This window comes from Meriones unguiculatus, chromosome 4, assembly GCF_030254825.1.
Source record: "Meriones unguiculatus strain TT.TT164.6M chromosome 4, Bangor_MerUng_6.1, whole genome shotgun sequence".
Taxonomy (NCBI): Eukaryota; Metazoa; Chordata; class Mammalia; order Rodentia; family Muridae; genus Meriones; species Meriones unguiculatus.
The window spans coordinates 27,597,061-27,655,967 of NC_083352.1; the positions used below are offsets into that span (position 1 = coordinate 27,597,061).

The window sequence follows — 58,907 nt, forward strand, 5'->3', positions numbered from 1 at the left end:
GTTACTACATTATTGTATAATTACATTCTTTTATCAAAACTCTCAAACTTCTCCATTCTGAACCCCGCCATCAAAGCCGAAAAACAGTAGGTTTCAGAATCAATTAATGAGTTTGGTTTGGGAGGGGGTGGCATATTCCAAAGGTGTCTTAACTTAAGAACTGAGACAAGTGAAGGAATGATATGGGGAACACATATAAAGCGTATACAAGACACAGATGTGAGCCACTCCAACTAGAATCAACTCTTCTGTCTGCACTCCTCATGCTGTCATTTTTCAGATAGCAAAAGCCCAAACCTTTACAAAGTGCCCATGAAGTTATTATACTTTTAAATTCTCCATTCTTTCCTCTTGACTGTTTGGGATTTGCCTGCATGTTATGCATTTGTGTGAGTTCTTCTTAAATCAAGGATTCCAGCAGGATTATGATGAATTTTAATGTCACTTTTCAGCACTAAAAACATACTGAAAACAGGAACAACTAAACCCCTATAACCACCCTGTCTTGGGTATTGCCAAAAATTCAGCAGCATGGATCCTTCTGAATAGCCTCTTGCAGATAATTGCTGATGAGGCTTACGGTTTACTGACCTGCTGGGGTTCATGGAGAGTTATTGACTCAGACCTAATTAAATTGTTGCCTGCTGCTTCTGAAATTCTGCCAGGGAACCCTTGCTGTCATCAGCAGAGTCTTTCAGTTGGAGGCTGTGGCTGAATTGTAACAAGGGCATTTTAGAGTGCTTGCCTGGGGTGGTGTAGGGAGGGGACTGGACAACTTCACCTGGGTTAAGGACAAGCACGCAGAAATTTCAGTTTGGGGGCTTTGTTAAAGCTCTTGCTTTTCATGCTTTTTATTCTTTCATATGTGTGGGGTTTCCCAGAGTTTGGAATTGTGTATCTGGCTTGCTACAGCTTCTGGGAATTCCTTTTAGAATAGGCGCTCCATTTGACACCCCTTGTGATTTCTTTTAATATATAACACTTCTGGGGGAATTCTTAAACAATGTGTTTATCTGCAGAGACCGTCATGTGGGATAATGACACACAAGTGTTAGTCTTTCAGTTCAGGATATGACTCAGGGAGCGACGAGAAGGGTTAGAGATGGATCAGTGCTTAAGCACAGCGATTGCTCTTCCAGAAGGCTTAATTCCCAACACCCTTCCAGCAGCTCACAATTGACCTGCAATGAAACGCACAATGATATTCATGCAATTTACGAATCTTTCTTGAGAATATCGTCTCATGTGTCTCAACTGGAAGTAGTAAAATAGTGTATTCTTGTTTCTTAGAAAAGAGGAGACAGGACACAAAGGTTAAAGATTGACCACATGTGACCGGTAAACTCTAAAAACTCAAACTGCTGCAATGTTCTGTCCACCTCAGTCTTCAAATATTTTATGCTTCATTCTGCCAACCCATCAAACCATGGAATTTACAACTGCCATGCAAATCAGGAAACACCTAATTGGAGCCCTTCATTGCAGGCATGCAGAATAGGAGATTCAGAATGAATGATTTGCCCTCAATGGCCTCCTGTAGAGAAGACCCTCAGATATCAATTGTATTGTAAAAACCCTCTTCACCAACATACATTGGCTAGAACTCCCGAGAAGGTTGTGTTAGCTGCTTGAGTCCTTGCTGGTGACGGATATATCTATCAGAACAACCAGGACAGGAGGGACTCATGTACTACTGTTTCAGGGATACATTTGCCATCATGAACAGGAGGGTGCCATGGTGGGAGCACCTCCCTGGAGTAGCTCGGGGAAAGGGGCTGAGGCAGAAGTGGGACCAAGATTTGCTTCAATGGCTGTGGACAGCGACCACTTCTTCCTGCTATTTCTGTCTCTCATAGGTTCCACAACCTCCTCAAACAGTGTCAGCAGTTAGGGATGGACTGTTAAAACAGTTGAGCTGTTGAGAGCATCACTGTAGCCATTTCCACTTCAGGGCTAACAGCCACATCATCTCAACTTGTTGCTGATACAGGGAAAAGCTCTCCGTGCAAGGTCAGGTTGACCCAAAACTGTGCTTATGTTCAGCATACTCTGTGGCCTTGCTACTCCTAGAAATTCCCCAAGCATAAGCACAGCTGGCCCTAACTCCACTTGAGCTCAATCAAAATAAAGATCAGCTGGAATTGCTTTGTCTAATTAGTAAAAATAACTTGAGTCAGAGATGACCACCCTATTCCATTGTCCCCACTGCACCCCCCACATATGAATTAATTGTGATTTTTTGCCTTTATAGGCTAACTCTGAAAGACAATCAATGTCACAGTTTGGTTTCCAGGTCCACTCTGTGACCACGGTCAGTCTCAGGCTGTTGCGTTCAATAAACCACCCATATCTAATTGAGACTGGTGTCTGAGTGGTTTTTTATGGCTTCCTCTGGACACTAACAGAGCCTGTGGGAGATGGTTCACATTTAAACCATAGCCTTGAAAGCCTTAGAGGAGCATGTCTTTTTTTACCCAGAAGAAAGAAGGTTGAGAGTAACTTGAGAATTTTAGAACAGCGCCACTTTCCTGCTAACCAAATGCAGTGGGAGGCACGTGATAGCCCCTACATCCACGAGCTGCTGTCATAGTCCAAGGAGCCCACCTGAGAAGTCCCCCCTTTCCAGAGGAGAGCCAAGCCTCATGGGAGTCACCTGTCTCATTATTATTCTTATGTTTAGCAATTCCAGGAGTGTGTCTAGGAGACCATGATGTCATTTTACATAGTTGGTCTGTAAGCATGCAGTATTGCCCGTTGTAATTCTGTAAAATGGTGCCTACAGTTTTGTGGAAACAGCTTTCTTAAAAACTTCACAAGAGAGCCAGAGACGAGCCTTTTGGGTATAAAGGATAGGTATCAAATTTTGTGTGATATCAACCCTTTCAGTTGTGGCTCTATGACACAGGAAAGCTGGGGTGGGAAGGTAAAATCTGTGTTATGACTGGTGAAAAGAACGTGTGAAAGACTGGAAATACATTTGCCACCGTGTCTGCAAGAGCTAACTGGAAATCTTTCTTTCAAGGGTTCCCTTTCCCAACTCTTCTTTAGATCATTCTTTTGGGATTCTGTGTTTCTGGGCTGCCTTTCAACTGCCAAATATCTCAACTAACTTCCATTTCTGAGCATCCACACGTGCCATCATTTTACCTGTATCACTCCAGCCACGCCTGACTCCTCTCAGATCCTTCTTTACAGCCACATTTCATTAGACTTTTACGACACTTCACAGGATTTGAAACTGCTGCTATTGACACGGATATTCTATTCCTTTCCTTTCAAAAATTTCCAACCACCACCTCCAAAAACAATAAAATCCTCACTCTTACTATCCTAGGGATTGTTGGATGAGGGGAGAAATGATTCATTTTTAAACCAATTACACTCAAAATTATATTGACACTTGAAGGGATGGCCTTAAAAGCTTAATGTTTGTTCCAGCAATGCTGCCAATCTTGATGGTTTTTTGCTCCCACTCTATGTCTCCGTGAGATTAATGTTACAAGCCATGAAACACACTTATTTTATTATCCTGTAGACTGGAGAACTTATTCTACATGGCCGTTTTATCCCTTTGACAAAGTACCTCGTGTAAGTAACTTGAGGAACATTTTTGTTTTAGTTCATGGTTTCAGAGGGCTCAGTCTGTGGTCCCTCAGCACCAATCCAGTGGGCAGAGCATCCTGATGGAGCGTCCTTGTAGCTGAGAAGAGTCATCATCTCATGGGAGCCAGGAATCAAGAGAAAGAGGGAAAGAAACGACAGCAGAGGGAGTGGGGAGAGAGGAAGGGCCTGAGAACAAAAATCACCTACAAAGGCAGGTCCACCGTGATCTATTTCCTGCAACAAGATTTTACTCCCTAAAGTTTCACAAACCTCTCAAAAGAGTCTACCAGCTTGGTATCAGACCTTCCATACATGAGCCTTTTGTGGGAATACTTTTTGTCTAAACCATAATGGAACCCAGTCATGCCTATAAACGCAATCTCCCACCACCACTTAGTGAGGATTTAGTCTACAAGGGTGGTCGCATAAGATTACCATGGAGCTGATGACTCAATATCCTTTACTGACATTATAGGTGTCATGAAGTGTGGTACGTTCCTCAAACGCCCATAGCGATGCTCCTGTCAGCCAATTACTGAATAAAAATGCAGAGCAGAATACTTGGCAGTGGCAGGTGTCTATGTCACGTACAGGCTTACGTACTGACTATACTTTCATCTACCCTAGTGTATTCCTTCTACTCATTCAAACAAGTTTAGTGTGAAACAGGATGTTGGGTCACACTGACAACAGTGGAATATGTCTCCTGTTTAGAGCATCTGTTGACGGCATCACATTCTCTGTGCTTGATTTAATTTCCCGTTGCTTTGCTCATGTCAGTCCCAGGGGCATCAGGGTCTGCTGTAGAGACTAGATGTGGGCAGGTACCACAATTTATGCTCACGTGGTTACACTCTATGATGTAGCAAAACCTCCTAACCATGCCTTTCCAAGAATGAGTCTTTACCTTTAAGCAAGAGGCACGATTGTATTAGGAAGGATAACCCTTCTTACTTGGGACTCCAAAGGCATGTAAAAAGTGTCCTCTTCCTAAAGTAACAAGAAAAAGAGTGCTCTCAGAAACCAGTCAGCCATGTCTAAGATCGACGTTTTGTTCAAATGAGAGCAAAGGTTTTTAGTCATTTTGAACACAGACTGCCAGGCTGTAAATATCACCCCATGCCACCACCTGGAGGCATATGGGACAGAGAAAGAGAGTGGGAGTGATTTTCTTTATTTAACAGTTCATTCATTCATTCTTCTTTAACAGTTCCTCCTCCCCCTCCCCCTCCCCCCTCCTTACCCCCACCCCCCGCCTCCTCCTCCTCCTTTTCTTCTTGTTTTGTTTGAGACAACTGGACTCACTTTGTAGACCAGGCTGGCCTCAAACTCACAGAGCTCCTCCTGCCTCTGCCTTCCCAAATGCTGGGATTGCAGGCCTGTGCCACTGTGCCCAGCTTATCTCTGTTTTCTTAAGAGTGATAATGGTTAGATATGATGACTCAGCCCTGTAAGCTCGAGTGAAACAAAAGGATGGCTGTAAGCATGAGACAAATGTGGGCCACAGAATATGGTTCAGGATACCTCAGATCCCAATGCCCCTGGCTCCCAAAATAAAAACAGACAACAACAACAAAAGAGTGACAGAGACACACGTTAGGTTTTAAGTAAAACAAAAATGCACACTTCTATTCTCTATCTGAAAAAAAAATCACTGAAATGGAGATAATGAAAGAAAACTGTTATTAACCCATAGAGGCAAGAAGTGGAGATAGCCCCCGAGGGACAAAGGTCTTATTACGTAGAAAACAGAAAACAGAAGAATGACAAAAGAGGTAACCACTTCTACAAAGCAGCAGTAGCTAAAGCCTTCGGAAGCGGGAGGAGGCCGCACTGTCTCACTCTGAAGGTGTGGCTCAGAACGTGATACTGTGTGGTGGGAGGAACGAAGAAGCAGGGACTGAGTCAGTTCACCCAGCTCAAGAGAGTCAGGGGTGGTTCGCTGAGAGACTGAAGCTAACGCTCTAATCCCACAGCCAGCTGTTCTCACAGGCGAGAGGACAAAGAACAAACCCACACACTGAATTCCGAGTCTCCACCTCCTTCCCATAGTCCACCCACGCACTCTCCACAGGAGAACCAAAAATGGCGGTGGTGGCCAATGTTGGTTGTCAACTTGGCACGCCTGGGAGGAGAGAAGCTTAGTTGAGGAATTGCTTCCATCATATTGGCCCGTGGGCTCCTCTGTGAGGCATTTCCTTGATTGACATAGGAGTGCCCTGCCCACTGTGGTGGAACCATCCTTAGGCAGGTAGGCCTAGGTTGTTTGAGAAGAGTAGCTAACCGCTGTGAGCAGTTTCTCTCCTTGGTTTTTGCTTCAGTTCCTGCCCTAACTTCCCTCAACGATAGATCAAAACCTGGAAATGTGAGACAGGTAAACCTTTTTCTCCCCAGGTTGCTTTTGGCCAGCGTGTTTTACAAAAGCAACAGAAGCAAAACAGCACACCGGCACCCCCATACAGAAGTGACCTGAGCAGTTGAGCCCAGGAATCTTGGGTGAGGCTAGCATTGGAAAAGCTTAACTATATCTCTTCTCTCTTGTCTCTCGAGTTGGGAATAGCAGGAAGCCAGGACACAAAGGTCATCACACGTTCCAGGAACATCATCAACAGGAAAAATGAAGTCACCAACTGACAAATGGGAAATGAAGATAGCAAAACAGAATACCGGGAAGGGGTGTCAGGGATGACACTTATTGTTTATTACCAGAAGAGAATGTTACACAAAACCAAACAAATTAGAAAAACAAGAGTTCTTTGAAATATATATTATATTTATTATATATATATTATATATATATTGGTATATTATATATATTATATATATATAATGGTAACTAAAATTTATAAAAATGATAACTAACTGAAATAATAATTTATTATGTTTTGAAGGCTGAAGTTGAGGAAATTCTGTAAGACCTCAACAGAATGAAATGGAAGATGAAAGAAAATTGGAAGTTGAGAACAAACCTAAGTGAGAAAATCCGTGGATAGTCTGACAGAGTTTTTCAGCTACAGAAAAGGAGAGGAAAACATCTTATGTCACTTCCTGACTGCCCGAGGGGCATTTCCTGTGTGTTATGATCACTGCCTGGCTTTTCAGAGATGTCCTTGAAGCACCTTGCATTTAGCAGAACCCACCGGGGTCCGTTCATTTTATACACTGTGTCTAGGGCTAAACTTGGCACTTAATAGCTGCTCTTCCAGCAGCAGGGGCTCACCTGACTTTTTTTGTGTGCTGGGTGCCATCACAAAGTTGTGATCAACCCTGAATAATCCTCTCCTTGTTGGCGCCTGGATATTTCTAAGAAATTTACCTTGGAGCAAGATTTCTGTATCAGTAAATATGAGTGTCTAAATTAAAACAAAACAAAACAAATAAACAAACAAAAAGCAACTCCCTCTCTGTGACACACTGATTGGTACTCGAAGCAGCAGAGCTTAGGGAACATCTCTCCACACCTCAGCCAATATTAAATATTAATGACCCTCCAAATTACATCCCAACCTAATAGAAAAAAAAAACCTTATATTTTTTCTTTCTTTCTTATATCTCATACGTTTACTGTAATTTACATTTGCTGTAGTTAAGGCTGAGTATAGGTTGTTTTGATTTTTTTCCTTTCTTTGTTCTCTCTAAACAATAGGCTATTGCTACACACACATGTAACATGGCCCATGCCCCAAGCATCTCCTATAAGACAGTTTATTTGCATATAACGTACACACCCCTTCCCACATGCTTTACGTGTTTAAATGACTAGAAATAGTAAATGCAGGGGGCATGTTCCGTCGTTCATATCTGGCTGAACTGTGGAAAGGGAGGGTCAGCTGTACTAGACGCTTGTGGCATGAGTGAGTTCAGGGAAGCAACTGGGGCTTTCCAAAAGCCCTGGAAAGGATAACTCATGTTTCGTGCCATAGCCACGGCAGTCCCAGCAGTGTGCTTTGCAAAGCCAAAGTCACTGGAGAAGGTTATGAGAGGATGGCAGATAGCACGAGGCAGTAAATGTAGGGGGTTGGTCTGATGCTTGTATATTGATGCTAGTTACTAGCCTTAAAGATCTGGTTACTTCCTGGGTACACCTATCCTTGTTGTGTAAACCTGCCTAAGACACTATACCTGATTGTTTGATTAAAGGCCTAAACCTGGGCAGGGCAGAATGGGGTAGGCGTGGCTAAGATTCCTTCGATTTGGGTTCAAGAGAATCACGGCTAAGAGATGAACAGGAAGAGAGGAGGAAGGAGGATGCTATAATGGGTTAGCATGGAGAAGGAACCAAATGGGCCAGGAGGAAGGACTCCAATGATAGCATTCCTTTAGTCAAAAGAGATAACTGGGGCTGGAGAGATGGCTCGGCTTACACTGCTTGTTCTCCAAAGGACCTGGGTTCAATTCCTAGCTCATAACCATCTATAATTCCAGTTCAAGGGGATTTGACACCCTCACACAGACATACACGCAGGCAGAGCACCAATGTATATGAGGTAAAAATGAACAGTAAGTTATTTAAAAAGAGAGATAATTCTTGACATGTGACTACCGAAAGAGATGTGTATACCCTTTAAGATCAGAGACCTGTAGGAGGTCTCATTTTGACCAGTTACTTATTCACCAAAGACCCTGTAAGGATGGACATATTTTGTTTTTTTTCACATGTTATCACCAATTGTTACGCATTTTTGGATCTTTGAAAGTGTGTAGGGCATTTTTGGATTTATCAGTATAAGTTTCTCATTTATACAAATGAGAAATCGTGGCATATGGCTGGCACTTCCTGCTGTATTAGTTTTTTTTTCCCAATTTCCTATCAATTTAGCATGACTAATCTTCCTTCAAGTCTCATCTATCAAAAAACCTGCCCAAATGAACAGAGGCTTACCACTAATGGGATTGGATCACAGGAATAGGGGGAGGGATGGGAAAACTTTGTGCTTTTTGTGTGTCATATTACTTTTCAAAGTATATATTGATGTTTAAAGCTATATTAAGAGAAACAATGTAACAAAATAACGGTCTAATATCAGTGCATCTGGTCCTGGAGAGCAGCATGGCTGTAGGAGAGTCATCCTGGTCCTCCTTCACAGTGACTGGATCTAGCTTTTTGTCTGTTTGTTTGTCATTGCAGTTAAATTCCTTATTTCCCCCTGGTTAGCAGTTGGAGGCAAGAAAGAAAACCCAAATCTAGATATTGAAAAGCAAATCTTGCTTTGTTGGTTTGTTTGTTTAAACAGGGTCTCACCATGTAGCTCTACCCAGCTTAAAATTCACTAAGAGGATGTGGAGAAAGGGGAACCCTCCTCCACTGCTGGTGGGAATGTAAACTGGTACAACCACTTTGGAAATCAATCTGGCACTTTCTCAGACAATTGGGAATAGTGCTTCCTCAAGATCCAGCTATACCACTCCTAGGCGTATATCCAAAATATGCTCAAGTATATAACAAGGACATTTGTTCAACCGAATTTGTAGCAGCTTTATTTGTAATAGCCAGAATCTGGAAACAACTCAGATGTCCCTCCATGGAGGAATGGGCACAGAAATTGTGGTACATTTACACAATGGAATACTACTCAGCAATTAAAAACAAGGAAATCATGAAATTTGTAGGCAAATGGTGAGATCTAGAAAAGATCATCCCGAGTGAGGTATCCCAGGAGCAGAAAGACACATATGATATATACTCATTTATAAGTGGATATTAGGCATATAATATAGGATAAACATACTGAAAATCTGGACACCTACAGAAGCTAAGCAAGAAGGAGGACCCTGGGTAAGATGATCAAGCCTCACTCAGAACAGCAAACAGAACGGACATAGGAAGAGGGAGAAAACAGGGAACAAGACAGGAGCCACCACAGAGGCTGAAAGACTCTATCCTGCAGGCTATTAAATCAGATGCTGGGACTTATAGCCGAACTTTGGGCAGAATGCAGGGAATCTTATGAAAGAAGGGGAAGATAAAAAGACCAGGAGGGGACAGGAGCTCCACAAGGAGAGCAACAGAACCAAGAAATCTGGGCCCAGGAGTCCTTTCTGAGACTGATACTCCAAATAAGGACATGCTTGGACATAACCTAGAACCCCTGCACAGATGTAGCCCATGGCAGCTCAGTGTCCAAGTGGGTTCCCTAGTAATGGGAACAGGGGCTGTCTCTGACATGAACTCAGTGACTGGCTCTTTGTTCACCTCCTCCTGAAGTGGGGAACAGCTTTACCAGGCCACAGAGGAAGACAATGCAGCCAGTCCTGATGAGACCTGATAGGCTAGGGTCAGATGGAATGGGAGGAGGACCTCCCCTATCAGTGGACGTGGAGAGGGTCATGGGAGGAGATGAGGGAGGGACGGTGGGATTGAGGAAGGGGGCTGCAGCTGAGAGCCTACAGTGGATAAACTGTAATTAATATTAAAAAATTAGAGAAAAAAAATTTCACTATGGAGCCAAAGCAGGCCTCGAACTTTCAAATATCTGCCTACCCCTGCCGCCCAAGTGCTGTTATTAAATGTGCAAGCCACCATTTCCTGCATCTCCCTGTTTCTTTCACCTCTCCCTCTCTCTAGCTATGCATAGGAAAGCAGGCTTGAAATTTCCGAGTTCAGTATTTTAACCTGCAGTTGATCATCATTGCCACTAGGTGGCGCTAGTGTCCCTACAAGGAAAATCAATTCTGAGCAGCATTAATCCCAAGAGAAATTTTTGAAAATCTGTGAATTTAACGAATTTCCAACTTAACTCAACAGAGAAAATGAGAATAGGTATTAACTTGACACATATCCACAACCCCTCTTCAGGAAAACATGATGCCTGATTTCTGTCTAAACATCCCACATTTGAACTCTAGATTTACATTTCAGATGATGGTCACGCTGATCCTGTAAGGAAACTGTGCTGGCTCCCACTTCAGACACAGGACTAGGAGGCGCTGAGCTGGAGCCTCTTCCTGAAGGCTGGCTTTCCTGGTCCTGGAAGGTGCGGTGCAAGCTGCTAAGGGAGGGAGGGAGCCAATTGTTCTACTCAGCTGTGACTCCCAAGAACCACAACCATGAGCTGAGTGGCAAGATGTCCCTAGGGCTCACGGAATGACAGTGTTCAGGTGCCGCAAAGATCTAGACACAGATCTACTATATGATCCGGCTATACCACTCCTGGGCCTATGTTCTCCTACAGCGATGCTCGCTCATACACATCCTTGTTGCTCTGTGAATGATAGCCAGTAAACGAACGGATCTGGAATTAACAGTTCTGGGTGCTGCAAGGCCAACACAGAGTCCAGGAGGTTTACACGATTTTTCATTTATGAAGTCTTGGCTCAGCCCCGATTATTGACTTTCTAGCTCCCGCTGCTCACAGAATTTTTATTACGTTTGTGTGACATATCTACTTTCCTACTAAACTAGGTTTCGAAGGGCTGACGATAGCACTCAGGTGGCTGTGACAGAGCAAGGTACAGAGCCGATCCTAACAAGCAATTTTGGGGACCAAAGATCTAAATTTTAAGATGGTGCTAGCTGACTTAAAGGATCTACGTTTTCTCCACATTGCCAGTTCTGCTCTTCAGATATTGCCAAAAATAGGTTTCAAGGCTTGCATAAGAATCCAAGCAACTTAACAACCGGATTGCATTATCCTAATAATATATGCATGGACATACGTAAGAGAAGCATGGGTAAAGTTTGACCTTACAAAATTTTGATCCCCCTGGGGGAATCTGTTCAGCTCTTTCTCTTGGAAAAAAAAAATTAAGAGGTTGACAATGGTGTGAAAGGCACAGGCTTCCGGTAACTGACCCCCGTGCATATGTGTTACTGGCGTTTTTTTAGCTACTCAGGCCAGGGGTGGGAGGACAGGTTACTCGTGCAGGTCTGCTGGCTCGCAGCTCCTCTGAAGGGACTTGTGGAAACAGCTCTGGATCCAAAGGCTCGTCAGCGGCTCGGAGTCCATTGTCTTCTCATCTGGCAACTCTGTATGTACGGAAGACTCTCTCAGCTCCAGGGGCCTGCCGTCAGCTGCAGCGCGCAGTCCCGCTGCATTCCCCCACATGGCCGTGTTCACGTCTTTGCCATCAGTCTGAAACTGTAACTGACTTTTCTAGAGCCACGGCAAGGAAACACTGTAAACAACAGAATCATTCTTCCATAGGCCGAGGCTGTAAGTCCAAAGGCACACTCTCTCTGTCTCTGTCTGTCTCTGTCTCTATTCCTCTCTCCATCCCCCTCCCTCCTTCATCCACCTCCTGTCTCTCATTCTATCTCCAGGGAATGATCCTTCAGAGTCATTTCCAGCCCTCGGTAACCCTGACATTCTTAGGATTCCATCCTTTGCCTCTGGTCACAGGGCTTGCTGTGTGTTTGCCTGCTCTTGCTTCTTGGTGGCCTCCCTGTGTATGTGATAACCATCATATTGGATGAAGGACTACTTTTTCCCTGAAACTTCATTTTAACTTAACTAACTCTATCTGCAAAGATCCCACTTCTGTACGGGCTTCCATTCTCGGATGCTCAGGGTTAAGAGTGCAACATAGAAATTTTGGGTTATACACAGCTCAACCTCCAGCAAGCAGCCTTAGTCAGCAAAGCTACCCACTAAAAATAGCCCAAACGCCCTTCAACTGGGGAATGGATGAACTAACACGGCATTTTTACATAACAGGATATTACTCAGAAACATAAGCAAATGATTTACTGATACACCGCCTTGGATGGATCTCAAGTGTCTCATGCTAGGTGGAAGAAATTGGTGAGCTACACTCACCAATGGTTCAGAAGCTGCTATTTATAGCATTGTTGTTTTTTTTTTAATTTTTTCACAGTTTATTCATCATACATCCCAATTGAAGCAACCTCCCTCATCTCCTTCCATTCCCACCCTCCCTCCATCTTTCCTTCCTATTCCTTTCCCTTAGACCACTGAAAGGGGGAGACTTTCTCCCCTGCCATCTGACCCTAGCTTATCAAGTCTCCTTAGGACTGCCTGGATCCTCTTCCTCCCTATTCTGAAAAAGCCACACCGCCAGGAGGAAGAAATCAAAGAGCAGGCAACTGCAACCAAGATCATGTCAGAGACAGCCGCTGATCCTCTTACTCAGGAATCCACATGGGGGCTGAGCTGTCTATGGGCTACATCTGAGCAGGGGGTCTAGGTCTTCTCCATGCATGGTCCTTGATTGGTGCATCAGTATCTGCAGCCCCCTCCCCGCCAGGGTCCAGATTTTTTGGTTGAGTTGGTCTCCTTGTGGAGCTCCTGTCCCTTCCAGGTCCTTCTATCCTCCCATCTTCTTTAAGATTCCCTGCACTCTGCCCAAAGTTTGGCTGTTAGTCTCTGCATCTGCTTCAGCCCCGTTGGGTGGAGCCTTTCGGAGGACATTTATGGTAGGCTTCCATTCTATTCCCTCTCTTCCACTGCTTCTGGTGTCTATCCTGCTTGCCATTCTGAATGAGAATTAAGCATCCTCCCTAGGGTCCTCCTTGTTGTTTAGCTTCTTTAGGTCTGTAGATTTTAGCATGGTTATTCTACATTATACAGCTAATATCTGCTTATAATGAATATACACTATGCATGTCTTTCTGGTTCTGGGTTACCTCACTCAGGATGATCTTTTCTAGTTCCATCCATTTGCCTGCAAATTTCCTGATTTCCTTGTCTTTAATAGCTGAGTGTACCACAATTTCTGTATTCATTCCTTGGTTGAGGGACATGTAGGTTGTTTCCAGATTCTGGCTGTTACAAATAAAGCTGCTATGAACATAGTTGAGCAAATGTCCTTGTTAAATGGTGGAACAGCTTTTGAGTATATGCCCAGGAGTGGTATAGCTGGATCTTAAGGCAGAGCTATTCCCAATTTTTTGAGAAAGCACCAGATTGATTTCCAAAATGGTTGTGCATGTTTGCATTCCCACCAGAAATAGAGGAGGGTTCCCCTTTCTCCACATCCTCTCCAGCATGTGTTGTCACTTGTGTTTTTCATCTTATCGATTGTGAGAATTCTCTGTTAAGCTCTGTGCCCCATTTTTTAATTGGATTATTTGGTTTGTTGGTGTTTAATTAATTGAGTTCTTTATATATTCTGGATTTTAGACCTCTGTTGGATGTAGGGTTGGTGAAGATCTTTGGAATTGAAGACTCAGACATAAACCAATGGACACCTGATTTTTGACAAAGATGCCAAAACCAGACAATGGAAAAAAGACAGCATCTTCAACAAATGGTGCTGGTCTAACTGGATGTCTACATGCAGAAAAATGAAAATAGATCCATACTTATCAGCCTTCACAAAACTGAAGTCCAAGTGGATCAAAGACCTCAACATAAAACCAAGCACACTAAACCTTTTAGAAGAAAAAGTAGAGAAAAGCCTTGACCTCATTGGCACAGGATACAACTTCCTGAATATAACACCAACAACTCAGGTTCTAAGATCAGCAATCAATAAATGGGACCTCATGAAACTGAAAACCTTCTGTAAAGCAAAGGACACTGTCAACAGAACAAAACGACAGCTTGTTTACGATATTTTATGTGAGGCATAGACACAGGCACAGAAAACAGATCAGCCTTTCAAGGTACGGGAAAGATGGAGAAAAAATTTCAAGAAGGACTTAGGGCTGATCGGTGATTATTATCAGCATCTTGGCCTGGAAGCTGGCTGGGTCTATGATTGTACATGTGTGTGTAAATACGGAGAGCCACTCACCAAAAGGAAGAATTGACTGTATGCTACTTACACTTCAGTAAGCTTGACCCACCCCTCTACAATGGTATAATAAAAACTGGGTATTAATGGCTGTAGGCTGAAATAGCTTGTCCCCCCACCCCTCAGAACTTGTGTTGAAATTGGATCCTCGTGAGGAGATGCAGAAGTGGGACCAGGAGGGACATTTAGAGGTGGTTAGGGCCTGGTTTCATTCATGGGTGAGTCTGTTCGTGGGCCTAAGGGAGTGGTGGCACAATGGGTTAGCTAGAGTCTGGGTCTGTTGTGGAGGCCAGTCCCGCTTGCGCTCTTATATTCTCGCCGCCTCCTGACATGCGATGCCTCATGCTGTCTGCAATGCAGCCCCTCAACCATGGGCCAGAAGTGTGAGCGAAAATAAGCTTACCCAGGGCATAGGGAAATGATTCAATGGGTAAGTGCCCTTGCTTTGCAACCCCAAGGCTCTGAGTCAGAATCCTCATGTGTGCACATGTGCACACACAGTAAGCTCACATACCTACACAAACACCACACAAAGAAAAATAACAATAACAACAAAAGAACAGGTTTTACAAATATTGTGATATTGTATTATTGGCAGTAAAAACTGTCACTCTACATACAGGGAATACACACACGAACTCACACACATATACACACACACACACACACACACACACACCCTTTCCCACAAAAACTAACTTAAAATTAATCACTAACTTCAAGGTAAAAGCTAAAACTACCAAACTTCTAAAAGAAAAAAAGAAAATTATTCAAAAACCCAGGAGAAAGTAAAGTTTTCTTAGATGTGATATGAAAAGCAGAGTCTATATAAAGAGAGGAAGACAGAGAGAAATGGGACGTCACCAAAATTTTAAATATGTTCTCTTTACAAAGGAGTTCTCTCTGGGATATTTAAAGAATTCTTGGAGTTCAGTAAGAAAACAAATGATGGCAATGAGCAAGATTTGAACAAGTATTTTTAAAAATGGATAAGCATGAAATATGCTCACAGTAAATAGACATCAAGAGGCTATAAATTGCAAACCAATAACAATGTTGAGAATGCTTTAAAACAGCTAAAATAAGTCCCACAAAACAAGTGTTGGCAAGTGCCATGGAGAAGTTGCTGGAGACAGCCAAGCACTGCATTGCTAAAGGGAGTGTGTGCTGGCTAGTTCTAGGTCAGCTTGACACAAGCTAGAGTTACCTGAAAGGAGAGAACCTCAGTTGAGAACGTGGCTCCATGAGACCCAGCTGTAAGGCAGTTTCTTAATTAGTGACTGATGGAGGAGGGCCTAGTCCACTGTAGGTGGGGACATCCCTGGGTTCTTGAAGAAAGCTGAGCACACCATGGGAAGCCAGCAAGAACCATCCCTCCGTGGCCTCTGCAGCAGCTCCTGCCTCCAGGTTCCTGCCTTGTTTGACTTCCTGTCCTTCGGTAATGAACAGCAATGAGGACGTATAAGCCAAAGAAGCCCTTTCCTCCCTATCTTGCTTTCTGGTCATGGTATTTTGTTGCAGCAATAGAAACCATAAGACAGAGTGTAAATAGTATTGTCACTGTAGACAACTAGCTGCCAGGTTTTTACAAGGTTAAAGACGCATTGAAATATTGTTGTTATTATTATTATTGTGTTTACGTGTGTGTGAAAGAGTGAGGAAGGGCATGCACATGCCATGGCATGCTTATGAAGGCCAAGAGACAGCTTCTTTTTGTTTGCTTGTTTGTTTTTCGAGACAGGGTTTCTCGAAAACCTGTTTCTCTGTGTAGCCATGGCTGTCCTGGAACTCACTCTGTACACCAGGCTGGCTTTGAACTCAGAGACCCACCTGCTCTGCTTCCCAAGTGCTGGGATTAAAGGCATGTGCCACCATGTGGCAGCCAGAAGACAGCTTTTTTTAAAAAAATAATTATTTTTATTTTTATTAATTATAGTTGATTCACTTTGTATCCCCCCTGTACCTCCCTCCCTCCTACCCTCCAAATCCTCCCCTCCCTCTTCCCCACCTGTGTCCCTCTCCCAGTCCACTGATAGAGGAGGTCTTCTTTTCCTTCCCACTGATCCTAGTCTATCAGGTCTCATCAGGAGTGGCTGCCTTGTCTTCTTCTGTGGCCTGGTTAGGCTGCTTCCCCCTCAGGGGGAGGTAATTAAAGAGCAGGTCAATCAGTTCATGTCAGAGACAGTCCCTGTCCCCATTACTATGGAGGTCATTTGGATACTGAACTGCCATGGGCTACCGCTGTGCAGGGTGTCCAGGCCATCTCCATGAGTGGTCCTTGGCTGGAGTATCAGTTTCAGAAAAGACCCCTGTGCCCAGACTTTGCTTTTTAACCCCTCCTTCCACTGTGGGTTCCAGGTACTGAACTCAGGTTGTCAGGCTTGTACTGCAAATATCCTTACCAGCTGAGCCATCTTGGTGACCCCAAAACATACATTTAATATATGGCTAACTTTTAGGTATATGTGAGAAAATGGAAACTTATTTATGTCAAGATGTATACCCTTCTGGAAGGCTATTGTAAGAACTGGACTCCTGGGTCCTGTGAGAACTGCGTTTAACCTTCATAAGGAACTCCTAGAAATTTCCAAAGTGGCTGCAGCATTTTGCATTTCCTAAGTTAATGGAAAACAAGAGTTTCAGTATCCCACGCTCTGAACACCACTTCTGGTCCTCCATGGAGCTCTCATTGTTCGTGGATGGGTGGCTCCCTGGGACTGACGATGTGAGCACCGATTTGTGGGTCTGCTCTAGCCCCACTCACAGGAGAATGTTTTTGGAACTAAAGGCTCACTTTTCTTTCACTCTCTTATCTTGCACAAGCATTTCCCAAAGCCTTTAAACAAACAAAACAAAACACCCAATGACATCATTGTCTTCCTTAGAAGAGTTTCAACAAATGTACTGTTCGCCAGTGATTTGTTCTGTTTGTTGCTGGTTCTTTATTTCTTTATCTTCACGCTCTATTTTTCTCTAGGTGTAAGCCTCTCCCTCCCTTCACTCCTTCCTCTCCCCGCCTCTCTCCCTCCCCCCACCCCTCCCTCTCCTCCTCCTCCCTATCACCTCCTGCTTTCCCTTGGAAGAGTTTGACTTCACTTCCTGGACTAACCAATTCATACGTCGCTACCTTATACCCACGCCAAGTGAATTAAGAATAAGGAAGCATTCATTGAGCTCCCAGCAATAATTTTGAAAAGTGAAGAAGACATTTCAAACATTCAAAGATAGCAGATTTTTCTGGTGTAATTATTATATACAGTGGTTCTGTTCATGGTTTTGTTTTTGAGTCTTGCTTCCTCCCACAGGAAAATACCTCCTTGAAATTTGAGTGCATAATACAAATCATGTACAGGTAATTGTGACACCTGTGTGTGCCAGCTTTTTATCACTGGAATAAAATACTTGAGACAAACCGCCTTACAAAGAAGAAACGGTTTATTTGGGCTCATAGCTTTCGGCCCATACTCACTTGGTCCTGTTGCTTTAAGGCCAGGCAATATGCCACTGCAGAAGGGCCCAGGTGAGGGTGATTGCTCATTCACCGTGGCTATGAAGCAGAAACAAGAGAAAGGAAGAGGCTGAATCCCAACGTTGCTTTCTAGAGCATGTCTCAGTGTCTTATCTTCTTCCCAGGACAGCCTACCTCCCAAAGTTTCCGTCCTTTGCCAACGACATCAATGACACCACAGGCAGGTGGCAGAGCTTTTAACACGGGGAGCTCTGAGGGGCATTCTCACTCTGGAGTCTGATAGCAAGTGCTATAAAAGAAAGTGGATAGAGGGTTTTGTGTTCCTTGAGAGATGAGGCACTTGTTTGACAGAAGAAATGCTGTTTTTAGTTCAGCCTTAGAGGACAGCTAGAATCTTACCATGGCTTCTGAGATGAAGAAAAGATCCCTCTCAGCTTGCCTGAGAATGCTGGGAAACATGGCGCTGACAGAGTGTCTGAGAGAGGCTGAGGTCAGAGCTGAGGAGCTGGATTTCCTCCTGCCTTTGATAGAGACAAACAAGTAGGGACTAGAGCTCAGCATGAGGAAAGAGCATCCATGGGAATGAAAGGGCAGAGAATGGGTAGAGGGGTTCTCAGAATAACTCAGGGCAGAGGGCACAGTTGAGATGGTCACTGTCTTTTCTTCATGCACTTTTGATTGTGATCTCTCTAAAACAAAGCTAAAACCATGTTATTCCTTGTATATCTTTAGGTTGAATATATGTTTTTATTATAAATTTAAGTGATAAAACATACTTTTCAGCTTATTTTAGCCACATTTTAGAATAAAGTGACATAAAATGTCTTACATGTAGATAGTAGAATAAATAATAGTAACTTGACTGTTAGTAGCATCCTTTAAAAATATAAAATTTTAAAATAAATATATAATACAAATATATATATTTTCTGACTTTTAACATATTTACATTCTACTGTCCATTCAAGGATGTTATGGGCATACATCTTATACCTGAAAGTCTATTTTGTAACAGGAGGTATGTATGTTTTAATTTACATATCATAAATGTTAATTTCCTAGGCAATAAAGCTCTAAAAGTATGAACATATTCTTTTGGCTTGAGTGTACACATGGAATTGTTTTTAATGGTAATTTAGAACTGATTAAAATTATATATATATATATATATCAGAGATTTTAATAATTAATTGAGAAGGTATCTACTAATGAAATAAACAGAGTTCACCATTCAGTCACTCCATGTATCCAATAATACAGATAACGTATTATTAAAGGCAGAAGGTTTACCTTACAGGTTTTTTGTCAATGCAACAAGAAAAAATAATTAAGCCAATAGGAAATGGGAAAACTACACAAACTTTCTAGGCTAATGAGGATATCTTCAATCCAGGAAAGTCAGAATGGTTGTTGACTTGACCCCACATGGGCCTTTCAGAAGATAAATGTATACTTCCATCTTCAAGAGACAGCTGAGTGGGAGACTGAGAACCCCTTGTCCTTCAATTCAGTGGGGACCAATTGATGTGGCAGAGTTCCGGAAACTGCTGTACAAGTGGGAAGGATTTTTGCAAACTCTTCTTCCCTGTCAGTAGGATGTGAGCATTCTGAACTCACAATTTCCACCTTTGCTTTCTTTTCTGAGTTCCAGGCACTGAATTTGGGAAGTGTGAATGAGTAAGCAGCCATGCACAGATAGAGGATAATTACAGCTAAGAAACCACATATTTCCAGATTCCTCCTCACCACCTGGGAAGCCCTGGACAAATTCCTGACAGCATAGTTGACAACTTCTAGAATGAAATAGAAGCACGGAAGACCTTGATTCTTTTTCCTCCCAGTTATTTGTGCTTATTTTTAAGAAGGAAACTAAACAACCTCTTTGTCCAATCACAGTGGGAAGGGACACAGTGGAGGATCCCTGAAGCCTCCGTTAGGGATTCACGTCTTACAGCTCTTCATTATCTGCGGTTCCCCTGAAGAGAAATTAAGCCAAGAGTCTCCTGAGCAACCTTCCCTCCTGACTTCCTTTCTCCTTCACACAATGACAAGTTCCAGGGTGTATCATGTCTATTCCAAAATATTTTTAGCTTTGAAAAACAATCTTCTATTCTAGCAAAATGCTAGGAGCACATATTCTTTATCTTCTGCAAGGTAGCAATATTTGCTTTTCTTTTTTTCTGGCTAATGTCACTTGGGTTTGTGATCTTGGGCTAATGTTGGAGTCTGTGATTCTTTTGATCTCTTCTGTCTCAGTCAGTCAGAAAAGCTCTTGGATTCTACTGTCTTCTACTCTCATGAGTTGCCTCCCTCCTCCTGCCTGCCCCCTCCCCAATTCTTTGCCCCGGAGTTATCTTGTTTTTCTTGGCTCCTGAACACAACTACAGAGGATCTGAGGCTCGGGTTTCAAATCCAGGTGTGAATAAAACTCTGCCATTTTTTTTATCTTAATAAAAATCAAATTCTGATTCTGAATTTACACTCTGATGGATTGTTAAAGGGAAAAAAAAGGAACTTCTATAATTTTATAAAAGTTTGTCTTCTTCCACCACAAAGTTGCATAAAATCTTAGGTTTCTAAAATAAATAAATAAATAAAAATAAAAAATCAAGTCTTTAGAGAAAAGGCAGATCTCAGCGATAGAGCACATATATTAGCCTATAAAGTCTAAATTCAACTCTTAAAACTCAATCAATCAAGCAAACCTTTACTTGCTTACTTTTTGGTTGGTGTTATAGATAAGACCCTGCTGCTTCTCCTCTATGATAGACCGTGTTCCTTTCAACTGTGAGCCAAAGCAAACATTTCTTTCCTTTACAAAAGAAAAGCAGAAAACAAAACTTTGGAGCCAGTGAGATGGCTGAGCAGGTAAGGGCCATTGCCAAGCCTGACAGCCTGAGTTCAGTCTCGTGAGTTCCATCACGGTGGAGGAAGAGAACAGACACATGTAAGCTGTGTTTGACCACCACACAAACTGGAAGCAGGAGGGGGTGCAGGCTTCAAATATAATAAAAAATATGTTTACAAGTGACTACTCACATCTCAATAAACAAGCAGCTGGGAGCCTGCTGCTTCTAGAGTATTCTTGGGGTCTGGGGTACACAAGACAACCCAAATACTGCAGCTTCGGTATCCATCTCCTCAGATCTGTCTGCCAGCCACCTCTCACTAAGATCTTGTTAATCAAGAAATACCCCTGAGTGACATAAGGATTTATATTTGTTGTCTTTAACTCTATTTTAAGAAAGAGAATCTGAGAGTGAAGCCTTGTTCTCATCTCAACAGCAAGAATGTTCTGGTCTCCACGGTTTAACATCCTCATTATTATAATCTCTTCATACTGACTCCTCTTCGTATTTCCTATTATGAAGCTATAGCAAGATGGCACTAAATTCCCCGAGGGTATTACTAAAGGCATACAGACAATCGATTCTTAGTCATCTAGTTTTCATGTCACTTAAGTCACTGTACTCAGCCTTCGAGGTTTCTCGCCAGCCAGGAACACCTTCCTTACAGGACTTTTCTGAGGGCTAATTGTGATGCCTACTGTCTTAGTTTTCATTCAACCCCAGTAAACTTATCAGCGACCACAATGCATAGGCTTAGACACCATGTTCACAATCTGAGATCCTAAAACCCAGTTACCTTCATAGGGCAGAGTTTCCCACAGAAAGGGCAGACTGCACAAGCATAAGTTGCTTCCAAATCTTACTGACTTCATTTCGGTTTCCCATTTTCTAATCTCTGCGTTACATGATGCAGAGTAACTATGGTACGATGAAAAACTGAATCATATACATTTGTCTCTTTAGCTATTTTAATGATTTAACTATTTAATAAGTTAAAGAGAACTTAAGTTTCTCTTTGTTTAAATTAAGTGTTAATTGTCCTTGCTGTTTTAGAGCCAGAGAAAATATTCCACCTATCATGAATGTGGCTTTATTCTTAAATTACCCAAATTACCCAACCCCTCCCAAATTCTATCTGCTCTAGCGTAGGAACATTTTAATGATCGTGATACATTTACCAACTATCACCGTTTACAAAGATTTTCAATTTACCCTAGTCCCGAAAATACAGGGATGAAACTGATTTGAGCATCTTTTCCTCTAGTGTTCACAATCATCCTAATTCCATAATTGTAAAACGCACCCTTCTCACGTAAGGCCTGTGCCATCAATCGCGTTTGGAGCCTTCGCTCTTTGGTCTGAATGAGTCTATCTGGATTCAGAGCTGACCTGGTCCCATGACAACCCCATAATCCTCAGGCACTTAAGTCACTGTACTCAGCCTTCGAGGTTTCTCGCCAGCCAGGAACACCTTCCTTACAGGACTTTTCTGAGGGCTAATTGTGATGCCTACTGTCTTAGTCAGGGTTACTGTTGCTGGGATGAAACATCATGACCAGGAAGCAAGTTGGGGAGGAAAGAGTTTACTTGGCTTACACCTTTGCATCACTGTTCACCATCGAGGGAAGTCAGGACAGGAGCTCAGACAGGGCAGGAGCCTGGAGGCAGGAGCTGATGCAGAGGCCATGGAGAGGCAGGAAGCAGCTTTACTGGCTTGCTCCCCATGGCTTGCTCAGCTTGCTTTCCTGTAAAATTCAGGTGCACCAGCCTAGGATGGCACCACCCACAATGGGCTACATCCTTCATCAATGTTTAACTAAGAAAATGCCCTTCAGGCCTACAACCATCTTACGGAGGCATCTTCTTGAGGTTCCCTCCTCACAGATGACCCTAGCTTGTGTCAACTTGACATAAAACTATCCAGCATACCTACCACATTTTGAAACTAAGCATATATTCTTTTGAAACATTAAATAGTAGAAACCTATACCCCCCCAAAAAAAACTGTCTATAAAGACAAATGCAATCAAGAGTCAGGCCTACAAGACACCTTGTTTATTACTCGGCAGCCTAAGTATCTTTAAAAATAATACATATTTTTAAAATTGAACTTATTTATAATATATATATAATATATATATATTTAAAATATATGTGTGTGGGCCTGAGAGTGCCACGGCATATGTATGGCAGTGAGAGGATAGTTTGTGGGAATCAGTTTTCTCCTACCACATGGGGATTAAGCTCTGGTCAGCAAACTGGATGGCTGCCGTCTTTACTAGCTGAGCCGCCATGCCAATCCTAACAATTTTTAGATACCGACATCTCAACACTGACTGAAAACCCATGTCCTTAAATGCGTGTCTGTCGTTCACCATTGGTCAATCCTAGATGGCCGAGTTATCGCTATTGTTTTACTTCGGCCTACCTGTGTATGTAGTCTTTAGGTTTTCTCTACATGGATAAATCTGGTTCCTCAGAGTCTCAACATGACTCTTAGAAAAGTCCTTACTTCTTTCTTTCTACTAGTAAGAAATTTTCTTAGCTGGTCAGATGTTAAAAAAAAAAGTCTTCTATTCTATCAATTATTCATGTGTGTTATCCCTCACATTCCTATTCTCGTGGACTCTACATCATGTCATGGGAAGGGCTTTAGCTTGATGCTCCACCTGATTCATTAGCTGTACTTGGTCTTCTATTTTGCTCAACTACAGACTTGACTTTGATGACTGATTCATTGGTTGAATGTTATTGAAGTTCCTAATGGTGGCAGAGACTGAGAAACAGTCTCAGTTCTCCCATCTTTGGGAGGACAGCAACATCTCAGTATCAGCACACTGCTGTCTTCTTCATTATCTTCAGACCTCTACGATTTGCTTGTCTATTCTTCTTTGTCTATTCTTCTTAAATAAACCATTTAAGGTTGCTTGGTCCAGTGAAAGCAGCCTAGCTCTGTGACCACAGAGCATTCAGAAACATACTGTCCATAGCAGCTTGTCTGTGAGTGAAGATTTTTGATCCTATAGATTAATTGCTATGTAAGGTTTGGGGAATCCTCTCTGGCCCAATTCTCACATCCAAGGCCTAAGAACAACTGCTGTTTCTGTCTACAGCATAGCTGGGTTGGGGCCAAGTTGAAAATCACAGCCAGCCTCCCTATGGGAGTTTCCCAAGATCCTCTCCAATTCTTGGGATTCCCTAGAGCTTTTTGCCCTTAGCCTACAATTCTCTACTTCTGCAAAGCCATGACTTCCTCTGCTCTAACATGCCAGCTTTCCCTTACATCTCAAATATCCTCAAAAGCATTTGCCAATCTTGAGGTTCTGATTTCACAATGCAGTCTTCATTTCCTTCCTTTTCCTCATTATTTGAAATTTGGGAGAAAGCAGCCATTTGCTCACTCGAGCTAATCTCCTTCCCTTGACGAAACTTTTAGCTTCTCATCCAAAACAGAGTCTCACTCTGTGGCCCGGGTTGTCTGTGAACTTGATATCTCAAGTAATGAGATTACAGATGACTGTCACCATGCTCAGTGTTTAAGTACTTATTTCAGCTGTGGGTAGTGGTCAGTCTTTGACCCCTTAAACCTGTCTGAACTGCTGGAGGAGGTGGAGAGCCTTCAGCAGGGTTTGTGGCTGTATCTTAACTACTTCCTCAAAATCATGAGCCAAGCTACAAGGAAGGTGCTGTAGGGTTCAGAGTCCTCCTACCTAGTGTCTGAATCAGACCTAGAAGAATTAGACATGCAGACACGTGTATAAACTAGCAAACTAGACACTTTAGCAAAAATACTGCACTAATGATGCAGTATTATTATGCTTACACGATAATATAAGCGTCTAAATTGATAAGACATTTGAAATTACAATAAGAACAAAAACCTCAGACTTAAAATAGCTAAGAAAACTACCACAGGAGCATCTGCCATAAAATGAGAATAATAAACAACAAGGCCCACATATTTCCATTGGTGTGTGTATATATATGTGTACCTGTTTAGAACCCATCCAAAGCCCATCTGCATATATAGTACTCACGCACACATTACATATGTGGATTCACACCAGAGGATTACTTCCACCATGTGGTATTTTGAGAACCACATAGATAAATCATTTAAACAGATCCCTCATTTTGATAGGCACTTAGCCAACTTTTTAATCACAAGAAAGTTAGTTTACACTTCAAAACCTACTGATAAAGTACTAGTAATGATAAAAGTAGTATTGGTAAGGTACCACTGGCACTGGGTAATTGACTATCCACTCGTTACTGGAACAAAGCCAGAGTCCTGTACATGCTGATTGTCAAACAGAGGCTAAGTGGCCCAGACTGGCCTTGAACTTACTTACTATGTAGCCCACATTGGCCTCAACTCAAAATCTTCCTGCTCCAGCCTCCAAAGGAGCTGCAGCGTAGACCTGTATCATCAGGAGCTGTGGACTGACCGTCTCTACTGGTGAATGAGGGGACTGAGTGGGGACTTCTGAGTTTTCCAAACAGTTTCGGCCAACCCTGAAGGTGTGACTTTTGGGCATGGAGACATGCGCCTATCATCACAGCAGTTGGAGACAGGAGCAGAAGATCAGCAGGTCTGAAGCCAACCTGTGCTACACAGTGGAGTCTCACCTGCAAACAAAACCAAAACACTATCTGGGAAATCTTAGCTAAAGAACCGGGGATAGAAATGATCAAGTATGTAGCACAAAGAGGAGTCTTGACAGGGAATAATGTATTCACATTTATCTTTAAGACACCTATCATATGTTAAATTCATTGGTGACAACAAAGGTATTTTTAGGGTATTTAAAAAGAAGAGTACCTTAATCCAAAAGGGATATGAGTTTTTAAAGGTTAAAAAACAACGCTGCAGACTCTAATGTTTAGAGTATAGTCGTTGGACTTGACGCCTCAAGACACCACCTCATTTGTTTATAAAGTATTTTAAGCCTACAGCTTGCTGGGTGTGGTGGCACTTTAATCCCAGCCCTTGGGAGAGAGAGGTAGTTGGATCTCTGTGAGTTCAAGGCATGGTCTACATAGTGGGCTCCAGGACAGCCAGAGCTCTGTACAGAGACCCTGCTTCAAACAAACACTTCCCCACCCCTTACCACTGCCCAAATCTACAACTTCCAAACCTCATGTCACACCGGAGGAAACCAAACACACGTGTTCTATACGACATGGTTTGCTCCCTGTGTTGACATCTTTCCGGCATTGCTTGACGATTCAAAGGGGGAAGCAAAGTATTATGAATTCAGCTTTTATTCAAAATTAAATAAGCAAAAGCAAAAATTTTAAGAAACTTGTACAAAGTACTTACATAAAAGAAAGTTAATAGAGACAGTCACAAATCTGCAACAAATAATTATAAAAGGGCTAGGGCAGCATGGATATAACCATGTCACAGCATGGTGCTCTAACTGTGATCTGAATAAGGCATAACTAACATTTGCACCAAGACCAGAGTAAAACAAAACAAACCTTACAAGCTTAGTCCTACATTAAGCTTCTCCTCCTCCTCCTCCAGCTCCTCAACAGGATTTATATACTACGGAAGTCCTTAAATACAAGTTATCATGTCAAACTCTAAGTGACATAGACGGGCAGTTAATGTGAAAAGCCCCCTAAAATATACAAGCTAACTGGCTAAATCGAATTCTCCATCTAGCTTTATGTACATTTTAATGTAAACCATATTTTCACAGTTTTAAGTGTTTTATGAATGGATGCACAGTACCGTGTCAGGTCTGCAGTTGTTCCTGGAGGCTGGCTCTGGGTCCTGTATCCCTGCCTGCCGGCCACTGGGATGCAAGTATTTACATAAATAAGAAACTGGGTCATAGTCAATGGCCAAGACAGTTCAGCAAGAGCAGGATTTCCAACAAAAAAAAAAATGATACTCTATACCGTAGTTTACATACTTGTGCAAATAGAAGCATCGGGACAAATTAATCTGAGGCAAATTCAATCTGCGGAAACTCCTATGACAACTGTTGTAAACTTAGGCAATAGAGGACCCTCAGTAAGTTCTCTCTCTATGGCTTTTTTTTTTTTTTTTGTCTTTTAAAATTTAAAGCCAGAGAAAAGCACACACTCACACACACACACACACATTCATACACATACATGCATATAGCACGTACAGACACACACACACACACACAAGCACACACATAAGCACGCACACACACACACATACACGGAGTACTTAGATCATTTAGAGTATGGTACATAGTGCAAGTTTATCACAATGTAGAGGTTTAACACACACTCAGTGCGTGTTTTCTGTGCAAGTTCTTAGTGGTCTAGGACCTAGTTGAAGGTATTCATTTGCAGATCCTCGAGATTCAGGAGGTTGAAGAAAAAAAAAAAAGTTTCCTTAATTTCTTAAACCAGCACTGGGTGTGCAAAGGCAGCAGACAACCCGGCCGTCAACGCAGCCGGATCACGGTGACTTTAGAGTAAGATCCGAGCAGTTCGTTACTTAGACTGGTCTCTAGAAAAGTAAGTCAGAATATGCTGTATCTTCGTCAGCCGTTCCTCTAGAGACTTCATCGACAGTACGGAGAGCTGATAGCGAGGGTCCACAGGAAGGACTGCCAGCAGCCACCAACACCAAGCGGGACCGTTGGGGGTCGCCTGAAACCAACCAACAGTTCACACTGTTAATTTAACAGTAAAACTACAAGATGGAAACAAGCCCACCTTACCTAAGTCTTAAGCCTCTCAGTCATATCGGGCGGGCGGTTATCACGCCACAGCCGGGGAGGAACGGAAGCAGGGAACTGTGGTGTAATCTCTCAGCTCACAGGGTCAGAATTCTAACCCGGCCCTGGCTCCGCACAGCCCTGGCTATCGGCCTCTGGTGGCTGACATCTGGGGCTTGGGGACCCTCTGCTGTGTGCCACAGTGCTGTGCCTTCCTTACCCTGGACACCAATTGTACCTGTCCAGCTGCCACAGTCAAAATGTCTCCAGACAGTGCCAAATACCTCACGGGGCCAGACCTGGATATGTAAAGCACTACAGAAAGTTAACTGATACTTGAAATTCTTATTTAAAAATTGGAATCCTAAAAAAAAAAAAAAAAAAAAAAAAAAAAAGAAAAGGCTTTTCATTTAGTTTGAAAAATTACCTGGCAAGGGCAAGGAAAAATGAAAAGGAAAAACTTCCTGGCAAGGAAGCTCCTGCTCTCGCAGGGGCTGAAGGGCAGCACTGACACCATGACAGATGTGCATGGCAGGCTTGGAAAGCCTCCCTGACGGCTCACTGCACTGGTGTTTACGAGCACCAGGAAACATAAGCTTTCGGAGTGACAGGAGCCACGGCACTGCCTGCATTCTCAGTTCTACAGCTCGTCCGCTTCCTTCTACAGCCCCAAGACAACTCTCCCAGAATCCCTTCCTCTCTGCGTCCCCAGGTTAGCCTCGACCACTCCAACGGCATTGCTAGCAGATGCAGCAACTGGGAGAGGGGTCACTATTCTCTGGGAACTCCCGCAAAGTGCGCGGCTTTCCGGAGGCTTCTAGAACACAGCCTGCTCCACGGCTGCTGACTAATGGGGACATGGGCTCTCCCTTGGGTCCTAAGAACTGTAGCACTCTCCCCACAGGTCCGAGGGAGGTGTGGTCCCTCTGCTGCTCCAGACAGGCTGCAGTGGGACTCTGTGACCTCGGCAGCAGTTGGGCGTCACTTTCCCTCCTCCAGTTTCCAGCTGTTGTATCACGGTCCCTCCTACAACCCTCCCTCCCGGATCACACACGGTGGCTGCTTTGTTTCCCTGACTCCTGAGGTGGCACTGACAGAAACCCATGGCAGCACTTGAGAAGTGAGGACAATGGGGGCACTACCAGACTTTTAGGAAAAGTTACTTTCTGGAGACTTTCAGTGTGCTCTTCTGCTTTGTCTTATGAAAGCATACTCCTATAACATGTAACCACATTCAGGTGGCCAGGGTAAATATGCCACAGTGGACAACGTGGACACAGCATGGGTCCTATCCTCAATTTGGTAATGGTCCTGAGGCTGAAATAAGAGCCTCACTGGGACCGGACAGACTCAGACCAACCTTTGAAGGATGGAATGAGGGATAGTGGGTCATGCCAGGGCCTGTCATTGCTCCACCTCCATACATTTACAGCTATTTTACTATGAAATCAATCATCTTTCAACCATAATACTTTATCCAGTTCAAAATGTTCCATCTAACACTGGTTCTTCCATGAGCCTGTGGTCAGATTCTCCAGGGTAAGGAACCGACCTGACGGTTTTTGCACCTGCTACTTAAGTTCCACGCAGAAGAAGAATCTAAATCACATTATTAATTAGGTTCAGATTTAAGGTAGACCCCCAGTTCTTGAGCAAGACCCCCAAGGACGATAATTTTATGGTAACAGAAGTGTTAAACACAAACTGAAATGGTGAACAGACATGAAAGATAAAAAGAGAGGTGAGAAGATTTTTTTTTTTTTTAAAGATGGAAAAATCGCACATCTCTCAACTGTCAGAGCAACAACTTTTGGGCTGGGATGGAATGGGGGCCTCAAAGTTCAATGGAGGTTAGCATCCCATTTTAAATCTCTCATCCCTCTGGACATCCTCGGACAAGCCCTTCCTCCCTCTGTAGCACTCTTTCCTACAGGCATCCTTGCCTAGGCCACATGAAGTAGGTACCCGTGCTCTGAGAATGTAATCATAATTCTAAAGATGGGGTCAAAGAGAATAAATGAAGGAAATGTGGAAGGTTATTCATTAGGTTTACAGACTGTCAGTAGCAACAGCAAAGCCACCCTACCTGGAGGTTTTCCTCCCTCTCAGGCATTGAGCCAAAGTGTTGAAGGATTTGGCTTCGAAATCTGTCTCTTAAATTCTGAAACCAGCTGCAGGCTTGCGAGTACACCAAGTCATGAAGTTCTCGCAGACTCTGTATTTCATCTCCATTCTCAATCTGGAAAGAGAGGTTGGTAAGATCTCCGTGATTTCCTAGCTCTTAGCATCAACCCCACAGAACACACACACACACACACACACACACACACACACACACACACACACTGGAATGACAAGGGAACATTCGAGTCAGTGCTAGAGTATCGGTGTCATTCTCATGCGATAACAGGTTCCGTTTCTACCCCACAGAGGGCTCATGGGACTCACTGTAAAGAGCAAGGCCTGATCTCCACTAAGAGCAGGGAGCAACCTGACTGACACTCTGGAAAGGAAGAGGTAAGGTGGACAATGAGTTCAGGTTCAAAGGTCAGCATGAATTTGAAACAGGGCAGTTGCTACATAAAAAGAAAAATGGGTCACTCCAGGTACAAACTGCATGGCAGGATGCAGTAACAGGAAGGCAGCTACGAACACACTCTTTACCAGAGAACTGGGTCAGAACACACGGAAAAACAAAAAGCAGAAAAAAAAAAAAGTTGCCAGAATTGGCACATCCAAAGGCAGAGAATAATGCACACAATTTTCAACTTCTGCCATAATGGCCAAGGCCATGGCTCCCTCCATTAACTCCTCCATGCACCCTTTAGCCCACCAAATGGCAGATGTAAAATAAAAGCCATCTTCCAGCCAGGAGAAGACTAAGAGAGCACAGGTGGACGATCAAGGAACTCATCCATTCTAACAGACTTTACCGAGTTCCTGTCCCATGGGCTATGTGCCTGCCAGGTAGCTGACAGGGTAGAGGGGTCTGCTGCAGAAACTGACAGCCTGGCTGGGGAACCACACGCAGACAGAGAGAGCTGTCCTCTAACTTCCACATGAGCACCATGGCACGTGTGCCTCCTTCCCCGCACTAAGCAAGCAAGCAGGCTGACTCAGTCTTTCATGCTTCCAGGGTGACTAACACAAAACAACAAAGGGACTCAGGAAGATTTTTGAAACATAAAAGACACAAGACACAAAAGGTCACACACTTCACTTTTGATAAAAACTAAAATGAAAATTGAAACTAAGCACTAAAATCAATTGTAGTTTACGTAACATGGTATATTTGTGGGCTGTGCTTAAAAATAGGCAAAAGAGTAAAACACTGCATATCTGAGAGAAAACCAAACCAGCCAAGAAGCAAATGGACTCTTCTAAAGCAACCCCTTTTTTTTTTTAAGGTAACGTTGCTACCACAATTAAATAGAGCTCCAAATTTCATTAGACATCACAGAAAATAGATTTACAACCACAAGAAAGAAAAAAAAAAAGGTAAATAATAAAATTGAGACCTTCCAGACCAGAAGAGACAAAGACAAAAGCAAAATGCCAGAATATATGAAAGGGGAAAAGAAGAAGCCAAGACATTGTTATGACCAGAGACGAGAACCCTGTGTCCTAAGCATGACACCAGTTTAGACACACCTCCAATACGTTATGGTATTGGACACATGCTTTTAACCATATATGTTCAGCTGCACACTCAAGGCACTTTGCTACCAAATGTGATGTATCATTACACAAATTTACCTAAATTAAAATAGGCTTCTGAGTCTTACAAAGAACACTGTCTTTAGCAAACAATTCCACTAGCCAATCGTAATAAGACAAAGACTATCAACCAACTAAAATGTTCAGTTCATACAATATTCTGCCCTAATTGATAGAGCAAAATAGCCCCCATGGCATCTTTCTGTTTGTTTGCCACAGGGTCTCTCTGTGTAGTCCAAGCTATCTAGACCAGGCTGACCTCAAACTCACAGCTCTGCCTGCCTGTACTTCCTGTCACATGACATCTTTCTTTGTAAGAGAGATCATACTGCATCCGGCCAGTGAAGCTTATCAACAGAGAGGCAGCATGGTATGAGGAGCATGCACAGGATGCAGAGTCAAGAGCAGCCTTTAATCACTTCTGCTACACATCACAGAGTCTCAGTCACTCTCCCTTCAGCTGTTAGCAGTCTCGGAGTCGTGAAAACGCCACGAGTTCTTCGAAGCATGCACAGGCCCAACAATCAAGAAATTCTGACTGAAATCAAGGGCCAAAGTAGATCAGTGAACAGTGGTAATGTAAGACCTATGTTTCACCTCGCCTTTCCTGTAAAATTTGCTTTCAATTTGATACTTGAAACAACAACCACTTTCTGGTCCTTTAATTCTAGTTTGTAAATTAGGTTCTGAAGACATCGGGAGGTTACATCGACTTTGTCTATGACGTCAGTCACCATAACCCCCCCCCCTTAGGAAAGCTATCGGCTGTACATATACACTGGCAGTGTCTTACCTGGGTCATTCTACCATTTTAAAACATCACCCAGTTGGATTTATTTTATAATTAAGATTGTCTCTGCCACAGGAAAAATCCCAATACACACAGCCACCCTTAAAGAATTTTGTGTTTACTTTCACATTAAAATTTCATCTATGAATTGTAAGTTTTAATCATTAATGAATCACATAAAATAAGGCAGAAATTCACAAACTTAAAATTCGATCAGCTGGAAGCTCAATTCAGTCAGTTGCTACTATTAGGTGATTACCGTGAGTGAATACAGTATATACAAGCATAAGCAGGGCCGAGGCACCAGGCTGCCTGGGGGCCTGGAACATGAAGAGGCTGTGGATTCTCATCGGGTTCTCTTTAGTGGGCAAACGATTCAGCAGCAAGATAAAGAAAAGGCAAGTGGAGCGAATCCCCATAAACAGCGATGAACTGGCTCTGGTGCCTAGGAAACTCCACCTATATGTCAGTCCCAAACCCTGGGATACAGTAGCCCGGAATGCACCAGAAAAGATTATTTTCCATACCTTAACATCTTCCAGATACTCAATGTCTGCAGTACAGTATCCATCTTTCATTCCCCTTCTTAAAACTCTAAACCGCTTTCCTCCAACTGTGTCCACAACTGACCTTCCATCAGGTAAGAAATGCACGTTTCGAATTTGTAACATACAGCCATAATCTGCAAAGCTTTAAGAAAACAGTGCTGTTTAAGCGTAAGCACGCAAGGCCTCCTTCGGACGCAAAGCAAGTTCCAGGGTAAGCACGGGTGTCAAGGTTCACGAGGAGCCTACCTGTTTTGTGTGTCGCTGACACACATCCCGAACTGCTTGGTTCCAGTCTGGATACTTCTTCGAATCATGAGCCTGTATCTGGGCTCAAACACGTGGAGAGGACAAGGCACAGTGGGGTAGGCCATAGTGCAAACGAATATTGGGACATTCTTGGTCAGGCTGAAGGAGGAGAAGTTTCATCATTATAGATCAAGTCAGACAGCAAAATTATATTAGGATTATCACCGCAAAAAAAAAAAATCGATGTAAAAAATAACAACAACAAAGATCTATTTTAAGTACATACTCTCAATTCCTGGCTAGAACAGGAAGCGGCTCTCTTCATCAAATTCACACTGCTGCATCTGTGAGACTAAAACTCTGATGATGATTCTCTTGTTTATAAGCCTGAATTCTAACAGTAGGTACCATGTAGAGCTAACTACTTTTAAGAATCGAAAGGAAAATTTTCATAACTAACATTTTATATTGGGAATTGGCTTAAAATACTTACAATGAAGGCAGAGTTATAGCTTTTATCCAAAAAAACATTTAAGAAAAAAGTGGGCTCCCAAAATGGACAAAAATTCTTAAGTATGATATTTTAAAATTATCTAAGAAGATAATTCAACCAAATAATGTTTTCGCCAGGTAATTAAAATGACAGACACCTTTCTTCTGCCAGATTACAAACAGTAAGAGGAGCCCAGACAATGCTCAGGTAGCGAGGATAAGAAAGCCTGGCTTTCTTGGTGGAGGCTGAGAAAAGCTTGGCTCCACAGCAGAAACTCCACGGGTTCTTTGGTAGAAAATGTTCATGTCCTTGGGACCAAGAATTTTCCCTTTAGAAACAACCCTACAGATGAATATTCACAACAGCACTGTGGGGAGTAGCTGTAAGTTGGCAGTGAAAAGAAAAGAAAGTAAAGGATGGAGTAAAGCGTGGGGTGGCTGAAGATGGCATGCCACACTGCCCACTAAGGGCCCAGGGCCGCACTGACTTAAAGTGACCGTCACTGTGGAGCGGAGGATGCTGGGGGAACAGCCCCAGGCTGGGGCATGGTCCCTGTGGAGAGCACGCTCCAGGGTTATGCCTTTGCTCCTGCTCCGTGACCACTAAGGACCTAAGGGCATGGGATGCGTGACAAAAGAGCGTGGTTAAAAAATACCTCAGCTAGTGAGCACAGATGCCTGTGGCCTCACCCCACCACTCTCAGCTCTCCACCCACCAGACGCCTCTGCGCCTTTCATTCTCCCAAGGGCGGGCTGGCTTCCCCGCTGAGCTCCAGGTGGGCAGTGTCACTGCAGTCCTCCACTCTAGCCTTCTCGTTGAGTACCAAAAGAGGCAAAGGCTTCGCCTCAGTATTTCTACCACAAAACTACACACTAGAACAGTCTCCTGGGAGGATGAATTGCTCACGGAGGCTGTGAAGACGAGCTGAGGAACTCTGTCCTGAAGGCCACTAGCCTGCAAAGACTCTCCATGGGCACACATGGAAAAGCGCAAGTCTGCGAGCACAACGCCCGCTCTAAATGTGGGAAATCCGACGTCCTACTTGTGTTTTGAAAATAGAAGCAAGCTATTGCTACATAATACAGAGTTCTTCAATGTGTTTAGTTGACAGAAGGAAAACAGTTGAGAAAGTAAAAACCCATGGAAGAAATTCAGAGAGATCCAAGTGATTGATCAAACAGCCAAAAAATATTCAAGGAAAGCGGGAGAAAAGAACAAGAAAGATGTACAGGGCAGGCAGAGCCAGGCAAACCTACCCAGCTGTGACTAATCCATAGCAGTGGGAGCATCTGCTAACACCCCAAAGTCACCTCTTGGTGTTTTTTATTTGTTTTGTTTTGCCCTATTAACCTGAATGTTCCCCCACTGGTTTCTTTACTGAAGATTTGACCCCTAAGGCATTCCTTCATATTTCAGTCCACCCCATTCCAAGTGTCTAGCCCAATGGCTCTTAACCTATGGGCCTACTTTGGGGATAGAACAATCATTTCACAAGGGTCACCTAAGTCTATTGGAAAACACAGATATTCACATTACAATTAATAACAGCAGGAAAATTACAGCTATGAAAGTAGCAGCAAAATAATTTTATGGTTGGGGGTCACCACAACATGAGGGGCTGTATTAAAGGATTACAGTACTAGGGAGGTTGAGAATTGGTGCTCTATCCCTGCTAACGTAGGCTGATGCTCCTCCTCTTTCAGGATGTGGGAAACCGGGTGTTCCCATCCACGTTACCGAGGAGTTCACCTTTACTCATTCCACAGCCTGCTGTCTAAGCAGGAAACCCCTTCATAAGCTCTCACACTGCTTCAGTCCAAAGAGCTGCAGCGATGACTTCCCACAGAACACCGGCACTCAGCCGACTGCCCTTTCAGGATCCCGTCTAACTCAGGATGGGAAACCTGATTGTTGGCTGCAGGATGGAGCTCGCTCTGGGAAGGTTCTCTTGCTGTTTTCTAGCCTGGGTTAAGTCAACGAGAAGAGCTTACTGTGAGAGCTCTGCGGTCTCTTCCTCGTAGATTTTCTTCCTCTCGGACAGCTCCTCCGGCAGGTACTTCACTATCAGGTCTTCCAGCAGCTGTGTGACGCAGTACCTCCTGTCCGCTAGATACTGAAAGACAGAATTAGTTCTCATTGCTACAGTACAAAGCAGGCACGCAGTTTAACTGGGAGGTCAGAGCCTTTGTTACAGGCTGACACACTCGGTTCCGACTGCATTTCATGAGTGAGGGGGAGCCCCGGAGCTGAGCCGGCCTCTGCTCCGGTGTGAAAGGCTGGAGACGCAGCTGCAACCAAGACCCCAACCCACCCCCCGTTTAGAAACTGTCCTGCCATAAGCACAAATCTTTTATTGGCAGCAGCCAGCCTGGCCCCTGCCGTCCCCAACAACACGAGCCAATTTCTGAGAAACAGAATGAAGATACGGATGAAGAAAATAATGCACTTGCCTCATTTCAGAAAGTCAAAACAATCCCTGTTTTGTCCACTTTCAGAAATAAAGTCTCTGTGTAGGGTTTGCTGCTGGAGTGAGGTCACTCACTGTTTCTGTGAGATAAGGTCTTACTGTGTAGCTCAGGCTGGCCTGGAACTTGAGGTTCTCCTGCCTCAGCTCCCCAAGTACTGGCATTACAGGCAATATGCTACCACTCAACACTTTTTTCTTTTAGGTTCTTCTTCCAATGTTACTATCACTCCGACTTCACCAGGATGCTGCTTTTTCTATACGCTCTATGCCTCACTTCTGTGCCAACAGTACACTAGTGTTCCTCTCTAAACACTTGATACTCTGAAATGCTGCTGTCCACATGTGGCAGACATCACTGCTGTAACGCATAAAACGTCCACTTCTCTCCTGTCTATGCAAGCTCTCTCAGGTCAGGATCTGACCACACATTTCATGATGTCTTTCTTGATTACTCTTTTACCTTACACTGCATATTTTAGTTTTTACCAGAGCAAAGGGACGTATTCATCCTTGCACTGTGCCATATGAATATAGATGTAATTAAGCTGAAAGTCGCTTAAGACCAGGGACATGCTCAGAGCACACAGACAGAAAATACACATGTATTAGACACAAGTAGTCAGAAAGAGCTCTGGGGAGAAAGGTCACCAAGAGAAGCCATCCTTCATCCTGAGAGCCAACAAAAATAACCGTTCCATCAAGCTTTAATAAAGAACACAATGGAAACCGTAGGGGTGTTTTCAGTGTCAGCTAGGGAAGCCTATGAAAATACAGATTGCCGAGACCCGCCCCAGGGTTATGACTTGGGTTGAGGTCAAGTGTGAGGACCAGTAGTTCCAGCAAGTTCAGCAGCCACACTGGAAGGACTTTCACAGTGGAGGGGAGGACTCATGTCCTACTCCACTAGACTATATGTGTGTAGACAGCAGGAGACTAAACATATTATAGACTTGTAAGAGCAGTCTTCTTCCTGTCTTCTGTTAAATTAATAAATATTTATGAAGAATGAATGCTCACATAGTTATAGCTGACAAAATATCGCCTGATGTCACTGGGAGAGAGACTAAATCTTTAGAGCAGTTGTAGGGGACTAGGCAATCTGACAAGTGGTTTTTAGGATTCTAATAAAAACATTGCCATTGATCCAGTAATTCAGCTCTTGGGAACTTAGCTAAGGGTATTGTCAAATAGCTACAATCATTAATTTGCAAAGGTTCAGTATTTCTACAAAGGGTCAGAATAGCTCATAAGCTCTGTAGCAAGGAAATACTCCCATTTTCTTATAAGCTGCTGCAAAGCTCATGTCTTTAAACCATACTTAATGGGGGAAACGAGGACAGTAAAATACAAGCAGGAAATATGTAAAACTGTAGAGCATACCAGTATTATTTTCAAATTATATGCTATAACATACATATATTTACATTTTACAAATTATTCAATATAAGCTAGCCTCAAAGTTGGAAACAAAATAGGTATATTTAAACAGCCGGTTATATATTTTAGTAGTATGTTAAAGGATTTCCTTCAAACTACTAGTAGTTTTAAAGACAAAATATTTCTAAATGAAAGCAATGTATTGTTACTTTGAAAACAAGAGCAATTATAGCACAGAATATATAAACTCTGAGAAAAATTGCATGTTTGGTATACTTTATCCAAAAATACCAAAAAGTTGTCACAATTGCTAAATCCTTCAAGAATAACTTTACCTTAGACTTCTTGACTTTGCAAATACTGTTATGTGGATGTGTGTGTCTGTGCATGTGTGTGCTTGTATGTGCTTTCAACATGCCAGCTTGCTATGTAAGACACATATGAAATATAGCAGTACACGCCACTGTATCTCTGTACAGGGATTTCTTATACGGGTTTTATTCATTTTTGTCCCCTTCTCTGGTGGAAGATGCTTTTCTCTGTACACGATACTGTAAATCACCACAGGAAGCCATGGTCTGTGGATTTCCACTGCAGTGTCCACACTGCAACATGAGGCTTGAGCCCATTTGTGTGGAAGCTGATAGAGAGGGGACCAGGGGACAGTGCTGCCACTGCCTCTCCCATTACAGGCTGCTCGTCTCTGACTCTGCGACGAGGAGGAGGCTGCCTGCTTTCTTTTGTCTCACTGCTTCTTAGAGCCGCTCTGCCCAGTGCAGCAGGCATCGCTCGCTGTGCCTCCTTAAGTCTTAGCTCACTGAACAAAACGAAAACCAGTTCCTCTGCCGCTCTAGGACAATTCAAGTGCCACCACACTGGCTAGGAAAGCATTCCACCATGCAGAAGGTTCTACAGGACAGTCCCCCTGGGGGCTAGGGGATCTGGAGCAGGCCTCTAGCCTGGTGAGATGCGGGGCAGTCGTTTCCCCAGTGGTGTCATCAATAAAACTGAACCTTCTCCTGAGCAGGCAGCTGACTGTGTGTGTGTGTGTGTGTGTGTGTGTGTGCTCTTTTTTCTCTTAAAAAAAACAAACAATAGAAAACAAACTCAATGGTATCTTTGGCAGCTCCTTGTCTCACACTATTGTGTCAGGGATTTTCATTTTTCAAAATAATTATATTACTTTCAGTTTTTATTTATGTGTTCTTCTTTTTGCCCTATAATTCCTTTTATAGTATTTCCAGTGTATAGTATTTATTTATGTGTTTGTTTGTTTGTTTTTTAATAGGATTCCTGAAGAATATGCAAACAAGTGGATCTATTACTTGTGCCTTCTCTTGGGCTCTTTTCCTTCGGTTTGTTTGTCCAATTGTGATGTTCGTTTTTGTTCTACCGTATCATATTATACTATTATATTATTCTATTATCCCATAAAACAAAACCAACCAACCAACCAAACAAACAAACAAACAAACAAAACATCCAAGTAGAAAGGGCTTGGTCTTTAAGCCCTGTTCCTTCCCAGCTCTAGTGTCTGTTTTCCTAAACAGTGTGGGCCATCAGTCAAGAGGGACAATGCACCTCACTGTGAAAATGAAGTCACTCTTTCCATAGCAGAACAGAGGCCAAACCATGTCGCCAAACTTAGCTCAATAAACAGATACAGATGCACATTTACCTCTTTCAAGCTTTCTTTGCAGAGGGGACAGTAGGGCGCGTGGTCTAAACAACGCTCAAGACAACTCTTGCAGAATGAATGTCCACAAGGGGTTGTTACCGGCTCAAAAAACAACCTGAAATCACACAAAGTACACGTCAGCTTTCACACCAGGGGCTTCCGCGTTCGGAAAGCTTCCGGAATCACGGACCACAGCACTAAAGCACTGCTGAGAGCAGTGCTTCTCAACCTGTGGGTCTCGACCCCTTGGGGGCTACACATTAGATATCCTGCATATCAAATAGTTACACTGTGAAATCACAACAGTAGCAAAATAACAATTACGAAATTAGCAACAGAAATTGTATGGCTGGGGATTACTGCAACATGAAGAATTCTATTAAAGGGTTGCAGCGTTAGGAAGGTTAAGAACCACTGGCTTAGAGGAGGAAAGAGGCTAAGCTAGGCAGGGAAGGAGAAGAGGAAGAGAGTGATGCTACCTGTATTGTGCCCTCCTGAGCCTTCTGAAAGATCTTAATCAACAAAGGTGCCCTTCCAGGGGCCTAGCACTGCGCTGACTACCGTGACACCCACTAGATGGACACAGGTGGGTACCAAGCACATGAGTGGTGGCTGATCCAAACCGAGCCGCGAAAGCAAACAAAGTAAACACAGATTCAAAGATAGTTGGAACAAATAATGTCATTGGCGATCACTGGGTTTTTAGACAGCCTCATCAAGTTAAATACGGTCCTTCATAGTTTTATAGAAGCCTTTCAACATAAAATACACTAAAAAGAATACTCTAAACAAACTCTAATGATACTAGTATGAAGGTGCCAGGATGAAACCCATTTCTTTGCCTATTAACTTAAAAAAACTTGATTTAGGGAAAGGATGATCTACCCTTGCATGGCAGAATACATGGCAGAATAATATTTTAATTCAAGCACCTAGGAAGATGAGGCAGAACAATCATGAGTTCAAAGCCAACATAGGCTACATAGCTAGACCCTGCTTCACAAAAGAAAGAGATCGGAAGCCAGACAGTCATGGCGCACGCCTTTAATGCCAGCACTCGGGAGGTAGAGAGCTTTATGATTAGTATGGTAAGAACAGAAAGATACACATAAAATACATAATTCAGATCCTTACTCAAATCTATTTCCAAGAGCACTACAACTTCCCGCAATCTTGTTCTGGCTGAACAACCAGATCCTCCCTACACTGAGGCCCTGCTTTCTAAACACGGGAATCTGAGGTGCAGAGGTTTGTTTTTTACCAATCGTGAAAAGCTACACCTGGGGCTGGAATTCTGTCTTCTGATCCTCAGCCCCATGTCGTGAGCTTCCCTTACCTAACATCACCTTCATCGAATCCTACATTCACACTATGTTTGCATCAACACAGTCATCTTTATAAAATGTGATGCACTCACCTCATACAGAGGGAGCACTCAAAGTCTGAGACATCTATTAATTCTTCCGGGATGTCACCATAAGCTAATGAGAACACACAGTCTTCACCGGGAGCCTCTAATCAAATAAACAGACAGGGTTTTACTCTTGAGGGAACAAGTTCAAAGGCCATGCTGAATCAATACTTCTCGGGGTAAGAGCAGAATGAAAGCCTTACCACCTTGCTTTTTGAGCTTATTCCTCCCGTCTTCATTAATAACCACATCCTGTTCTAAGAGGGACAACTTCCTTTTCAGCAGAACACCTTTTCCCTGAGTGGACAGTGAAGGTTCGGAGGACACGCGCTTTAAACCATCGTCTCTGACAGGCATGGCTGCTACATTGATGGCTTGTGCTGAGCGAGCACGGCTTAAGCTTCCTTTGACAGGCTCCGGGGCATGCTCGGGTTGTTCTTCGATCTGCAGGACACAACAAACAAGATAACTCTCTTTCCTCACTTTCCTTTATTCCTCTTGTCAAGAAAACAAAAAATGGAACCGAGATTTTAACTCCTTATAGCATGCATTTAAAGCTCACTTAACAGAACTTTTAAATTCTAAAGCCAAGCAGGTAAATAATTTTTGTCAGCATTTACAAAGCCTGAGATATCAAGCTGACTGACGTCACAGTGAGGTTCAGAGCAGCGCTGCTAAATATTTATAACCGTGTGCATGCTCAAAGACATGTGAGTTTGCTGACAGTTAAGTGACCTAAAATGGTGGTCAATGAGCACCGACGCAATACACCGACTTTAGTATAAAACAAAAGCTGCAAACACTACACTGTTACTATGACTACATAGGCACTACGCACTTAAGTAGGTCTTAATGCTTGGTCATGGGAAAACGGGGATCTAAGCTGTACGGAGGCGGGTGTACAGAGCAAATGGCCATCTTTCCACCCCTTACCTGCTTTAGGCTAAGCTCACCAGGAGACTGGGGCTCTTCTGTTACAGAAGGAAAACCAAAAGGTTTGTTTTTGATACACGGTAATGAACTCCAGGAAGACTCCTTTAGGCCTTCCTTTAAATTTTCAGGTGACAATAAGTCACACAAAATCTGAAAGAAAAATTATAAAATCATAAGAGAAGATATACACTATCCAGTGAAGAACAACAACCCAAACTTATCTATTCAAATTCTGGAAGGCGTTTGCAGCACACATTATTTTTAATGATCAGGAAAGAATCAATGTATTTTAATGTTTATGCAAACCAAGATACAGCACTTCAAGAAAAAAAAAGTGTGTGTGTGGGGGGGGGCAGTGTCAAACCTTTGAAAGGAAGGCATAAAGCGGCCTGAGAAGGTCCCGAAGGGAATGGGTAGCTTCTTAAGCATAAGAATTTTAAAGGGAAGAGGTTTTAAAAGAAGCAGAACTATTTAATCTGTTAGTGAGCTATTTCTGTCATGAAGTTAAGGTGCCCACCACAGTGTATTTTCAGGTTGGAGCTGGGGCTGCGCAGAGAGACTCTGTCACAAATAATAATAATAATAATAATAATAGCAGAAATACAAAACCCAACAACAACAGAATCAACACATCAAGGGTAAGAACATGCTTGTCAAATTGTTCCTCAGATAAAATGCTTTCTTACTTCCCGTCTCACTGGTTTTTGAGGCCCCAGTGTCACCCTCCTTGGGCAGTGGCGGCTGGCAAACTCGTACCTTTTCTACTTGGAGCTTCGCAGGTGCGAAGTCCTCATCGAGCGCTAAGCACTGGAGGAAGAGCTGTAAGGCATCGCCTAGGAACCCGGCGTCCTGGAGGACCTTCCCCTTCCTGAAGTACACCTTCAACAAAGCACACACCAAGACAGCATGCTCAGAGCTGTCTGCCAAAACCACCCAGGAACCAAACAAAGGGCTCTCAGACTTGCTGACTCTGCAACTGAGCGACTCTGGGAAGGACAAAGCACAAGGAGGCCTATCTGCTAGTCCAAGGAAGTGCTACTAACGGGGAACTGGAGAGCCGCAAAATGGCCTGACTGAAGCTCAGAGCAGTGAATGTCTCTCAAACCAGAGATGCAGCTTCAGTTGAGAAGTTACTGATTTAAAGACTTATTGTGTACATGGATGGGGGGGGTCCCAAGGAGGCCAGAAAAGGGTGTCTGGATCCCCAGGAACTGGAGCTAACAGGGGGTAGTGAGCTGCCGCATGGATGTCAGGAATTAAGCCTAGATCCTCAGAAAGAACATCCAGTGCTCTTAACCACTAACCCATCTCTCCAGCATGAAAACTATACTTCATATTACACCATTTCAGTAAAAATACCAGAGGGCAGTTTCCTTAAAGGAAAGTCATATAAAAGACAACTTCTAGCTCAAAAAAGACCTATCAGGAGCATCGGTAGATGGACCACATCTTATTACACCCCTCGGCACTTTCAAAAGCCACCTAGGCAAGGCCAACTTCCATGTAAATTCACTGACCAGCCACATCATTGCAAACTCTACCACGTCAAAGCATCTCCCGGCTTTGAGGACTGTGCTCTCTCTGTTAGTGCTCTCTCACCATTTGGTGAGCCCAGTTTGAATCCATCTTTATGACATATGTTGAAATTTTTATTTAAAAATGTGTACAGTATTTTTCTGTGTTATGAGTTGTTTGTTCTTTACTTAGGAAACAAGGGTTTTTGAGGTTTTGCTGCTGCTGCTTTACAATCAAAATTTTTCATATAATAAAATTTGCTTACAATTCTTCTGTTTTTCTCCCCTTGGGGAAAGTCACAAGGTTGTGGGAGGAGCAGATGTGGGAGAGCTGGGAAGCGAGTGTGACTGGGGATGCAGTATATGAAATTCCCAAGTAATCAACAAAAATATTATGTTGGGGTAGAGAGAGAGAACTTATCTTACCTAAATGCCCAGGAAGCTATGTATTTCTTTTAGAAATGATTCTCTTCTCTATATGTGTGTTCATGGGTAGGCAGGTGGGCATACAGAGCAGAGGCCAACCTCTGGCCCTGTTCTTCAGCACCTTGGAAGCCACAGGCGCTGCCTCCCCCCCCCCCCCACACTTGCATTACAAAACTGCACCAGGACACCTGGCTTTCACAAGCCTTCTGAGGCTTGAGCTCATGCCCTGAAGCTTGGAGAGTAAACCGACTTAGCTCCAAACTACAACTTCACTGGAAGCCAACCATCTCCTCTGTTAAGACCTGTGCCTATGGCTGAAGTCCCTCACAGCTGCCCTGTTAAAATTCACACAAATGCAAACAGCCATTTTACCTCAGGCCAGTTGGGAAGCTGAAAGAGAACTGCATTGAGATCCTCTATGGCTGCTTTAAACTCCTGCAGGCCGGCATAGGATTCTGCTCTGTAGATTTTGAGAGTCAGGTCGCTGGGCTCTGAAATAAGCATTTCACAAGGATGGGATTATTTTAGAAAGATATAATGATCTGCAAAATACTGCCAGACTAGCTGAAGACTTGCGGCTCCAAAGTCAAAAACCACCAAATCGAAGTTTATAAACCAAGCACAGCATTCGTGCAACACTTTGTGTGTCAAACTTGAAGATAAATTTTATCATAAGATTATTTTAGTGACAAGAATTATAATTAGGAATACAAGAAATGCTTTTATGATAAAAAAAATTCTAGTAAAAAAAATAACTACTTTTTTTCAAGAAAAAAGTACTTTATAAAGATTTTCAAGCCAAGTCTTACATGTTTAGAAAATTTCCCGTTTTGAAACACGAAATAGAATATTACTCATCGCTGAAACTTAATCTATAAATCATTGTTTATAAATATAAAAACACTTCAGAAAAAAGGTCTCACAGGGACAGAGGAGCAATCAAGATTCAGTCTTCTGAGAGTGTAAGTGGTCCTGATTCTAAAGAGAAAAGGACTGACCAGAGTGAGTTTGTAGGCGGACAGATCTTTAATTCCCAGCCACAGCAGGACTTGTAGGGAACCAGCTAAATACAAACATCTAATTTCACCTGTCCTGGGAAATCAGGTCACCATTACTTTCACTGTCCTCTAAGAACATGCTTGAAGAACCAAACTATTATCTAATGACTTTAGGAATTTCAGACACTTAGCTGTTCCTCTTCCATCACTGTAATTATTACAGGTAAAGAAATAGCTTTGGTCTAAGCAAAACTTAACAAATTATCAATGAGGTTCAGCCGAGCCCTCCTGGAAGCCCTCCTTGAAGCCCACCTGGAAGCCCTCCTTGAAGCCCACCTGGAAGCCCTCGAAACCTTACTGTTCATAAAAATAAAGCATTTATTGTAAAAAGGGTTCAATGACCCCTGATGCCTCCAAAAATACATTCAATAAAACTCAACAGTGCCTAATTTACTCTAGTTTTTAAATAAGTTTCTTCTACGGACAGTTCCCACTTTAAAAACTCAATTAAGCACTTTTAAGTTTCTGCGGCATGCTTGAGAACTGGAATGATACTGTTTCCTCAATTTTATATCAGTGAATACGTCTTCCTAAATAAAAAGACATGGGAGGTGCGCCTATGACCTCACGGTGGTGGTGACAGAAGCCCCATGCATCTTCAAGCAGGGCAAAGCTCAGCGCGGAAAGGAGAGGCAGATGTGAAGTCCCACTGGCTACTGGCAGTGAGAGGAGCTCCTGGCAGCTGAGAGATGCCAGTAGCATCTGGGAGAATCAGTTTTCTTTAGACTGCTGCAGGGGGTTGGGAGTGGGGGGCACAAAAAGAACTCCACAAGACCGGCAGAGTCAGCTAACCTGAAGCACCAACCAAAGACTATGTATGGTCTGGACCTAGGCTTCCTGCACTGATGTAGCTGATGGGCAGTTTGGTCTTCATTGTGGATCCCCTAGCAGGTGGAGGAGGGGCTGGCTCTGACATAAACTCTGTGGCCTGCTTTTAGATCACTTCCCCCTAGTGGGACTGCCTTGCCACGCCTCAGTGGAAGAGGATGTGACTTGATGTACAGGGGTGGGTTGATACAGGGGAGGGGGACTCCCCTTTTCTGAGAAGGGGAAGCGAGTGAAAGGGTGGAACCAGGAGGAGAGAAGGGAGGGAGGGGCCTGTGATAGGGATGTAAAGTGAATTTAAAATATAAAATAAAATTTAGTAGACTGCTGCCAGAAGGAAGGTCGTAGCACACACCTTTTAACCCAGCGGGAAGCAGAGGCAGATGGATCTCTGAGTTTTAGGGCAGCCTGGTCTACCCACTGAGTTCCAGGACAGTCAGGGCTACATGGAGAAAGGGGAGAGGGAGAGGAAGAAAGAGAGGGAGAGGAAGGGGGAAAGACGGCTGTCAACCATGCTTTAGCAGAAGGCCACACATCCATGAATTCATGGCACACAAACTGGGCTGGGTGGGAAGGAAGGAAGGAAGGAAGGAAGGAAGGAAGGAAGGAAGGAAGGAAAGAAGGAAGGAAGGAAACAAAAAAGGAGGCAAAGGGGGAGGGGTGGATTTGGGAGGAATTTGGAGAAAGACTGAATATGAACTATACTTGTTGCATGAAATTCTCAAAGATCCGATAAAAAGTATTTTGAAAAAGACATGACAAGAATTCCAAGTTCTTAAAGCAATAACTTAAAAAAAAAACTTTATTTTAACAAAACTGTACAGCTATTTTAAAGCCCAGTGATGGTGATTACTCAACCAAAAACCGAAGAGTTCGTAGCACAAAGTTTGTAACTCCCTTACAGTACACCTGCCTTTGCGGCACCTCGGGATCTAACGAGACTTCCTATGAAGGAGGCGCAGCCTCAGTAGTGCTGACTGGAGAACAGAGCATGCATGCCAGCACCAGCGGAAAGCGAGCTGGAGCAGGGAAGGCATGGAAGCGCCTGGCCCAGAAAGTGCGATTTTGCATCGTAGCTCATTGGTTTCCAGCCACTCCCATCGAGAGGGAGTTCACCATGGAAGCACAGCTCACTCTGTTCTTGGACGCCTTAGTGGGCTTCTTCTCATTTCACATGTTTACAGCAAGTTCTCACCATGCTCGGAACACGATGCACATGCAAATCTGTCTACCCACTTCGCTAGGACTGGAATGTGCAAGCTCCCCCCTGCTCCTGTCAGCACTTGGTCTTCAGCTGCTGGCACTGTTTGGGGAGGCTGGGGCAAGTTTTGCATGTGGGTTTCAGGTGGTAGATACTATGGGAACAATGGGACAGGGCTAGGGAGCTATAACCCAGCCTGCTTCCAGCCAGGCCCGCTTCCTGTGGGTGTTACAGAGAGAGAAGTCGGCCCTAGTTGGCCACCACGATGGAGCCACCAATGCCATGCTTTCCTGGTCACCCATAGTGAGACCTCCCCCAAAATTTAAAAAGATGCGGTAGCCCTGAACTCTGTGATCAAATCTAGCTGTTTCCTGCCACCAGGACCAGGGACAGATCTAGCCCTCTTCCATCATTTACCTCCAGGACCTGTACCTCAGTCTTGAATTTGCATCCTAACGTCACAGTCATATTTCCATCAGCCAGATATGCTATCCTCCAATCAGCTTGTTCACCACTGAAAAGTACCTTCAAGTCCACTATTGCTGAAACCGCTGATTTCCGAAATCAAAGTAATCCTAACTGTTGTCAATTCTCTCTTCTCTTTTCTAATTCTCCTGCCAGTAGTCCTAAGTTAGGCTCCCACGCTCTGTTCAGTCCTTTCACAGAAGCTGGCTTTCTCCTGTCACTAGCTTTATCCCGTCTTCACCATCCAAAGACAGAGCTGTTATTGAGGGCCCTGCCTCTTGTAGCCTTACTTCACATTATCAATGCCCCATCTCAATTCTCGATGAGAGATTACTGCTCTGTGGATGCCAGCCTGTGTCATGACTCCGGCCTTTGCTCACTCTTTCCTTCCTCAGCATTCTATCCCTTACGTAGCCCTCCTCTTCTTTGGATGACTTTTCTATCCAATGTGACTCATCTCACCTCCTGCTTTCAGGATGATTTTCATTGGAGTCTGCCATTAGGATCAACAGTGTGAGTGTGAAGTCAGACTGTCATCTCAGACAAATGACAAATATCTTTTACTTCACTTACCTATGACTAAAGTTTTTTTTTTTAACTTTTATTTATTATTATTTTATTTCATTTATATAGGTTTTCTGCCTCCATGTATGTCTGTGTAAGGGTATCAGATCCCCTGCAACTAGAATTACAGATAGTTGTGAACTGCCATATGGGTGCTGGGATTTGAACCTGGGTCATTTGGTCCAGCGCTCTTAACGGCTGAGCCACCTCTCCAGACAGACTAAAGAGTTTTCACAACTTAAAGAAAAAATCCTGTGCATTGTTGTAGGTGTGTACATGCCACAGCACCCATGGGAAGGTCAGAGAATGACCCTGGGCATCAAGTCCTCAGCCTCTACCTAAAGACAGGATCTCCCTTGTTCTTTGCTGCCTATGCCAGGCTGGTGAGCCATTCAGCTTCTGAAGAGTTTTGCTTTTTGCCTCTCACCTCACTATAGGGACGCTAGGATTACAGACACCCACTACTGCGTCTAGCTTTATCTGAGTGTTCTACTAGAGATTCAAACTTAGGTCCTCACACCTACACTTAACCTGTGAGACATCACCCCACCCCTAAATTTTATTTTTATGATACTGGGACTGGTAGCTTGGGTCTGTAACCTCAGCTACTAGGAACAGAAGCAGGAAGTCCTGAAGTTCAAGGCCTGCCTAGGCAACTTAGTGAGACGCCTGTCAAAATAAACAAGGGAAAAGGTGCTAGGGATAAAGCTTGGAGTTAGCTGGTGGCACACACCTGTAATCCTGGCACTCTGGGAGGCAGGGGCAGGCGGCTCTGGCTCTCTGAGTCTGAGGCTAGCCTGGTCTACAAAGCAAGTCCAAGACAAACAAGGCTACACAGAGAAACCCTGAAAAACAAACAAACAAACAAACAACAAAGCTTGGTGTTACAGTGCTTGCCCAGCATGTGTGAGACCCTGGGTAAGCAGTCCTCAAGCTGTGGGTATCACAGTTTAACCTGTCTTCAAATTCCCCATGGTGCCAAATAGCCTCCTCTCACAGTACTGACAGGCAGAATTGTCATCCTACCCAGAAGACAGGCAAGCCAGCTGTGCCATGCATTACAACAAGCATGAGTCTGTATGGAGGCAGGAACGGTTTCATCAATGGAGACGGAAGTCATGATCGCAGCAGTCATGACTGTGGAAACCATGGAGAAACTAGTGAAGACAGAAGGTGCCAGTCCTCTCAGTGCAAGTGTTATAATGACGGACACCATTTAAGTGGTCATTTTAAGCCTTGTAACTAAAACTGGTCTAAAATATTTTTGAAAATCTGCAAAGAATAGCTTTATAAGTTGTCACATTTCTTTATACAAATTTAAAGACCCACACCTACAGTTTCACACAAAAATGAGAATTGTGGTTCTAGTTTGATTACACTGATAACCTCTCATTGCCGGGCTCCATCCTTCCAACCGTCCGTCCATCTGTAGCTAGACTGATTAGCCAGCAAGCACAATAGAGCCTCCTTCCTCCCCAGCCTGTGACTACTCAGCTTTCTAATATGATCGGCTTTCTCCATGTGCTCTGGGGATTGAACTCGGGTCTGGCTTGTGCAGCTAGCACTGTACATATCGATTCACTGCCCCAGGCCCCCTTGTGGGTTTCATAAAGGGAAAAGGGTTTACTTAAGAGAAAGTGCCATAGCCGAGCCTGGTGTCCCACGACTATAAACCCAGAATTCAGGGAGGCAGAGGCCGGAGGATCACTGTGAGTTCAAGGCCAGCCTGGTCTACAAAGCGAGTCCAGGATACCCAAGGCTACACAGAGAAACCCTGTCTTTTAAAAAACCAAAAAAAGAAAGAAAGAAAGAAAGAAAGAAAGAAAGAAAGAAAGAAAGAAAGAAAGGAAGAAAGAAGGAAAGAAAGAGAGAAAAAGAGAAAAAATAAAAAGAAAAAGAGAAAGGGCCACAATTCTTAACAACTTCAGACATCTTGGGAAGGGTGAATAGTATAGATCAGCTGTATTATAAAATAAGTATTTTAATTACATTATCCATTGTAGTGAAAGAAATCTCTTGCCAATGTATCATTTTGGAGTGCTTTAGAGAAAACATTCAAAAGTTGATAGTTTGAAATCGTTATGCATGTTCTGGTAATCAGAAAATATGCTTACTTGGTGACTCATTTTACTGCCATTTTAAGAAAACTTACTGGTAACAAATTTACGGAGCAATCATATTATTTACTTCAAAAGTATAAATTCTGCAAAAGGCTTTAACAATTTTTAAAACTCTACTTGAACACACGGGTCTAAGTCTACACATGCTACTTCGTTCTGAAATTTCAGAAGTTTTTCATGAAATCATGTTTGAGGTCTAACTGGATCATACCAGATGCTACATGTTCACTTATGCATTACAATTAGTGTTGGTGAAATTATTTTTTTTTCAAGGAGAACAAAAACTCTGAATGCTTTACCAGAGGTACAGTGGGCTTGAGGAGGCTGGAGAGACGGCTTGGCAGTCAAGACCACCTGCTGCTTTCACAGAAGACCCAGGTTCTGTTCCTAGCACCCACACTGGTCAACTCACATTTTGCCTGTACCTCCAGTGCTAGGGTACCTAACACTCTCTTTCTAGCCTCTGCAGGCAATGCATATATTAAATATATATATACATATACATGTATTTACACATATACTAGCACATCTGAAAAAGTAACAAACATATCTAAAAGTAACAAACTTTCAACTAAACAGAAACAATTCTGAATAAACAGAAAGTTACTGTACAAATACTATAAATCAAAAGTGGCTACATCTTGGTATACTTTGTATCTGATGAATTAAAGACAGGTAAAATATGTGAAGTACTTATTTAAAACAGGTCACTGAGACCGTATTTATAAGCTTTTCCACATTCTACAACAAAAAGACTGCCATTATAACCAGTCTTTTTAGTGACATGGCATTGTGAAGACCTTTCATTGCCCTCACTAACTAAATGACTGCTATAGTATCAATTCATTAAGAGCCAATAATTAACAAATTCCATTTTAAAAATAGTTTTGAATGAATAACACTTTGGTACAATTAAAGAAACCAGCAATACAAACTTAGTAACAACAGAGCTTTATCTTGTTCTTTGCTGTATTTCCAGAACCTAAAACAAATAGGATATGTTCCCCACATATCAAAGGTACTCAGTGAATATTTGTTGAATGAATAAGAGGAAGAGTTAATATCTCTTATATGCTAGAACTTTCATCTCCTCCCTTTCTGGAAGCAAGTCATCTGTTTTCTGATTAGGTCTAACTTCACCATTGGTCTTTTTTCTCAGCCCACAGGCTAGGAAAACTGATACTGGCCTGTCAACTCACATGGGTCTTGTGGGTTTAGATACGATGATGGAAATGAAAATATTCCAGTTCTCTGTGCAATAAGAGCGAAAAACATTAAATACACAAGGGATAAATACATGAAAATGAAATCATTTTACGTTGGTTGAGTCGTGAAAGATACTGATGAAAGTCTTTACATTCTCTTTAAACATATTCAGAATTTATTCGATTTGACCAATCTTTTTTATAACTAAAATTTCACTGCATTTTTTTTTCTGAACTGATATAACGGGCTGCTACTAACTGACATGTATAAACTACAATCAGGATTTAACTTTTATTTTGGTATTAATGTATATAGAAAATGGAGTTGAATTTAAAACCACAAGGCTTAGATTTCAGTTTCAGCTAATTCATCCAAACATAACAAAGCTTTTACATTTGTAAAATTATCTATGATTTTCTGTGAATTTACTGTATGAGGCTGTTTTTGAAGCAGTTCACGCATTTTCGCTCAATTAATTCCCTCTGAGAGAGAGAGAGAGAGAGAGAGAGAGAGAGAGAGAGAGAGACAATGCTCACATTTTGGACAAGGAAACCAGAGCACAGGGTGGTCAGGCCACATACCCAGGCCACCCAGTGGGTGGAGGCTGTTCTGGGATTCTGGTAGGGAGTCCACTATCAATGTCTAGGGCTCCATCACTAGCCCTAGAACATCCTTAGCTTTGGAGGCTCAGCATCCTCCTGCGGGGTCTCTGTAGTATCCACTAATACATAAAAAGCTACTGACAGTCAAGAACCATAAAATTAATGATAAAGACAAGGACTAGGCTGGAGAGATGGCTCAGCTGGTAAAGGCATTGCTGCCAAGCCATTCCTAGGTCTGAGACAGAAGGAGAGAAGCAGTTCCCACACATTGTCCTCTGACTTCCACATGCACGCCTTGGCATGTGTGTGTGCATGTGCAGAAAGATAAATAAGGGAAAACATAAAAGACCTCACAAATGTACTCTTTCCCTAAACAATTGAAATACACACACACACACACCTGACTTTTTAAAAAGCCAGTTCAAACTGTCAAGCACACTGTTCTGCTGTCTTCATTCGGAGAGTGGGGAACACAGGGAAGAGAGAGGTCAGTGTAAAAATTCAGAGTAAAAAGACAGCAGCACTCCACAGTAGGATCAGTTCAAAAGACACCAGTATAAAGACTCAGTGCAGAAAGGACTTTTACATAAGCTCCTTGAATACTAAGAAGAAAGTTACGAAACATCTGAGAGTTAATACCAAAAGATCAATGGATTAAATGTTATCTAAATATATTTCAATGCAACAGAACCTTATGTAATCTCAATGGGAATTCTGATTTTGGCAAGGGTTTCCAAGCTTTCTTTTTCTGTCGGCGGGGATAAGTTTGGTTTTGTGTGGGCCAACTGCAGACTAGATTATTATTATTTTTTGCTAATAGTATTAGTTTCATTCTAAGAAACATGAAAAATGACAGCAAAGTTTTTTTTCCCATCATATACAATGGCAGACGTTAATAACTATAGTTAGACAATTATACAAATGCATTTCAAATGCTTACCTAGCTAACTCACCAACTCCAACTAAACTTAACATTAGCAACTGTACAAATGGATTCATAACAAACTGTGGTGGGTTGTTTGTTTTGAAAAGTAGGAATGCAAAGCATTACACATGCCAGGCAAGCACTCTATCCCTGAGCTATACGCCTACTCTTATTAATGCTCATAAATTATGAAACACACACATTTGCCCTCTACCAACTAAAATATGTTTGGCTCTGTAATTGTTCTCCTTTCTATCTCACACAAAGAATTCAAAAGATAAAATATGTTATCATTACTGTCAGTGAGTTACATATTCGTGTATGGAATTTCTGATTTTTGACAAGCCTACACGTAAGAGGAAAAAAAATAAGGAAACAAAGTGAGAGGCAGGAGACTCAAGTTCAAGTCATGCAGAAGTGTGATTATGTAGCTTGGCAATCTCACATGCCGTCTGTGAAGCTTGGAAACAAAAAGAAAAAAAAAAGAGTCTATCATTCACAGCTTTTTCTGTTAATGATAATATCCTGGTCTAAGCCCTAAAATCTTAATACTGGGCACAGAATGTTAATTTTGCTCTTAGGAAATGTACTCACTATTCTCCATGACAGGACGGGATGGAGTTAATTTAGTTAATCAAATCAAATAACTACATCAGATGCTAATAACAAATACTGCTTAAAGGTTCATCCTCGGTTATATACTAATGACAAAAAGAAACTTTCCTTGGAAATATACATTAATATTTCTATTAGATGAACTACAGAGTCAGGTGAACCCTGGGTCAACATATACAATTGGAGGGTCTAAGCTGCCTATCTATACAAGCCACCACCCAGGTGACTGTGGAGAAGTCACCTGTCCTAGCTCAGCTTCCCCATTATAGTCAGACCACAGCCAGTTACTGGATGACTGACACAGCCTGGTCCAGCTTCCCTACTCAACTTTATTCACCAAGATAGCCAGAGCCATCCCAGGCAAAACTGTGGATTCCAAGCCATCCTTCTGTTCTGCGTTTATCATTCTAGTTTATCAGTGTCTGCTGAGAAAGATAAAGGAAGAAAATGAGAACGCGCCAGAGGCGTATGACTAAAGCTACTGTCGCTTGTTCAGGATGACTAAAAGACTCACAAGATGATAATTTCAGGTACAAGTTTATAACTTAACTAATACCTAAAATCAGCTCATATTCTCAGTGTTACTGATTCCCCAGGGATTAATCCCGTAAGTCATTTCTCATGGCAGGTAACAGACACAAAGCATGGCCAACACCAGGTGACCAACAGTGGTCTTGTTGACCTTTGGGCCTGATGAGTCTTTCCTGTAGGAGGCTGTGAGTCTCAGAATGGTTAGCAGCATCCTTGGAAGGGCCACTAGATGTCCCTACTGATGGGCCCCCACAAGAGGTGGCCATTCAAAGATGTCTACAGACACTTTTCTAGATAAGGTCCCCTGATGTAAAATCTCCAGTTTGTAAGTCCCACCACTGCCCCAGGTAAGTCTCCCGGTTCCAGTAGAGAACAACTGAGTTCAAGGATCTAAGGAGGGAACTCTTGGTTTTACTGTGTTTGCATGACCCCTTTTGGAACCAGGAGATGAGGGCTGAGCTGCTGCTTCCTGGAGACGGAAATATAAACAAAAGACCCACAAAGCTTCCCCTCACAGCTCCGCTAACTCCTCCTGGGAAGCCACTTCTCTACCAACAGCAGTGGTATGCAGGAACACTCTCAGAGGTCTACGGGAGCAGACCGTGTGTGAGATAGGCAGTTGGCGGTTCCAGGAGCCAGCGATCCCGCAGGTAAGAGGTGACCACCTCTGGGGCAGCCTGCCACTAACTCCAAGCCGCTGGGCCTCCGGGTGCCGGTGCCCGCGCCGGACTCCCGCCACGCCCACCGAACGTCACCCGTTATACAACGCCCCCCCCCCACACCCAGCTTATGCAATTCTGCCCTCCCGCGGCTTCCAATTGCCCCGGTGACTTTAGTGCGAGACCAAGGTAGACGTGGTCCCTCCGAGCCCCGCCTCGCCCTCCCGGGGATGCTCGCCCCACCCCGCCCGGGGTTCCCGGACGGCGCGCAGCGGACAGCCCGCCGCCCCCACCCACCCGGCGCCCGAGCTCCGCGGCCCCGGTAACCCGCTCGGCGCGCGCACGAGGGAACCTCACGTCCGCGCCCCTCCCCGCGCCGCGTCACTCGCGGCTCCCGGGCGATCCCCACCGTGACCGAAGCACCCCGGGGCGCCGCCCCCTCCCACCCTCCAGCTCCCCGCGCGCCCGGCCCCGCACCGCGCAGCCCCGCATCACCTGCTCGCAGGGCGTCGCAGGCGGCGGCCAGGGCCTCCCGGTAGCGCCCTTGGTGGAGCAGCTCCCCAAGGCGGCCGGCCGCCCGCGCGCGCTCGCGCTGGCCGGGGAACCACTTCTCCGCCAGGTGGTTGAGCACGACGCTCGTTCGGAAGTCCGCGATGGCGGCGGCCAGGGGCGGCGGCCTCGGGGTCCCCTCGGCGGCGGCGGCGGGCGGCAGGCGGTCCCGGCACAGGCGGCAGCGGGCGCGCAGCTCCCTCCGCAGGCAGCGGCGGCAGTAGCTGTGGCCGCACGGCACGGTCACCGGCTCGCTGAGGAAGCCCCGGCAGCCCAGGCAGCTGAGCAGCCCGGCCGCGCCCGCCGCGGGCGCCGCGCTCCAGCGCAGCCCGTGCCGGAGCCGGTAGCTGAACACCAGGCAGTCCACCAGCGAGCCGAGACGCTCGGGCCTGGCCGGGGCCCCGCGGCGGAGCGCGGCCGCGAACGCCTCCAGCGCTCCCTTCAGGTGGCCGCCCAGCGCCAGCAGCTCCCCGCGGCGGAGCAGCAGCTCCCAGCGCCCCGGCTCCGCGCCCGCGCGCTCCAGCCGCTCGCCGCCGCCCACTTCCCACGGCCCGTCCCGACTCCGCGGTCCGCCGGCCGCCTCCCGATTCCCGCCCGGGGACGCCCTCGCCACGGCCGGAGAAGACATGGCCCGCGCAGGGCTGCTGCTCCGCCGCCGCCGCCGCCGCCGCCCGCCGCCACGGTCCGGGAACCTTCGGGGCGCGCGGCTCCGCACGCGGCCGGCGAGCAGGGGGGCGTGGCGCGCGGACATGGCGGGGCGGCGCGCGCCCGGGGAGCCCCCGGGGGCGGGGTCTGGAGGGGCGGGGCGGGGCTTAGCGGGGCGGGGCTTGGCCGCCGCGCCCGGCCTCCCGACGAGCGGCCCCGCCGCCCAGTTCCCGGGAGCGGGCCGGCCGGTCCCGCCCTCTCCGAGCCCCTCCTGGCGAGGGACGCGAGATCAGATGATCCCCAGCGGGGATCTAATTGGCTTCTCTGACGTGGAGGGCTTGGCTCGGGACTGAACAAAGCCCGAAGTCTCCTGGGCCGCCCACGACCTGACACCTCCTGTAGCCCTGGCCGGTCCCCCAGGCCTATGTGGTGGGTGCCCTGCTGTGCACCCGCAGTACTAGTACCCCAAGCCTGCTGCACCTGAGTAGGGACTTTGGCTCCTCCTGGCCGTAGAAGGAAACCTTGACTGGATCTGGATGCTCCGGGTTACTGCTGAACAGTAGAGGGGACTACAAATGTGTGGTGTGATTACTTTGAGACTCAAATCTGGAATTGGTCAACTTTACACACACACACACACACACACACACACACACACAAGAATTCCACGTCCTGAGACCACTTCCTCCCAGCACGCGAGAATTTTTCCTGGTGCTAGGTTAGTCCTGACTTGTGATGGAAGTTCATTAAGGATACGAACGACAGGAACGAGCTATCTAAAAAAAGCCCGATATTTTGTGTGACTCCTTTAACATTTAATTTAAAAAGTGCAATACGCCAAAACGCATTATACTGTTAAACAAACAAATCCACAAATTCACTTAGCAGAGTGAAAGTCCGCAGGTCCTCTGGTGCGGTCCACACCCTACATACACAGTAACCCACAGTTGCTTAAAGTTTTTTTAAATGAGAAAACCGGGGGTGGGGGGGCGTGGACGGGGGAGCGGTATATTTTCCTGATGTCAGAAACCAGATTGTGACTACAATGCCAGCAGCCTTCAGCTTGGTGGACAGAAGACGGTTTGGCTTATATGTAACTGATTCCAGTTCCTTTAAATGTGACAGCAGAGTTTAATATTCTCAATGGTACTATTTATAGATTTGATTACAGGGTACTGGACTGTTAATGTAAAGAGAGATTTAAGGCTTTGGGTTCTTTTTCAGATACTTGGTAACAGTAAGGGAAATTTATTTGTCCGAAATCACAGAGATTTCAGGATTTTTCTCACTGGTAAAATCATATACAGTACTTAACGTACTTTCCTCGAACTTTGTTTTACAGGAGATCTTCAAAATAAAGCAATTATGTGGAATGGTGAAGGTCATGCTGTCTGAAATTGGCTAACAATTAATAGCCAACATGTAAGAAAAAGAAAAAAAAAACCTGTTTACACAGAACAGGTAATAAAGGCTCAAAAGTGTCTTCCTACTGCACAATGAACAAACTATCTTCAGAAAAGATAGAGAGTACCTACCGGGACAAAGAGACAGAGGAAGAAGAAGGAAGAGGTGATCTTTAAAAGTCCAGGCTCCTGCTCCAGCAGTAATAATGTAGACTTTTGTATTGCCTCTGAAGGAAGCTGCAGCCAGAGAAGGAGCATCATCTAGGGGGGAGCCCCGGGAACAGCTCTGGAATCAAGCCCAGGACCTCCTGCCTGCTAGACAAGCCCCCAAGCATCGAGGGCAGCCCAGGAAGGATAATAACTTTAGTTAGATGCCACACACTCACTTGAGGCTTAAAAATCTAACCAGTTTAGCACACACACACACACACACACACAAACACACACGCATGCACTCCTTTGTTCTTGCCCCGGCAGTTTTCAAACTGTGCCTATAAAGCATTCCATTAAAGTGCATTCCTGATTAGACAAAGTATAATAAATTGATAGGCATGTGTTTCTTTTCAATTTCAGTTTAAATCAGGTTTGTTATGAAATGTCTAGCAAGATGAAAAACATGTGCTTCAGAAAATAAAACGAATCACTTTGTCCTTTGGAGTCTCCTAAGAAATATGACAAACACACCTGATGCTGGCATGAAAACAAAGTGGCACAGTTCTGATAAGGTAAGGAGGGAGAGCACGCAAGGAGAAACTGTGTCCTGTGCTCCGTGGCATTTGTGAATGGTTACAATTCATGTTTGCCGGTTTATACATTTACATAACCTGTTCTCTCTCATTTATGTAACTTATTTATGTAAGAGGCTGCACTTCCACGGTGGCCTTTGTGTGCAGCACAACTTCCCCATGAAGCAGGAAGTCTCAGCACAGTAATCACTGGCATTATAACCGGCCTTTCTTCTGTCTTTCTGTATCACCCAAAAGGGTATGCCCTTTCATGCAACTGCCTCTGAAATTCAAAGGAAAGAGAAATTAGTACCTTCACTCATTTTCTAAAATTTAGCCTTTGGTCTCTGACTCATCCAGCAGGCTGTGATAAAAGGAAAAAAAAAAAAATCCTTCAAGTCCTGGGCAGGAGGAATTTGATGCTTTCAAAGCTCTCTCTTTTTATCCTGTGAGCATCATTGGCTTTTGTCATTCTTTGCTAACGAAGTAGTAAAATCATGAGATTTGTATTTCATTTCACTTTTTTTTTTTTTTAGTGTTGTCTTCTAAAATAGATCAGTTATGTAAGAGAGTCAGAAGAAAAGCATATCTGTTTCCTAATTTGGAAAATGCTTATCACCGTCATCCCGTGCTTATCCCTCCTGCCCACTGCTGCACCCCAAGACTTTTCCTGATATAGCTCGGATGTTAAGACTAACAGGGACACCATGGTTTTCTTGCACAGGATTCAGCAGAAGAACGTTCGAACCTCCTCTTTGCACAGTCAGTGAAATTACTATTTGTTTTTCACATTATCATTAAAAAAAATAAAGATAACTGAGTTTAAACTCGAAAGAGCATGGGCTGGGGGGATGTAACGCAAAGGCAGAATATAATCTTAGGCAGTCCTGGGTTCAATCTTACACACACACACACACACACACACACACACACACACACATACACACATTCATTCATTCATACATACGGTCCGTTTGCTGGTCCAGGTTACTAACATTCCAGCAACTAGAATCTAGCTAATGCACTGAAAACTCAACCATAAAGCTTGATACAATCAGCCCACATCCAATAGTGTTACTATAGGTGAAATGCCTATTTTAAAAAAGGCTTCAAAATCCACCTTCTACTGAGGCGCAATCATTATATATGTGAAAGCAGAGCTGGGATTCTGCTGGCTTGATGGAAGCCCTCTGGGTAAGGAATCCAGACACCTCAGTGCTGACTATATTCCCTGGGTGGTGGGAAGAGGTCACCCGCTTTCCTGGCTCCCGTTTGGTCACCTGTGCAGACTAGAACCAGCTCCGAGAGTTGCCTTCTACCCCCGGAGCCTAGCTAGAGAGGTTTATGTGAGCACAGTGACAGGTGGAACAGTGTTTCCCAAGCTCAGCAACACAGCATTTGACACCTGATGCAAATGGAACAGGAGCTAAAGGCTGAAAGGGAGGAGACCGTGTCTTGAGAAATGTACTTTGTTGTTCCTCAGCCCTGCTCAGAGCGGTTGGAATGAGCCGCTGGGATATGAGCATTAATGCAGTCACTGGACAGGGATCCTTTAACCCCTACATATCTGCTTACACCTACCATTAATCAAGGAGAGGCTGGAGGAAAGCCTTGGGGGGGAAGGGGGGCTGGTTATGTAACAGGCATTTGTAAGGAAGTTTATATAAGATGCTAAAAATACAGTATATGATCGCTGAAATCGTGTTCTAAGCAAAAAGTCCTAATGAGGACAATCTGAGTAGGTCAAATAGAGGTGATCCTAAGCAGACGTCTAAACCCAGTTACTTTCAGGGCCAACTGTCAGGGTACTGCTTACTGTTCAAGAACATTGCTTGCTATATCTGTGAGGACCGGTCCTGCCCCATCTCCTCCAAAGACTCTAGGAGTA

The 58,907-nt window shown here is 44.0% G+C and overlaps 1 protein-coding gene and 1 long non-coding RNA gene across 4 annotated transcripts; one reads left to right on the forward strand and one right to left on the reverse strand.

Moving 5' to 3' along the window:
* Positions 1-25,863: 25,863 nt before the first annotated feature.
* Lonrf1 (LON peptidase N-terminal domain and ring finger 1) lies at positions 25,864-54,944 on the reverse strand. Of its 2 annotated transcripts, none has more exons than XM_021651066.2 (12): positions 54,193-54,944; positions 43,299-43,417; positions 41,743-41,865; positions 40,987-41,136; positions 40,260-40,497; positions 40,060-40,156; positions 38,643-38,757; positions 35,112-35,233; positions 32,628-32,786; positions 32,361-32,523; positions 29,413-29,565; positions 25,864-27,258 (listed from the first exon to the last, which is right to left on the reverse strand). In XM_021651066.2, the coding sequence occupies exons 1-12, from the start codon at positions 54,872-54,874 to the stop codon at positions 27,100-27,102; spliced, it is 2,280 nt and encodes a 759-aa protein (XP_021506741.1). In that variant the 5' UTR covers positions 54,875-54,944; the 3' UTR covers positions 25,864-27,099. The 2 variants fall into 2 exon arrangements, with proteins under 2 accessions (XP_021506741.1, XP_021506742.1); XM_021651067.2 differs by having other exon boundaries at positions 40,257-40,497.
* Positions 53,542-58,622, forward strand: LOC132653614 (uncharacterized). 2 transcript variants are annotated; one of them, XR_009591360.1, is made up of 4 exons: positions 53,542-53,688; positions 56,234-56,352; positions 56,868-57,019; positions 57,556-58,622. It is a non-coding gene; the product is annotated as an uncharacterized LOC132653614 (long non-coding RNA). The 2 variants fall into 2 exon arrangements; XR_009591361.1 differs by lacking the exon at positions 53,542-53,688 and adding an exon at positions 54,997-55,609.
* Positions 58,623-58,907: the final 285 nt, after the last annotated feature.

Coding starts and splice junctions, on each gene's coding strand:
- Lonrf1 (XM_021651067.2), bottom strand. CDS start 54,874: ATGTCTTCTCCGGCCGTGGCGAGGGCGTCCCCGGGCGGGAATCGGGAG. Junction 43,418..54,192: donor CTGCGACGCCCTGCGAGCAG/GTGATGCGGGGC, acceptor TGCTTATTTCAG/AGCCCAGCGACCTGACTCTC. Junction 32,787..35,111: donor GAGACCGCAGAGCTCTCACA/GTAAGCTCTTCT, acceptor CTCCTCCTTCAG/CCTGACCAAGAATGTCCCAA.